The sequence below is a fragment of the Rosa chinensis genome, chromosome 5 (genome assembly GCF_002994745.2).
Source record: "Rosa chinensis cultivar Old Blush chromosome 5, RchiOBHm-V2, whole genome shotgun sequence".
NCBI lineage: Eukaryota > Viridiplantae > Streptophyta > Magnoliopsida > Rosales > Rosaceae > Rosa > Rosa chinensis.
The window spans coordinates 26,491,724-26,560,335 of record NC_037092.1 but is presented as its reverse complement, the minus strand read 5'-3'; the positions used below and the strand labels follow the sequence as shown (position 1 = coordinate 26,560,335).

At 36.6% G+C, this 68,612-nt stretch overlaps 7 protein-coding genes across 7 annotated transcripts; 3 read left to right on the top strand and 4 right to left on the bottom strand.

Moving 5' to 3' along the window:
• Positions 1-24,819: 24,819 nt before the first annotated feature.
• On the bottom strand, positions 24,820-26,503 carry LOC112203536. Its single transcript, XM_024344495.1, has 5 exons — positions 26,440-26,503; positions 25,715-26,262; positions 25,544-25,609; positions 25,055-25,408; positions 24,820-24,909 (listed from the first exon to the last, which is right to left on the bottom strand). The coding sequence occupies exons 1-5, from the start codon at positions 26,501-26,503 to the stop codon at positions 24,820-24,822; spliced, it is 1,122 nt and encodes a 373-aa protein (XP_024200263.1).
• Positions 26,504-39,911: 13,408 nt separating this feature from the next.
• On the top strand, positions 39,912-49,575 carry LOC112165973 (germinal center kinase 1). Its single transcript, XM_024302703.2, has 21 exons — positions 39,912-40,093; positions 40,485-40,737; positions 41,124-41,180; positions 42,108-42,135; positions 42,222-42,344; positions 43,075-43,186; positions 43,378-43,415; positions 43,548-43,601; positions 43,936-44,004; positions 44,126-44,242; positions 44,470-44,538; positions 45,097-45,176; positions 45,393-45,518; positions 45,598-45,817; positions 46,352-46,444; positions 46,529-46,696; positions 47,181-47,302; positions 47,428-47,560; positions 48,120-48,244; positions 48,347-48,538; positions 49,259-49,575. Exons 2-21 carry the CDS (start codon positions 40,643-40,645, stop codon positions 49,296-49,298), a joined length of 2,061 nt encoding a protein of 686 aa, XP_024158471.1. The 5' UTR covers positions 39,912-40,093; positions 40,485-40,642; the 3' UTR covers positions 49,299-49,575.
• Positions 49,576-52,086: 2,511 nt separating this feature from the next.
• Positions 52,087-53,195, top strand: LOC112201580 (60S acidic ribosomal protein P1). Its single transcript, XM_024342488.2, has 3 exons — positions 52,087-52,379; positions 52,528-52,728; positions 53,037-53,195. The coding sequence occupies exons 1-3, from the start codon at positions 52,311-52,313 to the stop codon at positions 53,091-53,093; spliced, it is 327 nt and encodes a 108-aa protein (XP_024198256.1). The 5' UTR covers positions 52,087-52,310; the 3' UTR covers positions 53,094-53,195.
• A 751-nt stretch (positions 53,196-53,946) lies between these two features.
• LOC112165879 (PRA1 family protein H) lies at positions 53,947-56,650 on the bottom strand. The gene is made up of 4 exons (XM_024302574.2): positions 56,165-56,650; positions 55,331-55,467; positions 54,675-54,746; positions 53,947-54,301 (listed from the first exon to the last, which is right to left on the bottom strand). Exons 1-4 carry the CDS (start codon positions 56,596-56,598, stop codon positions 54,231-54,233), a joined length of 714 nt encoding a protein of 237 aa, XP_024158342.1. The 5' UTR covers positions 56,599-56,650; the 3' UTR covers positions 53,947-54,230.
• Positions 56,651-57,753: 1,103 nt separating this feature from the next.
• Positions 57,754-61,030, top strand: LOC112164799 (ribosomal protein L11 methyltransferase). The gene is made up of 7 exons (XM_024301115.2): positions 57,754-58,073; positions 58,416-58,499; positions 58,660-58,800; positions 59,097-59,162; positions 59,376-59,543; positions 59,787-60,110; positions 60,424-61,030. The coding sequence occupies exons 1-7, from the start codon at positions 57,834-57,836 to the stop codon at positions 60,535-60,537; spliced, it is 1,137 nt and encodes a 378-aa protein (XP_024156883.1). The 5' UTR covers positions 57,754-57,833; the 3' UTR covers positions 60,538-61,030.
• Positions 61,031-61,155: 125 nt separating this feature from the next.
• Positions 61,156-64,033, bottom strand: LOC112164798 (uncharacterized protein DDB_G0287625). Its single transcript, XM_024301114.2, has 3 exons — positions 63,738-64,033; positions 61,838-63,427; positions 61,156-61,551 (listed from the first exon to the last, which is right to left on the bottom strand). Exons 1-3 carry the CDS (start codon positions 63,789-63,791, stop codon positions 61,486-61,488), a joined length of 1,710 nt encoding a protein of 569 aa, XP_024156882.1. The 5' UTR covers positions 63,792-64,033; the 3' UTR covers positions 61,156-61,485.
• Positions 64,034-64,756: 723 nt separating this feature from the next.
• LOC112168262 (protein yippee-like At5g53940) lies at positions 64,757-68,114 on the bottom strand. Its single transcript, XM_024305386.2, has 5 exons — positions 67,840-68,114; positions 67,097-67,140; positions 65,321-65,429; positions 65,175-65,230; positions 64,757-65,088 (listed from the first exon to the last, which is right to left on the bottom strand). Exons 1-5 carry the CDS (start codon positions 67,933-67,935, stop codon positions 65,025-65,027), a joined length of 369 nt encoding a protein of 122 aa, XP_024161154.1. The 5' UTR covers positions 67,936-68,114; the 3' UTR covers positions 64,757-65,024.
• Positions 68,115-68,612: the final 498 nt, after the last annotated feature.

Below are 68,612 nucleotides of genomic sequence, written 5' to 3'. Positions count from 1 at the left end.
CATATAATTTTGTCACATCCTAGATGCTAAACAATTTTTAGGCTAGCTTTCAATTAATTTTTAGTAATATAGTGTTTTAAATGCTCATTTTGAGTAGGCTAATCATTATCAAATGTTTTATTTTGTGAGCAATTCCTAGCCAAATATGGATGCAAGGAGAGAATAGGTATCCTAATGATAGCTAGTGTTTTAAATTCTAGATATTTTACTTTTATATGTACTAATTTTAATGTATAAAATCAACTATTACAACTTAGAATATACCATTTTTTAATTAAGTTTTAGTCAAAATAGCTAAAAATTCATTTTGACTAGCCAATTTTAAAATTTGTTTGCATCAGTTCTCTTTATTTTAGCTAACTATAAATTTAAGTTATCTTTTGAATAAATAAAAAATAATTTAACTGTATTTATAAATTACATATAACAACTTAAAAAATATGTTAAATTAATAAAAATAATAGAAAGCCTCATCTCACTCTCCATATTTAAAAGTGAGATAGATAAAAATTAAAAGGAGTCCATGCAGCTGTTAAAGTTGATAAAACAACTAATATACTCTTTAAACTAGCTAAAGAGTCAAGCTAGAGAGTATGCTAAAAATGCTCTAACATTCTCATTTGTTAGTAGGAGGTTCTGACTCTCTGAGTCTTGGATTAAGAGACTAATTGTTATTTATTCTCAATTGTTTGATGTAACTAAAAAAACAAGAAGTACAAACTGTACTATAATTCAAATTTGAAGTTCGAAAATGTCCTAAGTTTAACTCACAAACTAGCTGTCGTATATTGTCAATTGTTCAATGTAATCCAAAAGAAATTGTTATGATCGAGACTAGAATTCAAATCTAAAGTGCATGAGAAATAAGATAAGATAGCAATAGTGTTCTTAATGCTCATATTGTTTAAATCTTGATTAAGCTCAATTCTAATTTTGTGCTTTAGAATTCTAACGATGCTTAAAATTAACCGTTACAAACTAGACACCAAGTCAAATATGAATTGTGAGGGCTGAGAAGATAGCATAGCACTAGTGTTTTAAATACTCATATCAACTGAACTCCGGTTCCACTAATATATTTTTGAGATTTTTTCAAACTAGCTGTTTAAGATTGACTGTTTACAAACCGTATATTAGAAATTACAAATTTATTTTTTTTATACGAAAAAGACTATAAACTAGATTTGGAAACCCTCTTAAACATCCACAACTGTTACAAACTATACACAAACTAAAGTTAAATAAAACAAAGAGACATATAAGATAGTGTCACTCGCTAATTTAATTAACACAAAAGTGCGAGATTTCGATTACATACTCCCTTGCTTTTCACATCAGCGGGAACCTAAAATCTTTTTTTTTTTTGACAACTGAACCTAAAATCTTCGATCGATGATAATACGTCAACAATGTCTATTGCCTCCAGAAGAATATCTATTTGCTGCCAAAGTTACCAATCACCCCTTAATAATTTTCGAATATCAATGAAGAAGATAACTAAAACAATTTGGGATGGCACAGAATCTTTACCAGTCAAAGTTGCTAAGGTGGAACACTGATGGTATAGATTTGGATTAATATTTTAAGACAGTTTTATACTCCTGTTATGTCAGTTTGCAAGGACAGCCATTAGAGTAATCACAGTTATAAGAAAAGGTTTATATCATTTGAGCACTCCCCTCTTGTTACTTGCTTACCTAGCTTCATAACCAAGTTAATTAGAACTTCATATTTGCCCTCCAATAAACTCCAACAATCTGCCCTAATTTTGACCATGAAGCAGCTCTGAAGTTTGTCATTCGAAATGATTTTGGATTTCCGTTGATGGACAAGTAGAGAGACTTGGCGTTGCCATGTTTTGGACCTTTAGGTCCACTCTTAAAATGTTGGTCTTAGGCAAGCTTTACGAGTTCAATTATTCGAAAATTCAAGCTTTAGAATATATAATGTTAGTTATTGACTTTATTATAAAAATTGATATCTTTTGCGACAACGTATTCTTATTTTAAATGTCATTTTTTATTTATTTATTATCTCAATAAATTAACTTCAAATATGTTTCTTGTGAAGTTAACTTTGTAGCAAATTCAGTTACAAGTTTGATTGTATTTAAAATTTGGGCCAATTTGTCATTATCAAAAAAAAAAATTTGGGCCTTTTTTTTTTTTTTTTGGTATCAGAGAAAAATAAAATAAAATGAAAGAGGGTAAAGTTGTCATTTTCTAAAATTGTGCTCGTGTGGTTAGAAATATTAAGAGGGTGCTCTCTAGTTGGGGACTTGGGGTTTACAAATGTAAGAATAAAATAGCAAAACCAAAGGTGCGGGAAAAAAGAATAAAGGGGTCACGTGAGCACGTGCAATAGCAGTGAGTCGGTGCATCGTTTCTCATAAAGAAAACCAAAACGCACGAATAGCGGGGCGCGCACGAAGTCTGATTAAAAACAATTTTTTTTTCTTTTTTTTTTTCCAGTAGAAAATCAGTACTACTTGAAATGTTACTTATATAAAATGACCAGAATATCCATCCTCAACAATAGCACCAAAAAAATTATAAAGACTGATGTCTTTGTTTCAGTGTCATTGTCCCAAGGTTCGAGTCTCCTTTATACTCCCTGTCAGGTTTCATTTATTAGTTTCATACTTGTTCATGGGTTTCTTTTATCAGTTGGCCTTAGGGTTCTTCTTGTTTCAAAATCACTATCTCTGTGTTGATTTGCTTAAGGTCAGATTGTTTGTAAGTATAAGGCCTGGTTAGTTATATTGTTATTAATTTTCGTTTCATTTAGATCGATGAATGTCATGTTCTATGATGAGATTTTAATTTACATGCATTGCAAGCATCATAATTGCGTTATGGGATAAGGATAATATTTATCTATTTGCATGTTCTACTTTAAGAATTTTATAGCCTTTGGCTTAACAAATTTCAAAATCAAGGCATTGTTAGTTCTTCAAATCACTTTGTTAGTAATTATCTTTGGGTGTTGTAATTATTTTTTCTTATTTCCGGGTATGATCTTCATTGCAATTAAACACGCTGTTGGTGTAGTACACTTTTTGGTGAGTGATGTTCTAGGGTTCCATTTTAAGATGTGAGTTTCAGTGTAGTACACATTTTGGTTTGTTCCACTCTATGATTCTATTTATCAATCATATTTAGTTTATAAAATGTTTTGTTCAAAAATGAAGAGGAATAATTTATGAAATATAAGGGCATGTTTGTTTCACAGAACTGTGATGCCCCTTCTTAATTTCTATAATTGTCCTGGACTCCTATAACCTGAGTTATGTTATACTAAAACCTGACTCATGTTTGGTGTTGCCTATGTCTAAAGCTTGCAATCGAAATCCATCATCCTTGCACCACCTTCTTGTGGTGCCACTGGAGCTATAACAATCAAACAGTGCAATTACACCTGAATCCATCTATAAACTTTCTGCAATCACACCTTTTAATTGAGATTTCAATTCCAAACATGCTGCTCATCTTTATCTAACCACCAACAAAGTTGATTCCATTCACATTTCATAGAAATAAGCAACACAAAACGAGGCTAGAATTCAAGACGAGACTAAAATTCAAGCTAAATTGAAGTAACTGGTATTTGAAGAAATTGATTGGAACCAAGTACTTAAGCCCTCGATGAAAGGATTGAAAGCAATTTGGGGATTCATCTTCCCCATCGCAATCTTCACGAAATTCTCAACCTTGAACGAAAATATCGCATATATATATGCATTTCTTATTCCTTCGTATGCCCCTTTCGTGACCTCTCCTTTCCTGATCAGATCAATGGTGTAAGCCAACTCATTGAACCCAATTTTCTTGGGTGCGATTTTGATCTGATAAACAAGACCGATCTTCTTGACGATGACTTTACTTGCGTTCTGCTGTTTCATCTACTCCAGCACCTCCGACTTCAACTCATCGTTGCTTCCCATTCGTCCTTGAGCTCTGTTCTTCCATAGAGGGGGTGGAGTTGAATTGTAGGTTTAGGTGAGAATGTGGAGAGAATGACAAACTGAAGGGAAGAGTTGAGCAAGTGAGAGAGACTTCCACAATCCCATGGTTTTTTGTGTCATTCTGGTAGAAGGTTTTTGGAGATTTTGGGATTGTATAGTCTCATTTAAAAGAATCCATGTTGTTGCCAAACATGGGATGACTTGTGTTACACTAGATATATAAGGATGTCCAATCCCATGTAACAAACACCCCTAGGTCTGTAATTTACTAGTAAATAGTAAAAAAGCATTTAGAGATAAAAGTCATAAAACTCTTCAAGATCGAGGTCCGATGCGCGAGAATTAAATATTAATTCCTAATGTTGGATAGGAGTTTTATCCAAATTGAATTTGAGTCTCCGACCGACTTTAATATCAACATTGCAAATTTACCAATAGATTTATTGATATTTTCGTACAATTTGATATTTTTCATATTCTCAATATTCAGTTCTTGTATGAGGGGAACCCCACTCTCTCTCTTTTTTTTTTTTTTTTTCCTTCGAGAAATGATTGTGTGCTAAGTTGCTGACCCTCACGCTTTTATTATAAGAAGAGAATAGTGGAACAACGAGGGAACGCCAAAACTCGCGACCGACAATATCAAGATGAATAGCCTAGCCTATCTCTATCAGTCAATCAAGTCATCTCTTACCAAACATACCGAAAGGCCACCCGCCCTCTTGAATAATTAATGAAAGTATATACCGAACAACTTTGCGAGCTAATACGCACACACAAAATCTTGCATAAGATATCACTCTTATGAGTCAAAGACTTTCTGCACTCATCGTCATTCGTCAAGCTTCGGTTAACTTGTAAAGAAGATGGTCGGATCTTGGTTTTAAGTTTTAAATTTGCTTTTAAGTTTCCAGCCACGGAAAAATAAAAGATAAAAAACCAAAAAGCTTTTGCTTCGAGGAGAAGCAAGAAAGACGCAGAATCACTTAGCTAAGTAGCCAACTAAGTTGACCTAGTAGTTCAATAACATTTTTCATATTCTATTTCCCCATTCCAGTATAACATAAGCAACCTATATATACTTACAAGTCATCCTTAATATTATTTTTTTTCCCGTCGTACAACTGTACAAGCTAGCCCTAGTCATCTCCAAGACTCCAACCTTGCCGCGAGCGACTGATTCCAGATTCCCCACCTCTAGACTCTTCAGCAAATAAACAAACAAACTAAACGAAGACCCACGAGAAGAAAAAAACAGCTGGAATAAGAGAATCCTAAGCGCCAAGGACAGACCAAGATTGAGTAAAGACACCGAGAAAGATTGGAAATACATGCATGTATACGAATGGTACGTCCAGATTCCAGAAGACAGAGTACACACGTTCAAGTCCAGTCTGATCTGATGGACTGGTTGAGAGTACAGATCGATGCTTTAAAATCTGAGGGGCCTGCCGGACTCGACCTCCGCAAGGACCACCGTCTATAGGGACGTACAACGTCTCTTTAACCACTTGGATCATTTCATTCAGAGTTTCAAACTAACTGGTACTCTTCTGCAGGCACGGAACTAGAGGGGGGCTGAGTTGAGCTGCAGCACACCTCATTTTTGTGGAAAAAGTATTTTAAGTACATGTTTTATATAGGGTGTAGCCTATATAAAGTTAAAAATCTCCTCCCATCCTCTTATTTTAATTAGTCTCTGTCTTCACCTTCCAGTTCTAATTTTCATCTAATTTAATCATCAATTAAGAAAATGGCTGAGTAAATTAAAGAACTTTGGTTTAAATTTTAATAGCAGTTTTCACGTAAAATTAACTTCAATTTGCAGCCCACATGGTTTTTTAATTCTAGTTCCATCTCTGCTCTTCTGAACCATTCTAGTTCCATCTTTGCTCTTCTAAACCAAGTGGCGGTGGCTAGCTAGCTAGAGTAGAATTTTCTATCTTTTATGGCATCTCCACATACATTGTTTCTCTAATCACTGCAGTACAGGGACAAGACACAACCTATAGCTCGGATATAGTGAAATTTCACCACTACTCAAATGATCAACAGATCGTTTTTCTGAAAATTCTTTGATGCACTGGCAGTGCAAGTGACCAAGCACTCTTTAAATGATTTCAGCTCTTGATATTTATAGTCAAATTTTTCTTTTTTAATAACCAAAAAGTTCAATTGATATTATCCAGTCGTTCATTTATGTTGATGTAAGTACAAGTCGGTGCTCCGAATCTCTGTCCTCATTTTTCCTAGAAAGATTCGGTACATACATATGTGTTTCTCACTTTCTCGTATGAGTCGTTCTTCCAAGAAACTTTTTTTATCTCAATGACAACTCACGGGTTGCCGAAATGTAACTGCAATGTTGGCATTGAGGTGAATAATTTCTTGTTCAAGAAAAGTGGGTTCTCGTTAGTGGAGAGGAAAATTTCACATTAGAAAAGTGACGAAAGATAATAAAACTTATAAGTAGCTGACTCACACTCAATTGTACTGAGGTACTTTGTGTTAAAATCCAACACCTAATTAATGAGTGGTTAAGTTGGAACAATATTAGTACAATGGTGGGCCACGTGCTATGCTTATCGCTGTTTAACATAGTATGAGATTGAGTCTCTCTCCAATCACGTCGTCATGGATCCGGATTAGGGTTCCTTAGATTGCCATAGAAAAATTCTGATTGGATTATTACTTGATTGGTCAAATCTCCAAAGTTGGGATTGTGTCCTAGTTCCAATGTGGGAGCTGGATTGATAATTGATTCACCAAGTCTCAAATGTGAGACTTGTGCCCCCATTTTTTATGTAGGAATTGAACTGTTAATTGATTGCACATGCAGACTCAGAGCTCAGTTGCACGTGAGAGACGTGTTGGAGAGGAAATATCCTACATTAGAAAAGTGAAAAAAGATAATATAACTTATAAGTGGGTGATTCACACCTAATTGTACTGAAACATTTTGTGTTAAAACCCAACACCTAATGAGTGGTTAAGTTGAGACAATATAGGTACAATGGTGGACTATGAGCCATGCTTGTAGTCGTTTAACATAAGAGAGGCTAAAGTTAGTGTTATCTAGAGACGCCAAAAAGCTATAATCTTGATAACGCAAGCTAAGAAGATTGAAAAACAAAACAGTGCTATACTGTACCACTATTCTTAATACCTCTTCACACGAAACACGGTCCAACTATTTAGTAATTCTTCCGTAACACAGTTTCACCTGATCCTATAAAACAAACAACCCCTTATAGTTTTATCCTATGTTTAGGCTAGGATTGTAGATTGTACATCTTGCTCCCAAGTCATCCCTCTATTTATGACTTAGTATTTTACCATACTGATTAAACTTTTGAACCAATGTGACACACATGGGCGGAGCTAGTCTAACCCAGGGTATGGAAAGTCATCCCCTCCACATTTCCCACTACAATTACTAACCAACCTTTTCATGGTAAATTCACCCAAAAAACAACTTTTCATGGTAAAGGCCTACTGCATGTACACGTGTTTTTGTTCTTTTGGTGGAGTAAATTTGATCTCTAGATAAACTGTTTATGGGTCTGATACTTTGATCTATACACATAAAGTTCAATGAACTAGTTAATGCATGCATCATTCCAATTTCTTCTTTCTAATTATTTTAAACTTTAGATTTGGGACTTTAGGTTTGTATGCATCATCACAAATGGAACAAATTAAAAGAAAAACTCTCCGAGATTCCAATAAATTAACCATCAAAATTAGACTACAACCCTCCTCCTGATGGAGTTTTGCAACTCTAGTTTTTTTCGAAGAAGCAAAAGAAATTACAAATAGAAGCCCCTGACACAACCCACTTGCAAACTATTAGACTATAAAGCAGCTGAGGCCGACAAAGGAAGAGAATGGTTCCAACTCCGAGCCTAAGAATGGTGACCAGATTTGACAATAGCATCTGCTAGAAAATTGGCTTCACGGTGGATATGCTTGAAGGACGAAACTCAAATGCGTTGAGTTAGGACTTTGATGTCATTAACCAAATGTTGAATTTGCCAAGGGGTTTGATTGAGACCAGAGATGTTGTCTGATGTAGGACGAGATTTTAGCCAATTTCAACAAAAAATCTCGAAAAGAAAGAAGCGTATTCACATTAAAAATAATCATTTGAATATTGGAAATTAGTATTCAAATAGGGTTCTTAATGATAGAATTAAACATAAATTACTCTTTTGGATATATCGGGATTCTCGAGCAAAATCTTGATTGGGATTCCAAACGTAATATTCTTTACTATCTAGGATTCCATTTCCGATTTTTATTTAATTAGGTTTAATTAAGTTTCCTAATTTTAGTCTACAATAAATTGTTCTTTATGTTTTCCAGTTGTATTAGGTTTATGTTATGTGTCTTATATAAGGCACCTCTTAGATTGTAATTTTCATTCAAGTTATCAATAAAAAAATCAAATATTAGAGAAGTTTCTCTATGTTTCTTACGGCTGTGCCCGTAATTGCTAGTGGATTCTACCTCATATCATATGGCTTTCGACGCTTGACGGAGCCTCTTACTATCGTGTACACACTTCCCGCATCATTTGATTTTTTGTTGAAATTAGCTAAAATCTCATCCTACATCAGTCTCTTCCACTTGAAAAGAACTCGACCTCGAGTTCCCCTTGTATGTAGCTCGATCATTAGTAGGAATAAAACATGATAAGCCATCAACTTCAATATTCTCAAAATTAAAAGGTATCACCATGAATCCAATACCGTAGACAAGTTTAGAATAAGCATCTTGAAACTTGAACTCCTCCACTTGAAAAGGAATGGGCATTGACTTCTCCTTGGGTTGATCTTGAACACAATTAGGCATGCATGACAAGGATATCAATGTCATGAATGAATTAGCTTCCTTGTCCTTAATAAGTTTCTCTTCGATCTTCAAAGTGGTTTCTTCATGTTTCTTTTCACACATCTCAGGATGGTCATGATGTTCTTCCTTCCAGACTTGATTTTAATTTTGTGCGACTCCCACCTAAATAAATATGTGTTGTCTTTGAAATAACCACCTTTGACGCTTTCATGCCATGGTCTTCCAAAAAGAACATCAGTCTCATTCATGTCAATCACATGACAAGTAATCTCTTCTTTATATAATTTTCCTATAGAAACAGGAACTTTACAAACCTCTGTTACTTGTGCATATTCATCCTATCCAAATGGAATCCAGTATGGATCCCTTAGCTTCACTGTAGGTAATTGAAAACAATCCACAACTTTGTTTGGTACAAAGTTCTCTCGTAGACCACTATCAATTATTATAGAGCATACCTTGTCTTTGATGACACATGTAGTTCAGAAGTCGTCGTAATCCGGCATTGTGAACCAATGTTCCTTGTTTCTTTTCTCTCTCTCTCTCCCTCTCTCTCTCTGGATTAATGAGGTTGTCCTAGGGCAAATCCATTGGCATGTTCCTCTTCAACGAAACTTTCTTTGATAGATACTCTACGATCAGCGAAGTTGAGGTTGGTGGTAATGAACTTCTCCCTTGGATCGTAGTCTGCTAAGGAGCAGGCGAAACCTGCTCTGATACCAAATGATGCAGGAAGCGTGAACACGATAGTAAGAGGCTCCGTCAAGCGTCGAAAGCCATATGAGATGAGGTAAAATCCACTAGCAATTACGGGCACAGCCGTAAGAAACATAGAGAAAGTTCTCTAATATTTGGTTTTTTTATTGATAACTTGAATGAAAATTACAATCTAAGAGGTGCCTTATATAGGGCACATAGCATAAACCTAATACAAGTAGAAAACATAAAGAACAATTTATTGTAGACTAAAACTAGGAAACCTAATTATACCTGATTAAATAAAAATCGGAAATAGAATCCTAGATACTAAAGAATATTACGCTTGGAATCCTAATCAAGATTTTGCTCGAGAATCCTGATATATCCAAAAAAGTAATTTATGATTAATTCCATCATTAAGAAACTTATTTGAATACCAATTTCCAATATTCAAATTATTCTTCTTAATGTGAAGACGCTTCTTTCTTTTAGAGATTTTTTGTTGAAATTGGCTAAAATCTTGTCCTACATCAGTCCAATAGAATTTTTGAGTCACCTTCAACTTCTAGGTTTGAGAAACCATGAAGCCACGCAACATGTAGTCTTGCTCTCTAGGCTAGTGCTTCAATAATGAGAATATCAGTATTCCTAAATTGATTGCAGACATCTGAATCCCTGAAAACAAATCCTGTAGCGGCACTGACATTAGAAATTACTGAGCCATCAAAGTTTAATTTTAAAGAACCCTCACGAGGAGGATGCTAGATGATTGAGGTCTGATGTTTGGTCTTTATCAGGGGTAAAGGGTTCACTTTAGAATAGTTTTTCAAGAAACAAGCTACAGCATGAACAACTCTAAGGTGATTAAAAGATCTATTTCGGAAAATAAGATCATTACAAGCTTTCCAGATAAAATAAGTTGTATAGTTAAGGTAGTTTGAAAAGCAAAAGTAGTACATGACAAAAGGCAAAGAACCTATCAGATCTAACCAATCAATAAAGGATCTATGCCAGGACTGAACTTGGAAGGAGGGAAAGGTTGACTTCTAGATTTGCATAGAAATATCACAATGAAGAAACAAGTGATCTTGAATTTTAGCATGAGTACCACAAAGAGGACAACTTCTATCAATGAGCTCGTTAGTGAAAATATTATCTCTAGTGAGCAAGCGTCGTCAAATTAACTGCCAAGAAAAAACTTTAATCTTGGGAGGCAAATTCTGCTTCCACATTTTTTTTGCAAGAGCTTAGACTTAGAATGAGCCAAAACATCCTGATATAAAAGAGAGGAAGCTGATTTCATGGAGAACTTACCATTACTGGAAGGACCCCAAACCATTTCATCTTTATTAGGAAAATATGGAAGAGGAATAGATAAAATATGATTAACAACCTGTGGAGGTAGAACATCATTCAATTTAGTTTCATTCCACTGAGAATTATGGATATAATCTGCAACAACTTCAGAGGTGTTGATATTAGAATGTTGGGACTGAGGAATAAAATTCAGGAGGAGGAAAGGTTGCGCCCAGTTAAAAAGTCAGAAATTAGTAGTTTTACCATCACCAATAGACCATCATAAACCGGCAGTCAACACTTATTTCCTTGAATCTAAAATACCTTTCCAAGCATAAGAGGTAGAAGATTTTTTCTTAACAGTCTAGAAGGAAAAATTTCTAAGATACTTTAACTAAACAAATCTACCAATTATTTGGTTTAGTAAGAATTTTCCAACCAGGTTTGGCTAGGGCAGCTTGGTTAAAAATAGAGAAGGCTCTAATGCCTAAACCTCCTTTGTCTTTAGAAGTACAAACAAAGTTCCAAGCAATAGGAGTTTGAGAAGAATTACCCCAGAAAGATTTTCTGCACTCGGAGTCCAAAGCTTCTAGTTCAAATTGACTTTTCTCCAAAGGTTGCTAATATATTATCGTTCCGCCTTGTCCTACGAAGTATAAGAGTTTTTTTTTTTTTTTTTTCCAAATATGTAGAGAAGAAATGTAAGGAAAAGAAGAAAAAAAAATTTAGTGTTGGCAAAAGAAGGTAATACCATGCCAAACAAACTAACGTTTTTGGTTGTTAAGATAGAACTTGTGAGGTGCAACAATCTTATTTTTTTTAATTAAAATTTTAATTTGTTCATTTCAATGAAGTCACGCTAAATACATTCCTAAACTCACGGGTCAGTAACAAACCAAACATGAGGAATTGCGGGAATTGCGTCCTCTGCCTATCCTTCTCCTTAATGCCACGTTCACTTTTCCACGCGCCATATCGGACGGATAATACAATTTGGACAACGGTGGATCCTACCTAGTTTCTGTACAGAGGTCATACGGGCGCGTGGAGTTTAGTTATGTACCGGAAAGAAAACAAAATTGAGACATCAATCTAAATCATTGGGCTCGCCCACCTCCGTATTGACCCGCCCAGCCCTCTCTCGAAACCTATGACCATATCTTTCGGGGACCCGCTGCTAAATTCTTCCTTGAACGTACCCTACCCCTAAGCCCTAGGTGACCCAACATATAGACAGCTAATCATTTCCCTTGTTTTCCTATCTCAAAACGACTCGAGGAGAACCGATACACTGCATAAGGAACCTAAAGTCATGGATTTGATCCATCTTAACAAACTCTTGATTCCAACGAGGGGAAGACTTTTAGATGATTTGGTGGTTTACAACAATTGGGACCCTTACAACTTTCTTTGCGTTGTGTTTCTCAATCTTTAACTGTAAAAGAGAATTTCTTAATTAAATATAACGATTTGACTATCTCTCTCATCAAGTACATGTTATCTCGGTCAGCATCTTTTGAGATTGTTTGGAGATGTATATAGTTCCCGAGCTCTGTGTGTGTAATGTGTATATAATATATATACAGGGATGATGACTGAAACGATCTTTCAATCATCGACTACCACACGAATAAAATTAAAAAAAGTATAAGTAAAAAGTCAATGTTTCCAATCGATGCATATGTATTAGTCTAGCTAAGCTGTATATAGCAAAGCATGAAATTAAGGCAGCAATTTTGAAAATATAATGCCTAAGAATGACAATTTCATGGTTCATCAGCTGATTGTGCAACTTCATTTGAAATGAGAATTTCCATGAGGACACACACACATATGATATATATATATATATATATATATATATATATATATATATATAGTATGATGGACTAAAAAGTCTTTGAGTTGGTCAGCGTTTGATTGAGATGGACACTTACACCCACAGTTTTCTGGTTGGGATTTTTCCAATCGTGTGTGTCCCATGCAGCTCGACCTAGCTAGCTTGACTGGTATGAGCTAATCAAGTTAAGACCCCACTATATTTATAGGGCTTAGTATGTTAGGCTCTTGTCTTTTATTCTCAGCTGATGGATAGAGAATTAATGCAGGAGAGTCGGTTCAATCTTTTTGTTTTCTTGTTTTGCATATGTTGGACCAGATAAAATAGGGTTCGACCCAGTGGCGGATCCAGGATTTGAAACCTGTCTAGGCTAATTATAAGTACCTAAAAATTTCTTAATCATTACCTTGTGAATTGTGAAAGAAAGAGTTATTACCTTGTGAAGATTGATAGCTGAGGTGGGTTTGATTATGAAATTAAGCTGGTAGCTAAGGAAGAACATAGACTTGTGGTCTTGGTTTGCAATGACCATCAAGAACCTGAGACACCCACTCCCACTCATTTGCCTTTCCTTTTTGGCTGTAAATGAAAGAAACCCAAAATTTGATCCTCTAATCCAAAGAAAACGCCCCAAAAAAGAGCAAACTTCTTTCAAAAATAAACAATTGCTTTATTTTGGTTGCAGAAAACACTACAGGAGATGGAATGCTGTTGAGTTAAGAACTTTGCAAGTTGCATTCTTTTTTAGCTATAACAAACTCAACCCCACAAATCCAAATGATTAGTTCTTTTCGTGTTGGTGTGTGTTTTTGGGGTTTATACCATACCAAATTTCAAGACCAAAAACCCTGATCTCATTTGGGTTCCTAACCTTCTCATAAATCAAACACAAATTTCTACAAGAATCACAACTATCACCATCATAAAGACTCCAAATTTAACTCCCTAATTTGGTAATTGAAAAAGTTTCAACATAAAAATCCCATCTTTCTCTGAAGTTTCTCACAAACAAAAACAGAAAGAAAACAACTGATTTAACTGAATCCAAAAACAAAACAAAAAACATACCACCAAGAACAGCACCACAACCACCACACTGATACACAGAGTAATTAGCTAGCTCAGGAAGAAGATTCTCACACTTTGGGCACCAAATAAACCTCACTTTTCCACCTGAGTCCCCCATTGCTCATAACCAAAGCTACCCAACAAAACCCAGAAACCCAAAACAAACAAAACACCACTATTTCCATCAACAAACCCATTAAACCAATCAAGAGACTTAGAAAGAAAGAAAAGAAATACCTCCCATTTGGAGCAAATCAGAAAACAAAGCAAGCTTGGATGGGGAAAGCTAGAGAAGATGACTGCATGACTGCAAGTCTGCAATGAAACAGAAAGTAGATATATACTTGGTGGTTTTTTGCCCAAAAAACTGTCTAGGCTTGAGCCCATATAGCCTTCTATTTAGATCCGCCCCTGGTTCGACCCTATCCCTGTGAATCTTCAGTTTCCCAGGTTTGATATTCAGCTTTAATATGTATTCACCATGAATTCGATCTGATGCGCATGCATGTGTCTCAGTGTATACGATTGATGTTAGAGATCTCTAAATGTTATAATTTAGAGTATCAAAAAAATAATTGTACTTCCATGGAACCAAAAGAATCTCACAGGCAGATGATGGTCTCCCTACTAATTACTTAAAAGAACTAAGAAAACATAGCTATTACTCACTCGAGGTTAAGGGCACACGTACTGGTGTCACATGCACACCCTTCTAGAACCATCAAACTTATAATTTAGCCCTCAGAGAATACTCGTATAGATAAGTACTGAAAAGTGAGAATCCACGATCGTAAATGAATGAGAGTCATATTGTTAAAACTCGGGGAGAATTGCTATGTTTTTATGGACTATGGAGCTTGATTAAGCACCACTGAAGCTCTGTCTTAGAGCGATGCTGAATTTAAGATTGGCTCCAGATGAAGTTTTTATTTTTTATTTTTATTTTTATTTTTTTATAAAAAAAAATCAAATAATTTCACTCCTACCCCCATAGTGACTCGAACCCATGATCTCGATCTTAGGTAGTGGGTTCCAGATGAAGTTAATCAGCAACAAAATTGAAAATTATTCTATGCACCGACGGTGCAAATGACCCAACACTTATAAGATGATCTCAACCCTTGATATTTATAATTAATAACTTAAGAGTGTATTTAATATAATCTAATCATCTATTTATGTCGGTGCAAGTGCACATCGGTGCACAAAAATATATGGATGATAATAAATATAACAATTACATGTCCAGAAAAATCTAGCTGACTTTGGAGAAAAGTCTGGGAGTCTAGGCTAGTGAATATATAGGGGTGGCAACTAGCAGGAGAGGGTGGAAATAATATAATGCCTTGATTTCTATACCTACCGCATTTTTGTGTTGCAAATCAGGCACTAATAAACAAGAAGGTGACTTAGAGATGAGAATCATGAGATAGTAAAATCAAAAGACATCGGAATTATGTGCTTTGACTCTGTGGATATATAAGATTAATTGTTACTTGCACTTGTAAGATTTTAATTTAGGTCGTCTTACATCATGCGCGTTATAAATTGTAATTATACATTATGGTCATGCATTGGGGTTTAAATCTGCGCTCTTGGCTCTGTGCCTAAATTTGGAGTGACGGCGACAAAATTAAATGTTTGAGTACGGGGGTTATAATGTGCTCAGTACTCGAGTAACTTATTTTGATCGTAGATTTCTGAGTTGTAGATGTATGAAGTGTAGTGGACTAGTGGTAGAGTTTTTATCACTAACGGTGTCTAAACTTTTTTGCACGAGACAGAATGATACTCAACTTTTAAAATTGATTAAAATGATATATAAACTTTTAAAAACATATCAACTTGATACCTTGGCTTATTTTCCATCACTTCTCTGTTAAAATTAATCACGTGCGGTGTATATGAGGTGTTTTTTGGGGTTATAATAGTATTTTCACACAAAAACTAATGTTTAATTATTTTTTATTTTATTGATTCTCTTCTTTTTTTAGAAGGTGGGAAACATCCCAACCTTATTTGTTTCAAGATGGTGGAATTGAAATTGAATGAAAAATTGGGAAAAAGATATAAACAGTACCTGATGTAAGACCTATTCTAAATTTTTGTACCTAACTTTTGGAAACTATCATTTTAGTACCTGGAGTACCAAATCCAACCCAATTTTCGTACATGCCGTCCACGACGACGTTAACTCTTCTGACAGCTGGCATGATTTAAAGAGGTCACGAGAGGAGCAAGTTAAAGCCGTTATGGACAGCGGGTACGTATGTTGGGTCGGACTGGCTATTTGGGGTACCAATGTGATAGTTTCGGAAAGTTGGGTATGAAAATTTAAAATGGACCATAGTTGGAGTACTGTTTATATTTTTTTCCTTGAAAGATTTTAATTCTATAGCAGAAGAAGATTGGGTTATACATGGTTGATGACTCATTTGACCACAAATCACTTCAATTTATGGGTTTGATGTTGCATCTATGCATCTCTGTATTTAGATTTGAATTCCAATTCTACAAAACTTTCGAATTCAAATTACAATTTTGTAGTATCATCGGCGGCAGTGAGACCATTGTATTTTCACGTAGTTCTATTGCTTAATAACCATTGATCCAACTACTTTCACATAAGCAAGAAAAAAGAGTGAAAGGTTGTATATACCCTTAGTTTGAACCGAGATGTGACGGAAAATGGACAGAGGTATGAAATTGATTAATTTCTAAAAGTCTAGGTACCTTTTTTATCACTTTTAAAAGTTGGGTATGAAATTGATCAATTTTTATATGTCCAGGTATCTCTTTGATCACTTTTGAAAGTTAAGTATCATTCTATCCGGTGCAAGAAAGTTTTGATCCTAGTGGTGATAAAAACCTGTAGTCATCCCTTTATTTGTAATTATCTCATGCTGATCGATTGAACCATTGAACCAATGTGAGACACATGGGCGGAGCTAGAATATTCATCCCCTCAACATTCCTCACCACGATTACTAATCAACCTTTTATTGTTGGAAATGCTTTGATCAATATGTATTCCAAGTCTGGTAACATTCCAGCAGCATATGAAGCTTTTTGTTAGATACGACTTATCGAGACTCTCTTAACTGGAATGCCATATATCTGGATTTTCCCATCACGGGCTTGGTAAGGAGCCCCTAAATTTGATTCAAGAAATGGTAACAGCAGGAGTGTGCTAACCACATTCTCTTGTTGCAGTTCTGTCTGCTTGTGCACATATGAGATTGGTGCAGGAAGTGTCTACTATTTGAACCATATTGTGAAACAGTTTGAGATTGAACCTAGACTAGAGGACCATACCTGAATTGCAGCACGCTTCAGTAGGTCTGGACAACTTGATCAAGCTGAGATATATGAAGAGATGTACCAGTCAAGTAGCACATTGTTGCCCAGAGAGCTTTGCTTGTCATGTGCTTCAAAATGGTGGTAAAAGGTAAGCGAGTAGTAGAAATTGTTCTGCAAATGGACCTCAATGTCATATTTCGTTGATACTTCCTTTTATTTTTTATTGAAAAATATATTTATTAAATGTTATATTTCTTTGGAATATAGATTGAAGACTAAATTTTTCTTCCATTTACAAACTACAGATCATCATTGGAAGTCACAAGACATAGTATTCCAATTAGATGGATGAAAGGTTCTTCAACTCTACAGCTGTATATATATGGTTTCTGTTGCAGACTCTAGTCCAGCCCTCTTAAGGTAGTATGAAAGTTGCTACATAGAATCTGTGATAAAGAGTTTCAAATCCGTATATTCTTCTTTTTTTCACACAAAGTTTTCATTCCTAACAATGATTATTACCAAGATCTTCAGTTGGTTTTGATAGAGGGGAAATGCTACTTCTTCCTCAATGTGGTTATCTCTTTCCAATGTCTGCAGGTTGGGAAATGGTACCTTTATCTCTTTAATTTGGAATGACAACTGGCCGGATTGGTATAGGTAACTTTTCTTTGCTTGTAACAAAGCCTATTCCCTCCTCTTGGCAAAACTTAATTGTCTGATTGTTTAACTGTGATGGCTGGGATTTGCATCTTTTCATGATATACATCCTGTCAAGGTAAATAAAAATTTTTGGGCACACAGGCCGGTGGAGCTGCTAGTGTGAATGATAAATCTGTCTAGGATTTGTCTCCCAATGGAAAATTTTATGTCAAGTCTACCTACGAAATAAATTTGAACTCAGAAAGTCACCCAAATTGGACCAGGTGCTAGCTATACTACAGAGCTTTCTCTGGCTTGTTGCCCATAATAGGTTTTTACTAGTGTCTGGATTGCTAAGAGGATTAACTGATAATGCCAACTTGCCAAGTGTTCTAGAGACCCCGCAACTACTGAACCTCTAGATCACCTATTCAAATGCTGTAGGAGTTCCATGACTGATTGGGTTGATATGCAATCTCCTAATGACTTCTGTTGTTATTTTCCCTTGGATTTTCAAGATTGGTTATACTGCAATTTAAAATTTATTGGATCACTAAATCCCTTGGTTGTGTATTTTTTTGCTTCTGGTCTCTGGTTCATCTGAAAATGACGTTGCAGTGTTGTCTTTGAATTTTGGTTCCGTATCCTTCTTAGGCGAAGTGAGCGGATAATTCAATTTGATAGGGACTACTTTCAAGAAATAAAAGTGCTAAAGCTCAGTCTGCGAAACACACAGTTCACTTGAGCTGGGTGTTTCTTGCTAATGGATGGTTAGTGGCGGAGCCAAGGTTTCAAATATCGGTATTTTCATATCTATCGGTACGTTGAAAAAGGGAGATATCGGATATATCGGGGATATAGTGTACGAAAATATCGTTTTTGAAAAAAATCAATTTATTAGAAATTTAGAACTACATATAAATACATATGAATGTAAACTTCATCTACATCCAAAAAGAGACTCTAGGCAGTTGAAAAACCGCTCGCTGGTCTACGAAAATGCAATAATCAGATCAAGACATATGACCCATATAGTGCGAATTGTAGTGATGAACATGATAGTTATAGCTCTCTTTAAAGCTGCCGACTGTTTCCCCTATAAGGGGATAATAAGGATGAACCCAACTAGATGATTGATCATATACTTCTTCATATTGATTATATCCATAAGCATCATAACCAAATTGATTGTTGCCTTCATGAGATTCATTTGAGATCCCACTGCGCTCTGTACCTAAACTGATAGAGTCAAAACTTAAGGCAATTGAAGAAACATCAGATGGGGTACTTTGATCATCAGTTGCACCTCTAGTCCTCCTCCCATATCGGGTCTTCTCTTGAGCACCATGATCAGCTGTTCTCACTCCGTGGTCTTCATCTTAGGTGGCATGATCAAAATTACCTTCACAGGTAAATTGGAATCCTCCATCCACAGAAGATTGTCCATATTCATATCTTTTACCTCCACCACCTGTTCCGCTTCCACCCTCTCCACCATCATCAGAACTATCTGGAGTTGCTGTACCACCCCACGCATCATCACTATCTGAATTATCTTCTGGGTTTTTAACAACTTCTTCAGATAAGACTCTCTCTACGTTGATTCCAGCATTAGTTGCAGTTTCTACAACTTGTGGAAGAAGTCTTCCAGCTTCATCATCGAGGTGTGCAGGCATAATCCAATCATGAAGTTGATCAATGCCATTATCAAGCGGCTCGCTTGCAACATGAAGTAGATCTATATAGTTGTTTTCATTGACCACATTATTCTTTGCATGTTTATCTCGCAGCTGTAGCTTCATGTTGTAGTAGCAGTATACAAGCTTTTCCAACTTCTGATATGCCAAACGGTTCCTTTGCTTGGTATGAATAATAGCAAATGTACTCCAATTTCTCTCACACGCAGAAGAAGAAGCCGTTTGTGCCAAAATACGCATTGCAATTTTCTGCTTGTTTGGTGCAGAATACCCACATTGTGTCCACCAATCAGCTGTAAAGCTACTACAATGAGTTAATGCTATAATAGATCAACATTTTCTATTAAAGAAATTATATGTGTGTGTATGTGTGTGTTTTAATGTATACATATATGGATATACCACAAACCTTTATTTCTGGTTTCTCTTGTTTTTCTTGCTATGGTTGACCCAAATGATTCCTTTGCATCTCTAAAGCATACAATCTGCAATTTGGGGCCCTTTGTATAGTTTTATAAACATTGCACTTAATAAAATAAAATCAATAAAAAAGATGAATTACATTTAACTATTTAACCATCTGTAGTTTGCTTCATATCATATATCACTTTCTATTTTTAATTATGTTGATCCACTAAAACAAGAGACAACTTCCAAAAAAAAATTTCAGGTTTAAGACACAGACTACACAGTAGCTTCGTTATTCCTCACTTTTTCAAGATGCATAGCCAAAATTTAATACTCCGTACTCTGCACTCTCTTCTCATCATGTGATCCATATATGGTTCCTTGACTTCCTTCTGCAATGTCATTTGGCCTCATTTGAATAATTGAACCTTTATGGCTTTATCTTCTTTCTATTATTCAACTACAGAGTTACAGAAATAGTCACAGACTACATAGTACCATATCTCTCCTCACATAGATTTGCATTTAGACTTTTAGAGAATTACTTCTCACCAATCGCCTTGAGGGTATTTATCCAATTCTCCTCACCTAGATTCGCCTTGAGGGAATTTTTTTCCTCACCTAGATTCGCCTTGAGGGGATTTTCTACTCACCTAGATTCACGTTGAGGGGATTTCTCCTCACTCAAATTTGCCTTTAGGAAATCTCTCTTCACACAGATTTTCATGTAGAGAATTACTGAGTTTTTTTTTTTTATTTTTACCTCAAATTTTACAGATATTTCTTCACTTTATCGGGATATATCGCAAATATCTAATATATCCGGGATATTTGACGATGTCGGAGAAATTTCGCAGAAACGGTGACAGATAAGATATTTACCCCTAGATATATCGGTCCGTCGAAATAAGGAGATATCAGGGGATATATCGGAAATATCACAGAGATTTAGAACCTTGGGCGGAGCCAAGAATTTAAGTTTACTAGGGCAAAAAAAAAACATATATATATATATATATATATATTTTTTTTTTTAAATATAATTTCTATCTATGACAATGATAATTATCCTCAACGAGATTTCATATTTTGAAATCGTTGCATGATAGTCTTTTCATCTATACTAGTAAAAAAGTCTTTCTCAATATATGAAATCAAGCAATCATTCCTAAACTCGTCACCCATTAGACTACTTAAACGAGTCTTCACAAGGTTCATAGCAGAAAATACTCTTCACAAATCCTTTGAAGCTTGGTGGATTTGTGGTGGGTTCCAATCGGATCTCGTCGCAAATCCTTTGAAGCTTGGTAGCGGGTTGGAATCGGATCTTGCAGCAGGAGGGTGTCACGGTGGTGGTCTGGCTTTTATTGGAATTGGACTGCTGAGGAAAGGGGCGGTGGTGGTTGGTGATGTACTATGCTGGTGCACTGTCGGATAAGTCTTTTCGATGGCGGTCGGGGTCCGAAGGTGGCGGCGGAGTGACGGTCATGTCGGTAGGATGGTGGTGGTTCAGTTATCTGTGCAAAAGCTATCTTAGGCTGGGCTCAAGGTTTGGATTCTATTGGCCTCAGTTCGTTTGTGGGCCCGGTTTGGGCGTGGTAGTCCTTGGGCCTGGGGTTTCTCTCTAGGTCCAAGAGGGTTTGTTTTTTACTTTAAAGTATTTAGTTGTTTTTTTTGTTGTTATCTTACTAGTTGTGTTAATAAGTTACTACCATTCTTTGGTAGATCATAATGGGTTTGGTCCCGGCTTATGCACCTTGTGTGCCTTGTCTGCTCTAGGTTGGTGGCGAGTTCCTTGCCTTGGTAAATTGTCGCAATCTCCTAGTAGCACTAACGTGTTTGCTCTAGGTAGGCGGCGAGTTCCTTGCTTGGTTAAATAGTCGCTGCCTCCTAGTGGCAGGGTGAAATTAAGTGTCATTAGATGTATTTTCCAGTGGCAGCATGATGAGAAAGCTGTGTGTATGGAAATTACGCTATGCTGTAATCGAGTTGCAGATCGAGTTAACTTTCTGTTGTGTTACCGCTGTGTCAAAGCAAATAGAGCCGCTGATATAGCTCGGCTCTCTTTGCTAGTTGGTGCCTTGTTGAATACAATTACTTAGTAGAGACTCGTGATATGGTATTTCAGGATGTTCTCTATATGCTTATTGTAATCAGGGGTTTATGCTCAATGTCCCCCCTTTGTATTTGACAGTTTGATTAATCAAGGCTTGAGGGCACCGCACCAGCCCTTTATTAAAAAAAAAAAAATACTCTTCATAAAAAAATTAATTGAGAATCAATACTTGACAATATATATTTTTTTTAACCAAACCCAAATCCGGGTGCTGATAGATATATTCATCTAAAGTCAGAATAGGCCGTTACGTACCCTTCCGCTGCCATGTACAGACCGACAAGAAGATAGTGGTAGTACCCACAGTGATACATAGAAATAGACCCACTCATTAGACATGTCATGGACGTAGACATAGCGGAGATCCTTATTTGGTACTACTCCAAAGGCGCTAGAGATACATAGAGTGCACATAACGTGCGTTAGCTTCCTAAAAGGAAATTTATTGTAAAAAACTAAGCTAATACATAATTAATGCACTAAGGCCAAAACCCTAGCCCACAACTCAAAGCTCAACTAAGGCAGCCACCACAGAAAGTCCACCCAAGGCCCATTCAGTTGGTCCGGTCCAGTCCACCAAACCATCGGCTCTCCCGTCGTTCACAACAGTCAAGCGAAACTCCCTCCCCTGCATGCTACTATGACCGGCACAGCCGCAATTCGTGCCGTAGCGGTCCCACCGCCAGCGACCCACACCGCCACGGGCCTCAACGTTGCAACCCACGCACAAAGAAAAACCAACGCCACCGCAAAAAAACTGACCCCGATCCAGGTCTCCTGCCACACATAGCCAACGAGCCTACTCCTTGGCGCCGTTGAGCAAGGAAAAAACGGGCATTAGAGCTAGATCTCCGCTTCTGTTTGAACAACCACCACCACGTACCATCCTAGCCAAACCCGCCGACAGGCCCCGAGCAAACCTCATCTAATGGAACCCCATGAGCAATAGCCATCAATACCCGTCCGGCAGCAGTCTCCATGACAGAGGGGAGGCCAAAGGCCAGCCCGGCGTCCGGACGCCACCGGACGAGAATGAATTCTTGGATCGGAAAAGTTCGGCCTTTAGGGTTCTCTATTACCCACGAGTTATAAAAAGCTGCAAGACTAACATATACTTGACGATATATATACACACATGTTATTGATATAATACAATATTTTTTTTAATTGTTTATGTATTGGACTTGAAAATCTGTAAGTAATAAAAAAATAAGAATTATTAACTAATAACTAATTGTATTATTGATGTTAAAAGAATTTGGCAAAGAAAAATATTATATTTATGATTAATTATCAAGGTTGCGAGGCTGGTCCATCTCCTCAAATAATCCCACAAAAAAGAACAAAAAAAAAAAGAGCACGTGAGTGTCCATATATATATATATATATATATATATTTTTTTTTTGAAGTGAATTTCATTAAAACAATCAATGAATACACTCGTTTAGAATGACATCTCTTATAAAGTCGGGAGCAGTACCAAACCATGTTAGGCTAACACTATTACACGCTTTGCTTGCTAACTTATGAGCCACTATGTTGGTTTCACGTAGAGCAAATGTTACTTTGAACTCCGTATGAGTATGCAATCTTTCTTTCATATCATGAAGAAGAAACCTACACATGGACATGTCACCTTCCTCTTGATTTATTGCAGCTGCCAACATAGAACAATCTATTTCAAATACAACCGTGTTATAGTTCATACCTTCAGCTATTTGAATTGCCTCAAACAAAGCTTGTAGTTCTGCATGGAAAGGTGTGGTAATAGACTGCAAGGGCCAGACAACCGCTGCCCGGACTTATCCATGAGCATCCCTAAAAACGACCCCAGCTCCACTTTGTCCAGTTTGTACCACAAACGCACAATCCACATTGCGCTTTAGCCAATGCTCCGGTGGCTTTACCCACCCTTGGTTCCTTGTTCGCTGTAGAGTATCTGAGGCATTGGCTTTGACAAAGTCCTCTAGTCATCCAGAGGTCATCAACACTACATCACGGGGATGTTGCTTGCTGCCTTCCCATACCTGGGAGTTTTGGTTCCGCCATATATGCCAAATTAGCATCATCACTTTAGCAAAATCCTCCTTGCCTAGAGTAGTCACCAACTGGAGTAGCCAGTCCTTTATATCCGCATATCCACCTTGAGGTTGTGGTATGGCTACTGCTGCCCATATCTCTTTTGCATATGTGCAATTGGTAAATACATGCACGTTATCTTCTACCCCATTTGTGCATGTGAGCCATGTCACATCCCCCATAAAACTTTTCATACTCAAACAAGTACGGTTAGGTAATATATTCACACATGAATGCCATACCTGAAGTGCTATTTCGTTCGACACTTTTGCATTCCAGATAGTAGACTAGAGTTTAGCATGCAGGTCTGCGTCTTATGGAGGATCAAGAACCAACTCCAAAGCCATATCCCGTGCAACATAATATGCACTTTTTGTGGTGAAGATACCCTTGTTGTTAAAGTGCCACACCAATCTGTCTCTTGGAGCTCTTCTACTAAGTTGGATTCTTAGAATTAACTCCCTATCCATCGGTGAAAACCATTGCCCAAGTTGACCAATATCCCAGCTTCTTGTGGCCGGATTAATCAAATCACAGGCTCTTTTTGGGGCATCTTGAGGTTGTAGTGAACTAGGACCTCGAGGGTAGGTATCTGGTAGCCACCGGTCTCTCCAAATGTCAATATGCTCCCCGTTACCAATTGGCCACTATAGCCCTTGTGCAAGCACTGCTCGACCTTCCCATATACTTCGCCAAGGGAATGATGGTTGCTCACCCAATTTTGTACTTAGGAAGTCACTGGTAGGGAAATAAAGAGCTTTATATAGCCTTGCAACCAGAGAATTAGGGTTTTTAACTAATCTCTAACCTGTTTTGCTAGCATACCCATATTGAACCAATGCAAAATTTTAAAGCTCATGACACCCTCTTTCTTTGGAACACAAAGCCTATCCCTAGACCCCCAGTGTATCTTTTGTTTCTCCTCGGAGTCCCCCCACCTGAAACCTGCACACAATTGTTGTTGAACCTCACATAAACCAACAGGTAACTTGTAGCAGTTCATTACATAATTTGGTATTGTTTGAGCCACTGCTTTAATAAGAATTTCTTTGCTAGCTCCACTTAACAATTTTGCTCTCCAACTGACTACCTTGTTTGTCAACTTCTCCTTCAAGTAACTAAAAGTTGCTGTTTTTGTTCTCCCCACATATGTAAGGAGTCCCAGGTATCTTTCATGTTTGTCAACTCTTTGGACTCCCAACAGGCCTGCCAACTGATATTGCTTGTCTAAGTCAACATTCTTGTTGAAAACTACTTCACTTTTCTGCAAATTAATTCTTTGGCCTGACGCTACCTCATAGGTATGTAAGATATTTCTAAACTGTTGACATTCTTCCTCAATGGTTGTACCAAAAAGAAAATTGTCATCTGCAAAAAGAAGATGATGAAGTTGTGGTTCCCCTGGTGCAAGAGTGATATCCTGAATCCACTTCTGTTGTGCAATCTGCTCAATTAAAAATGAGAGGCCTTATGCACACAAGATGAACAAATATGGTGACAATGGATCACCCTGCCTGATGCCTTTGGATGGTTTAATATAACCTCAAACTTCTCCATTCACTAAGAAAGAATAGCTAACATTCTGAATACTTGCCATAATCAAGTCCACCCAATTTGTCGCAAAGCCCATCTTCAAAAGCATGGCCTACAAGAAAGGCCACTTCAGTTTATCATACACTTTACTGATATCCGGTTTCAAGGAGAAATTTCCATCTCGACCTCTGCGATTATTATGCAAGTGATGAGGTACTTCAGTTGCAACTAGTATATTATCAGAAATCAAAAGATCCGGAACAAAAGCACTTTGTAATGGAGATATTATATCTCCCAGAATTCTTTTCAATCTGTTTGCCAGCACCTTTGAACAAATTCTATGCAAGCCATTACACAAAGCTATAGGTCTTAAATCCAACATATGTTTCGGACTCTTGACCTTGGGGATAAGTGTGATATGCGTAAAGTTCACCTCTCTGAGCAAAACACCCGAAGACAAGAAATACCTCACAGTTTTGCACACATCTGAACCCAATTTACTCCAGTATTTCTGAAAGAAAAAGGGGGACATCCCATCTGGACCTGGCGCCTTAGATGGATGCATATAAAATAAAGCTGCTTTGATCTTCTCATCAGAATAAGGTGCTATTAGCTTTTCATTCATGGCCTGAGTAACCCTAGGTTGGACAGTATTAAGAATAAGTTCCAGTGCTCTGTTGTTCACCCCCTCAGTTCGAAACATGGTCTTGTCATATTCACTGACCACCCTTTCAATGCCAGCAATATCACTCACCCACTGGTTATCTGCATCAAACAATCCCAAGATTCTATTTCATTGCTTTCGATTGGATGCTCTTCTATGACAATAGGCCGTGTTTCTATCTCCGCCTTTCAGCCAAAGCTCCAGGGACTGTTGAATCCATACTGTTTCTTCTTGGGTAAGTAACTCTTGAAACCTTGCTTGAAGAATTCGCTTCTCACCATGGTCAACTGCATCATACGGTTTACAAAGTAGCTCATCTAGACGAGATCGAATTGCTCTCATCTTCACTTGTTGAAACATGAATGTCTGCCTCTGCCACCCTGTCAATTCTCGTCCAGTATGTTTGATGCGCTAACAAACTTGATGCATTGGATCACCGTCCACACCTATATGCGCTCCACGTTGGATCACCGATTCACACTCAATGTGAGTCGCCCAAAACTATTCAAACCAGAATAAGGACCTCCTCCTGCCTGACTGAGGTATAAGAGTCTCACTAATATCAACAGTTAGCAGACTATGATCCAAAGAACTGGGTGGCAAATGGCTCATTTGAGACGAAGGAAAGAGACCTTGTAAATCCACTGTCCACAGACTACGATCCAACCGCTCTTTCATTTGATAATCGGACTAGGTGTACGAGCTTCCACTGTACCCCATATCTATGAGAGAACAATCAATCATTGCTTTTCTGAAAGCCTGAACTTGAGCATGCCTCCTAGGCACCCCTCCTGTCTTCTTAGAGTTATATGCTATCTCATTAAAATCACCCACAATTGATGTGCTCATATTTTCTTATATTTCTTTGCCTCTTAATCTTAGTATTTATGCTTATTCCTCCTTATTTCAAATCATTTATGTTGTTATAGTGTTTTTGTAGGTTTGTCTCATAAAGAGAAGAGAAGAAGCCAAAATGAGCTAAGTAGGATTGAAAGGCAATGTGCAATCTGAGATTGGGAATCTATCTGTACAGAACATCCAACTTCGCCAAATTACTGGGACTTACCTGGATCGAATCAGACAATGATCCTTATATTCATGGAAAGCTACGGATGTCTACTTTCTGCAGAATTTTACAGATCTCGATTTCAATATTTCAAGAGAAAGTTATGATTATTTGAGTGAAGATAGGTCAGACAGAAAATCTGCTGGGGATTTTACACACATTCGTGGGGAACTCAAGTTTCGTGGCACAAGAGCATCAATCCTAATGTTTCAAGGAAGTTAATTCAGATGAGGATTTAATGAGGCACATGTATTCCTACTTCTACAAGATATATTTCAAGGTTTTCCCATTCCAAATGAAGAAATGACTCTAAACCCAAGTTTTACAAGGAAACATGAAGCTAAAGATGAGCAGAAATCTTCCCTATATAAGGGAGCACAAATTTACATGAGAAGAGGAGTCTCGAGAGCACAATGTAGATGCCTAAGGAGCAGAGATGACTCATCCATCTTCTCTTTCTTTTCCCCTTCCATTCTTTTTATGTTTTATTTAGTTATCTTTTGCTAAACCTTTTTTTAGGGTTAGAATGATGCCCTATCATGATTGTTTATGTACTTTGATGTTTTATTGATGGATTTATAGTTTCTTTATGATGAATGCTTAATCACTATTTGAATTGATGCTTTATGTTTAAGTTCTTTGATTGATCACCTTAGGGCTTTGCATATAGTAATTGGAAAACAAATTTGAAGCAGAGATGCAATATAATTTGATTAGCTTATTGTGATTAAGTGTGGTAAATTACATTATTACTTGAGAAAGACTAATGGTTTGCTTGATTCCCTTGTTTTCTAAAGCGTAATGAGTCTTGCATGTTAAATTTATACCTGAGAAGGATAAACTACATAGTTAGGATATAAGATCTTTACCTGAGAGGGAGAGCATCATACACTTAAGGAAAACTATGGTCTAGAGTACTTGAGAAGGACTTAGATTACGGGAATTATCATATAGAGAAACAAAAGAATCTGTTAATTGCATTGAAACATGAATAGGATTGTTAGTGGTTGATTATGAAACCCTAAGTTTTATCATTATTTGTTTGTTTCTTTCTTTCTTTAATTTTCATATTATTTATTTATTCAAAAATCCAAAACCATATCTTCTTTAGTTTGATTGCTTATGTGTTTTTGTGTTTGGATTAATTAGGTTAGGATTTAAATTGATTATCAATCCTCAGTTGGAACGACCTCGTACTTGCACACTATACTAGCGACGATTCGTGCGCTTGCGAGTTTTAATTAAAATTTCACAACAACAATCAACCATGGCAATGTTGATTAGGCTGCAAGTTGTCTCATCAGGTTCTAAGTCTTATGCCGATCAACTATTTGTGCATACCCATATATACCCACAATCCTCTTTTTCATCAGTTGCTCCTTCCACTCCTATAGCCACATCAACATGTTAAGCCGAATAATTCCAGATTCGTACATGTGCTTCGTTCATCCAAAAAAATGCTATACCTTGGCTCTCATCCTCCTTAGGACAGCCTAGCCAATTGTCAAACCCTACTTTAATTCGTAAGGTTTCCAGTTGCTCCAAACTACATAGAGTTTCTTATAGAAACAAGATTTTTGGTTTCTACTGTCGAATCAAATTAATCAAAGCACGTCTCCTTGTGTTGCTCACTATCCCTCGACAATTCCATGCTAGAATACGCAGAGCCATCATTCTAGTCACCTGCGATCTTGTCCGCTGACGACGCTACGCCAGAGTCTCGCTCTCTAGGGTTTTTCTTTTCACTCCATGTATAATGAAAATGGGAGTGTGATTTGCAAAAAAGGGAGTGCATGAACGTCCATATGGACTAGTCAAAGTTGAAAATTAATTTTAAAATATATAACAAAATCATATTCTAATATAATATTAATGTACTATATATATTATAATTTTTTTCACAAAAATTGAGTGGGACACTACACTCATTGGGCCCCTACCTCACTCCGCCCCTATGGATGATCCGAATTAAACACAAATGGCAGTGTCACAAGTAAAATACAGTCTTTTTGTAAATCTAGAGTAGCAGCTCAATCGCGACTGATGACCAACAAAATACAATCCTTTTTGTAATCCTGAGTTTTTGTTTAACTTCTCTACCTTGTGGTTCAAGTTCAAAAGTCTAAGAATGGATCCACTATATATGATATATGATGCATGCATAACTAGTTTGATACTTTGATTATTTTGCTTGACTGATTCCTAGTTGTCTTTGTTTCTATGCTGCAGAGCTTCAGAAAAATACCAAAAATGCTAGTGGTGAAAGTAAAAATTAAAAACACAGGATTTCAAGTTCAATGACATTCAGTGTGCCAGTTAACATTAGACAAAAGATGATGATACTTGAAAGAAATGAAATTGACATGTAAAACTCCAAGTATAAAGCTTTACTCTGCGTATAATTAGCAGAAGTTGTCCAATTAAACATACAATAACACTAAACAACTCACCATAACAAGGCAAGGAGGCAACAAAATAGGTCCAACTCAGACAGAGCACAAGCCGACTTATACATTATACATCCACAATCCGGAACTTACCCTTTATATACATCGCCAAACAATCCCCGTCCAATTAGCTCCAACTGACTAAATCTTGATCCTTCAGCTTCTATCAAACTAGCTGCATCATCCATTTTAATCCACTAGTTGCTTCTCCTCAACTCAGCAATAAATAAAGGTCACACTACTAAGCTACACTTGTATAAAGGTTTCACCTTTTCAAGCCAAAAATCTCCAAAACTCTTTAACTTCCAATTCACCCGAAACAAATATTGGGGTTCAAATACCAAATCTAAAACAGAATTAGCACCCATAAAACTAATCAAAACCCATGTGAATGAAACAAAGAAGTAATCTTTTACGCCAAATCTACCAATTTAAGGACCAAGAGAAAGTGAAGAACAATTTGATAACACAAATAAATATAAAGAAAAAAGAAAAAGCACAATGCAACAAGCTCTTGGACTGAAAGCAAAGCATTTTGGGGATTTCCCCAACCCATGTTAGGTGAAGTGGGATTCGCCTAAAGTGACAGCCCAAAAAAAAATTGTGAATTTCCAGGATACCCAGAACAGAATTTCAACAGATAAAAGCGAAATGGAAACAACCCAGAAGTGGCTTCAAATCGGGGTCATTGAATTTAAGTTTATTGCGCAGTAACATTGAGATTTGAGACTCACCTGTGAACCCGAAATGCGATTTGATATGTATGGATTAGAGACATGGATCTTTACCGCGCTTGCTTTGTCCCTCCCTTTATACAGAGGCTTTGGGAGCTTCAAATAAATCGAAGACAAAGTGCTGCTTCCCTTTATTCTTTGGTTTTTTCTATCTTTCTTAAATAATGGAGTTCTCGTTTGCCAAATTTTTTACATTTGTCTCTGTAATTTTTCATATGACTAACCGGTTTGAATGTGAATAGTGAAAATGGAACCAAACCAGAATTGTATAGGAGTTTGAGGGTTACAAAAAAATAATCTCTGTACTATTTGTGCGCGGACCATTTTATGATATACATGAACACGTCATTCTGACTATCATGCATCAACATTTTACGCTATCATGTAGATTGAGATTATGTAACTCAATGTATTGACATTTTAATAGTCTCGAATCTTTTAACAATTTTTATATTCGACATATTTAAAAAAAAAAAACTAAAAAAAATTATTCGACATGTGAATCATATGTCTCCGGATTCACAACTCCCAATGAATTTTCTAGGTTTAAATTAACCCATTTCTGCAACCATAAACAAATGCATACATTATATGTTTCACTAGAGGACTATATATCCTCTCAATGCTTCCAAGCTCAAATTCTTAATGCATCCACTGGTTGTGCAGTTGGCCACAGAATGACTCACATAGATTATTAAAAAAGGTAAGTGATGTTGTTAATTTCTGCCGACCAATCCATTCAGACTTTTAAGAACTAATCAATTTCTTTGTCTGTTCTTGCATGTGGGGAATGGGTAGAATGACTATAATCCATAAAGGTTCAAGCCCAACAATCACAAACACAAAGTCAAAATTGTAAAGCAAATGGAATAGCCAATTATGCATTATTTACTAATTGGTGCGTATTAGAATACACAAGATTAGCAGAGAATCCTGATATTATTCCGGGACTTTCTCTTGAAGCTTATTGTCATACAGAGTTTAGGCACCAATCGCACCATGTCTCCTGTATTCTATGATTTCATCAATAGGTATGGCTTAAGGACAGCCGATTTGCCCCTACCTCAAAAAAAAAAAAAAAACACAAACACAAACACAAAACACAAAACACAAAAATAAAAACAAACAAATGGTCCAAGAAAATACATCAATAGTCCCTAAAGAAAATTGTATCAGAGTGACACTTCATGTATTGAACATCTAATTAACCAACAAAAAAACCAACTAAATTGCATCACTAGTACAACCTTGCAGAATAGATCTAATTTTAAAAATGTTGTTTAAATGTGTTCTTTTTATTTTTGTTACAACAACAATTGAGAATTACAATAACTAGTATTTCGTAAATTAAACTTATGATTTCTCACAAATTCATGACAATATTGGGTACGTTGGTGGGGTGTGATGATGGTGGCGGCTACGAAGTTGTCAGTGACAACGATGATGGAGTTGGCATTGCAACATTGGTGCTTCTTCACCAGTGTTCTAGTCTTATTCCTTATGGTTGGGCTTAGGTAATTGGGCCATGTTTTGGGCTAGGTCTTTTGGTCGGTTTGGGTTAAGTCTCTTTGTTTCAAGTTGTTTTTTTTTTGTCATTTTGTTTAGTTTTTTATTTTCAATAAGTACCTACTATTTTTTGGTGGGATCTAGTGGGCTTCGTTCAGAGCTAGCGGCGAACCATTTGTTTTGTCAATTGGTTCTCTTGTTTATTTTTTTCATCTAGTTGTAGGTATTTTACAAGTCTATAGTTTGTCGCTTCTATATGCTTTGTTAAGAAATATCTACTTTCATCGAACCACAATTAAGTACTAATGCAAGCTAGTAAGTAAAAGATGATTTTACCTTGGGAATGCGGTGTTCCTGGTGGTCTATAGACTCGATTACAAATCGAGCTTTAGTGTGTTCGTAATGAGTAGTATTTGTCAAGTTTTGAGTCCTTCAATTTAGGGTTTCAGATTTGATGAATGTACTATTATAGGTTAAGGCTTTGATTAATGAAACGTGTTTGATAAAAATAAAATAAAAACAAACAAATAAACAAATATTACTGAAAGGTATGGTAACACATCACGAAATGACTCAATAAAAGAATTTTACCTATATATACCGTTACAGTTCATACTCTTACAACTCCAAAAACTACGTACGGTTAAAAAAAAAAAGAAAAAAAAAAGAGGGGGAACTAAAGTATAGAGCAGATTATAACCTCGTATTCAAACATTTTATTATGTAATAATATTTCTTTAATATATAGTTTTTTGAAATAGAGTAGATAATTGATCAATTAGACGTATTTTAAAGTTTCATTTATAATATTTATGTTTTTTTTCCAAGTTTCTATAGTTTCTGGCTAATTTTATCGATATCGATATTTTCTCAAAATATCCTTCGAAATTTTCATTTTTCGGATGGTCAATATTTCTTTGATTGTCGATAATTTGGTCATTGCTAATTTCCCTATCTTATGATTACAACCAACATATTTTACAAACCTATAATCATCCATCTAGGAAGATCTCCAATCACACCCTACGTGATGAGGATGACATAATTTTTTTTTCTTCTGGATTTCGATTCAATACCCACTGGGCCTTGGGCCCGTGCCCATTCTCAACTATTTAGTGTTTCTCTCTTTTCCTCTGTGCTATTGTTCTTCGTCTTTTATGGCAATGGCGATGAATGCAAGGAATTTAGTTCTTTTTCGTGCGCCAAGACCTACTCCAATGTATGCCATTCATCACAAGCCAATTCTTCCTTTTGTATGTTTTTCTCCAAAACCTTTGCCAAAGCTATATGCTCATCATCAAGGCAATCCAGCTTTTCCTTGGGGATTTTGTCCTCCAAAACCATTGGCAAAGGTGCTTGTCTTCTATTGGCAAAGGTATTTGTCTTCTATTGTTTCTGGATTGGTTGTTTCTTTTGTGTTTCGTACGAAATTTGGTTCATTGAATGTTAGGGTTTAGGGTTGTTGATTGTAGATAATTTTATTTCAATTTGACCAATTAAAAAAACAATCATTCTAGTTATTCATTTCTCATTTTCTTTGATTCCATTTCCATTCATACTCAGTAGCTTTGTATGAATCTTGTACTTTTGAACTTATAGTTATCCATATTCTCATATTTTCCTAATCAAATTTTATGTTGGTTAACAAACTTGTAATGTGATTCATTTTAGAGCTAGACATGATCTCAGGTATGTTGTTAAAGCAAAATTGGATATGGCTAATGATGAATCAGATGATAAACTAGATGATAATGAACATGGAATGCGGCATATTCTTTATGTTATGAACTCTGCTTATCTATTAGTTTTGGGGCAAATGAATTGTGACAGCTTTGAGTGTGTGCGTCTGATGGAGTCTTTGCAACATTGTAAATGCGTGTATATGAAGGAATGTATGCAGCTTGGGGAGTGCATGCTATTTAAGGAACTTAAGTTGGAAGTGAAAGTTTTGGGATGTCTAAATCCAGGGAAGTGTGTGAGGATGAAAGAGTGCTTTTAGACAATGGATTGCTTCGAGAATGAGATGACTTGGCTATACCCAATTGAGTGCACAATCTAAAACCCCATCAATGTAGTAAAGATAAGTAGGGTATTGTTCTATATGGGGATTGAGGGTGCTCCTGTCAATTAAATGTCAAAGAAAGAATTATTATTTACAAGTATATATTATGTACAAAAATTAAAAGATAAAAAGTTTGTATTCTAATCTAAGTAAACTAACTATAATGATCGATCAAACCATGAATCAATGAGATGAGATGGATGGATAAGATGTAAGATGTAGTCATCAACCATTAACACGAAAACAGAATATCAAATTGCAAATCACGAATGAAAACATGTAATTGGAAGAAATCAATCAAGAACAGAGATGAACGCATGCAAAGTTTTTTTTTTTTTTTTTTTTACTTTCCTTCGTTAAATTAAAGAACACACAAGTTAGAACGCTAATCAAGTATGCAAATTTCTTCGTTGATTTACCTAAGGAACTATAGGTTTTCCACTTAGCAATTAAACTTAGAATGCTAGCATATCTTAATCTGGAATCAATCATGCAATTTGAATCCTAAGCTGGCCATCAAAGCACACGAAAAAATGAAAGGTGGGATTGAAGAACAAAATCAACAGACATCCAAGAACATATAATGAAATCGTAATTTACAATCTAAAAATCCTAAAACGTTTTCACGCTTCAAGGTTATAGAAAGCTAAACATCAAAACACATTCTTTATTTTAACAAAATTTTGAAATATCCATTTAAAACAAAAAGCTAGAACGCTAGTGAAATGTCTTTAACGTTACAAGCATATAAAACCAAAAATACATGATAGAAGGTTATGGTTATACTTTTAAAGAAGCTTTAATAACGCAAGCAGATGTTCAAAGGTGGTGGAGGATGATGAGGCTCACAGCTTGATCGTGACTGAAAAGGAGAATTTATCATTGAGTAAAGTGATAAAGGGAGGTTTCATGTCATTGTTTACTACTCTTGAACCTGTCACATGGGTGATTATATTGGTGATATCTGTTGGTTTATTATTACCTAATTCAAAGATTTTTTGACTTGCCTCTAGTGTGGTTTATAATTTTTCACAGTTTTGGTATTACCTACTTTAAGGCTTTAGGAGATTGGTTTGGGAGGAAATTTGTGGAGTATTGTAGTTAGTTGTTTAGATTGGGAGAAAAGTATCACCACTACCTTCCTTAATCTTTAGTTGCTGTCGTGTATATCTTTGGAATTGATGCTGCTTTTCCGATTGTTATACTTGGCTGGTTTTTGACTATTGGGTCCTCACTCAGAAAACAAAGTTACATATAACAATCGTCAAAGCATCATCAAGTCCAAATATAACAATCGGAAAAGCAGCATCAAGTCCAAAGATATACACGACAGCAACTAAAGATTGAGGAAGGTAGTGGCGATACTTTTCTACCAATCTAAACAACTAACTATAGTACTCCACAAATTTCCTCCCAAACCAATCTCCTAAAGCCTTAAAGTGGGTAATACCAAAACTGTGAACAATTATAAACCATCTTAGAGGCAAGTCAAAAAATCTTTGAATTAGGTAATAATAAATCAACAGATATCACCAATATAATCACCCATGTGACAGGTTCAAGAGTAGTAAACAATGACATAAAACCTCCCTTTATCACTTTACTCAATGATAAATTCTCCTTTTCAGTCACGATCAAGCCGTGAGCCTCATCATCCTCCACCACCTTTGAACATCTTCTTGCGTTCTTAAAGCTTCTTTAAAAGTATAACCATGACCTTCTATCATGTATTTTTGGTTTTATATGCTTGTAACGTTAAAGACATTTCACTAGCGTTCTAGCTTTTTGTTTTAAATGGATATTTCAAAATTTTGTTAAAATAAAGAGTGTGTTTTGATGTTTAGCTTTCTATAACCTTGAAGCATGAAAACGTTTTAGGATTTTTAGATTGTAAATTGTGATTTCATTATATGTTCTTGAATGTTTGTTGATTTTGTTCTTCAATCCCACCTTTCATGTTTTCGTGTGCTTTGATGGCCAGCTGGGGATTCAAATTGCATGATTGATTCCAGATTAAGATATGCTAGCATTCTAGGTTTTAATTGCTAAGTGGAAAACCTATAGTTCTTTAGGTAAATCAACAAAGAGATTTGCATGCTTGATTAACGTTCTAACTTGTGTGTTCTTTAACGAAGGAAAGTAAAAAAAAAAAAAAAAAAACTTTGTATGCGTTCATCTCTGTTCTTGATTGATTTCTTCAAATTACATGTTTTCATTTGTGATTTGTAATTTGATATTCTGTTTTCGTGTTAATGGTTGATGACTACATCTTACATCTTATCCATCCATCTCATCTCATTGATTCATGGTTTGATCGATCATTATAGTTAGTTTACTTAGATTAGAATACAAACTTTTCAAATAAACTTTTTATCTTTTAATTTTTGTACATAATATATACTTGTAAATAATAATTCAACTTTTCAAACAAACTTTTTATCTTTTAATTTTTGTACATAATATATACTTGTAAATAATAATTCTTTATTTGACATTTAATTGACAGGAGTACCCTCAATCCCCAGATAGAACGATACCCTACTTATCTTTACTACATTGATGGGGTTTTAGATTGTGCACTTAATTGGGTATAGCCAAGTCATCTCCTTCTCGAAGCAATCCATTGTCTGAAAGCACTCTTTCATCCTCACACACTTCTCTGGATTTAGACATCCCAAAACTTTCTTCTCCTTCAAAACTTTCACTTCCAAATTAATTTTCTTAAATAGCATGCACTCCCCAAGCTGCATACATTCATTCATATACACGCATTTACAATGCTGCAAAGACTCCATCAGACGCACACACTCAATTAGCTGATCACAATTCATTTGCCCCAAAACTAATAGATCAGCAGAGTTCATAACATAAAGAATATGCCGCATTCCATGTTCATTATCATCTAGTTTATCATCTGATTCATCATTAGCCATATCCAATTTTGCTTTAACAACATACCTGAGATCATGTATAGCTCTAAAATGAATCACATTACAAGTTTGTTAACCAACATAAAATTTGATTAGGAAAATATGAGAATATGGATAACTATAAGTTCAAAAATACAAGATTCATACAAAGCTACTGAGTATGAATGGAAATGGAATCAAAGAAAATGAGAAATGAATAACTAGAATGATTTTTTTTTGGTCAAATTGAAATAAAATTATCTACAATCAACAACCCTAAACCCTAACATTCAATGAACCAAATTTTGTATGAAACACAAAATAAACAACCAATCCAGAAGCAATAGAAGACAAGTACCTTTGCCAATAGAAGACAAGTACCTTTGCCAATGGTTTTGGGGGACAAAATCCCCAAGGAAAAGCTGGATTGCCTTGATGATGAGCATATAGCTTTGGCAAAGGTTTTGGAGAAAAACATACAAAAGGAAGAATTGACTTGTGATGAATGGCATACATTGGAGTAGGTCTTGGCGCACGAAAAAGAACTAAATTCTTTGAGTTCATCGCCATTGCCATAAAAGACGAAGAACAATATCACAAAGGAAAAGAGAGAAACACTAAATAGTTGAGAATGGGCACGGGCCCAAGGCACAGTGGGTATTGAATCGAAATCCAGAAGAAAAAAAATTATGTCATCCTCATCACGTAGGGTGTGATTGGAGATCTTCCTAGATGGATGATTATAGGTTTGTAAAATATGTTGGTTGTAATCATAAGATAGGGAAATTAGCAATGACCAAATTATCGACGATCGAAGAAATATTGACCATCCGAAAAATGAAAATTTCGAAGGAAATTTTGAGAAAATATTGATATCGATAAAATTAGCCAGAAACTATAGAAACTTGGAAAAAAACATAAAAATTACAAATGAAACTTTAAAATACGTCTAATTGATTATCTACTCTATTTCAAAAAACTATATATTAAGAAATATTATTACATAATAAAATGTTTGAATACGGGGTTATAATCTGCTCTATACTTTAGTTCCCCCTCTTTTTTTTTCTTTTTTTTAAACCGTATGTAGTTTTTGGAGTTGTAGGAGTATGAACTGTAACGGTATATATAGGTAAAATTCTTTTATTGAGTCATTTCGTGGTGTGTTACCATACCTTTCAGTAAAATTTGTTTATTTGTTTGTTTTTATTTTATTTTTATCAAACACGTTTCATTAATCAAAGCCTTAACCTATAATAGTACATTCATCAAATCTGAAACCCTAAATTGAAGGACTCAAAACTTGACAAATACTACTCATTAAGAACACACTAAAGCTCGATTTGCAATCGAGTCTATAGACCACCAGGAACGCCGCATTCCCAAGGTAAAATCATCTTTTACTTACTAGCCTGCATTAGTACTCAATTGTGGTTCGATGAAAGTAGATATTTCTTAACAAAGCATATAGAAGCGACAAACTATAGACTCGTAAAATACCTACAACTAGATGAAAAAAATAAACAAGAGAACCAATTGACAAAACAAATGGTTCACCGTTAGCTCTGAACGAAGCCCACTAGATCCCACCAAAAAATAGTAGGTACTTATTGAAAATAAAAAACTAAACAAAACGACAAAAAAAACAACTTGAAACAAAGAGACTTAACCCAAACCGACCAAAAGACCTAGCCCAAAACATGGCCCAATCACCTAAGCCCAACCATAAGGAATAAGACTAGAACACTGGTGAAGAAGCACCAATGTTGCAATGCCAACTCCATCATCGTTGTCATTGACAACTTCGTAGCCACCACCATCATCACACCCCACCAACGTACCCAATATTGTCATGAATTTGTGAGAAATCATAAGTTTAATTTACGAAATACTAGTTATTGTAATTCTCAATTGTTGTTGTAACAAAAACAAAAAGAACACATTTAAACAACATTTTTAAAATTAGATCTATTCTGCAAGGTTGTACTAGTGATGCAATTTAGTTGGTTTTTTTTGTTAATTAATTAGATGTTCAATACATGAAGTGTCACTCTGATACAATTTTCTTTAGGGACTATTGATGTATTTTCTTGGACCATTTGTTTGTTTTTATTTTTGTGTTTTGTGTTTGTGTTTTTTTTTTTTTTTTGAGGTAGGGGCAAATCGGCTGTCCTTAAGCCATACCTATTGATGAAATCATAGAATACAGGAGACATGGTGCCTAAACTCTGTATGACAATAAGCTTCAAGAGAAAGTCTCGGAATAATATCAGGATTCTCTACTAATCCTGTGTATTCTAACACGCACCAATTAGCAAATAATGCATAATTGGCTATTCCATTTGCTTTACAATTTTGACTTTGTGTTTGTGATTGTTGGGCTTGAACCTTTATGGATTATAGTCATTTTACCCATTCCCCACATGCAAGAACAGACAAAGAAATTGATTAGTTCTTAAAAGTCTGAATGGTTTGGTCGGCAGAAATTAACAACATCACTTACCTTTTTTAATAATCTATGTGAGTCATTCTGTGGCAAACTGCACAACCAGTGGATGCATTAAGGATTTGAGCTTGGAAGCATTGAGAGGATATATAGTCCTCTAGTGAAACATATAATGTATGCATTTGTTTATGGTTGCAGAAATGGGTTAATTTGAACCTAGAAAATTCATTGAGAGTTATGAATCCGGAAACATATGATTCATATGTCGAATAATATATATATATATATATATATTTTTTTTTTTTCCTTCAAATATGTCGAATATAAAAATTGTTAAAAGATTTGAGACTATTAAAATGTCAATACATTGAGTTACATAATCTCTATCTACATGATAGCGTAAAATGTTGATGCATAGTCAGTATGACGTGTTCATGTATCTCATAAAATGGTCCGCGCACAAATAATACAGTGATTGTTTTTCTGTAACCCTCAGACTCCTATACAATTCTGGTTTGGTTCCATTTTCACTATTCACATTCAAACCGGTTAGTCATATGAAAATTACAGAGACAAATGTAAAAACTTGGGCAAACGAGAACTCCATTATTTAAGAAAGATAGAAAAAACCAAAGAATAAAGGGAATCAGCACTTTGTCTTCGATTCCCAAAGCCTCTGTATAGAGAGGGAGGGACAAAGCCAGCGCGGTAAAGATCCATGTCTCCAATCCATACATATCAAATCGCATTTCGGGTTTACAGGTGAGTCTCAAATCTCAATGTTACTGCCCACAATAAACTTAAATTCAATGACCCCGATTTGAAGCCACTTCTGGGTTGTTTCCATTTCGCTTTTATCCGTTGAAATTCTGTTCTGGGTATCCTGGAAATTCACAATTTCGTGTTGGGCTGTCACTTTAGGCGAATCCCACTTCACCTAACATGGGTTGGGGCAATCCCCAAAATGCTTTGCTTTCAGTCCAAGAGCTTGTTGCATTGTGCTTTTTCTTTTTTTCTTTATATTTATTTGTGTTATCAAATTGTTCTCCACATTCTCTTGGTCCTTAAATTGGTAGATTTGGCGTAAAAGATTACTTCTTTGTTTCATTCACATGGGTTTTGATTAGTTTTATGTGTGCTAATTCTGTTTCAGATTTGGTATTTGAACCCCAATATTTGTTTCGGGTGAATTGGAAGTTAAAGAGTTTTGGAGATTTTTGGCTGGAAAAGGCGAAACCTTTATACAAGTGTAGCTTAGTAGTGTGGCCTTTATTTACTGCTGAGTTGAGGAGAAGCAACTAGTGGATTAAAATGGATGATGCAGCTGGTTTGATAGAAGCTGCAGGATCAAGATTTAGTCAGTTGGAGCTAATTGGACGGGGATCGTTTGGCGATGTATATAAAGGGTAAGTTCCGGATTGTGGATGTATAATGTATAAGTCGGCTTGTGCTCTGTCTGAGTTGGACCTATTTTGTTGTCTCCTTGCCTTGTTATGGTGAGTTGTTTAGTGTTATTGTATGTTCAATTGGACAACTTCTGCTAATTATACGCAGAGTAAAGCTTTATACTTGGAGTTTTACATGTCAATTTCATTTCTTTCTGCAACTACTCAAATACTGCACGGCTCTGTCAGATACTAGCAAATGGTTGTGCATATACAGGCATAATCATCGCATGTGTACCATTGTTATTTGTGTACAATATGTGTTATTTGTGTACAATATGTGTTTGATTTTGGTGAATTGATCGCACACTGAGGTGGTGACTCCTGATCCCTTCCCTGATTTACAGGTTTGATAGGGATCTTAACAAAGAAGTTGCAATCAAAGTAATTGATTTGGAAGAGTCGTAAGTATACTATACTTCTCTGTGTTATTTGCTTCTTCTTCCTTTGGACTGCATGTGACTAGCCATAATAGTAGCTTTTATCTCTTGCTTTATTACTTATTCTAGTATATTTTCCAAGACAGGCTGAACAACAGTACGCATAATATTTCCCATGATTATATATATATATATATATATATATTATATTTTGGTTAGTTATATGAATGATTTCTAGCTTGTTACATGAAATTTTTCCCAGGCTCATACTGATAATTATCACAAGTTTGTTACACTAAGATCAAGTATTTATGGATCCAAGTACTTGGAATCGATAACTGAGTTGTGACTTGTGAGTCTATGGATATTGATTATAGGTCTTCATAAGTTTCCTAGGATGCCACCTTTGATGACCTCACTGACTCAGTTAAGCTACATAATTTTACCGACTGAAATTCAGCTATATGGTTCTTATATTAGAGGTTGTTGCTTCAGGATGGTTCATAGGTACTTGAATCACTTTGCCTTCTGACACAATTGTGCTAACTGAAGTTAGGCTATCTTTTATTGGATGCTGTTGGTCCAGGATGGCCTACAGAAAAGTCATTGTTGAATTAACAAAACATGATATTTGGTTGGGAAAAAAAGCTTTAGATGACTACCATTCTCCCATCATCAACCTTCTGAATGATGTGTTTTCCTGCATCATCATGGTATTTTGTGGTTCGTTGGACTTGCTGCTTAATTAATAGAAGTGATTCTGTTTTGATTTATTTTGATTGCCCTTTAATGAGAAACTCTTTTACAATGCATCCTTGGCTTGATTCGTCATTATGCAGTATTGTTTATTACTAATCAATCTCAGTCGAGATTTAAGTATGCTTCTCCCATGTACTCGATTTTCATAAACCTTTGCTTCAATTTGAATTGTTCTCTTATTGTTTTATGCAGAGAGGACGAAATTGAGGACATTCAAAAGGTACTACCTCGTATTTTGATAGCTGGTACATTGCCATTAATGAAAAGCAAAGATTAGGTTGCTAATTCTGCTCATATGTGTGCCAGGAAATTTCTGTTTTGTCACAATGTCGATCTCCTTATATTACAGAGTATTATGGTTCCTATCTCAACCAGACGAAACTATGGATAATAATGGAATACATGGCTGGTGGCTCTGTTGCTGATCTAGTAGGTTACTTCTGTTGTTTGTACATACTCAGTGTGTTCAAATGAGATTGCTTTTATTTAACGGCTTGTGGAACCTTTCTTTATAATTTGCCAATCTATCAGCATTATATTTCCACTAAAACCATTCTTTTGGGTGTTATGTCATCATTTGTTAGTAATACCATTTGATTAAGTGTCTTCTTGCAAGGTATTGTTTGCCTGCTATAATCATGCGCAGTTCTTTGATACATTATTTGGTTTAGGTGATGAGTCTTCAGAAAGTAGGACTATCAAACTTTCCTTCGTATATTTTATATAATGACACTACATGGAAATTCTTTAACAATGAGTGAGACAAGATTAGTGCTTTAGCGTCCATTTGATGTTGTAATCTTATATATTAAGCAAACAGTCATTGGGGTTACATTTTTGAAACTCCTATTATGCCCTTGATTTACTAATTTGCAGAAGAGAGAATTTTTATCAAAAGAGGGTAAAATGGGAAAAATTGCCATTGGCCATAAAAAGTGGAAATACTAACCACTTCCCACTTATTTTTCCTTTTTATCTGAAAACTCATTTTTGTTGTTGTTATTATTTATTTTGTTTTCATTTTTTATTTACCTTTTCACATTTTTTTTAAGAAAAAACAAAAAGCAGGAGGGTAGTTTTTGTCATATTGATCTATATGTGGTTTTTATTAACTGATGTGAAAAACTTAATAAATCATTCACTAATTGTGTTTATGCAGCTCCAGTCTGGTCCGCCACTGGATGAAATGTCAATGGCTTGCATTCTTCGTGACTTGCTGCATGCAATTGAATATTTACATAATGAAGGAAAAATTCACAGAGATATTAAAGGTTTTTCACTTCCCCCCCACTAAGTTTCTACCTGATTATACATGTTTGTCAACTATCACAGAATCATATGAAATGTTTGATATCCTCTACTTCAGTCTCTTGTTTGTCATTTACAGTGTCATGTTAGTTTCATTCATTTCACCTTTCTTGTTCTAGCTCATGTTTTGATGTATATTTTATAAATCTTGCAGCGGCAAACATTTTATTGACAGAAAATGGTGATGTTAAGGTATAAATTCTTGCTCAAAACGCCTATAATCCATATAGGGAATTAACTAAGTGGAAGAAGGATCTGTATTGAAGGGTGTTGTTAAATTTATCCGCATTTGGTCTTCCAAGTTACGATTGTGACTTGTAACAGGTGGCAGACTTTGGTGTTTCCGCACAACTCACAAGGACAATATCAAGGAGGAAGGTACCATATCAAACATAAATTTATTTTGTTTGTTGATCAAACCAATTGAATGACTGTTGGGGATATGCTTCAATTTCTATGTATTTTGACTTATCATTTTTTGTGTCCCCACTTTATGTCCGTTCCTCGTTTGTCTTTTGCTGATTTTCTCAGTGGTAAATAATTCTAAATTTCAGTTTCCTGACTAAAATTTGTTGGGGAAGGGGGAGGGTGGCCTATGTATTTCCTACTACTAGCAGTCACACGTAATATGGAATGTTAGATTGCAATGTACAAGCAATATCACAAATGTTGCATGCTAGCTAGAAAGCACTAATTTTTTTAACAACCCCAGACATTTGTAGGAACACCATTCTGGATGGCTCCAGAAGTTATTCAAAATTCTGAAGGATACAATGAGAAGGTATCTATTGAAGCAGTTATTTTCTTTTCGGATCTTTGTCTTTTGGTGTTTAGACATCTCTCTCTCTCTCTCTCTCTCTCTCTCTTCCTCCCTCCCTCCCTCTCATGGACCTTTTATGCAGGCAGATATCTGGTCTCTCGGAATTACTGCTATTGAGATGGCGAAAGGGGAGCCGCCACTTGCCGATCTTCACCCAATGAGAGTTCTTTTCATTATACCTCGAGAAAATCCACCTCAGGTCTCCCAGTATACTTCTTGTCACATTGATCAATGTATCCTTGCTAAAAAATGTATAGAGTTAAAATGCTCATTAAACCTCGAGAAAATCCACCTCAGGTGTCCCAGTATACTTTGTGTCACATTGATCAATGTATCCTTGCTAAAAAAATGTATAGAGTTAAAATGCTCTTAGTCATTTGTAGATATTATTCACCATAAAAAGGTTTCTGTGTGTTTATTGTGCAGTTGGATGAGCATTTTTCTCGACCTATGAAAGAATTTGTTTCACTATGTTTGAAGAAGGTACCTGCTGAGGTAAGTACTTGTACCAGCATAAAATCCTACTAAATATTCATCCTTATATATATATATTAAGAACCATTTACACATTAGATTTTTAAAATCCCACTGTCCGTTCTCCATAAAATTCTAAAAGAAATGAATCTAATCAAATTGGGGCAAAGACTATAAAAATACAATTTAATAGGAAAAAAAAAATTCAGAAATAGAAAATTTAATCACTCTAGTATAGCTCTTTTTCTCCCAATCATATCCTCCTGAAGGTGGTCTTAAGTCTTAACTGCCCCTTTAAAGCCATGACCGATGAATACATATTCCTTGTTGGAAATGCTAAAGTCATATATGGATTGAGGTTATTGGAGTTCAGTTCAGAACAGTGATCACTTATAGAATATGCTCTCCAGATAATCCTTGTCATGTATGTGGTTCTTATAGGATATGCGTATCCAATAAAAACAATGAGACAAAATGCATATCTATCTCTGTTTTTTAATATGGTCCCAATGTCTTGTTTAATGAATTCTACAAGTTTTCTTATTATCACTCTTTTTTGTTTGCTTTCTTTCGTCTCAGCGTGCAAGTGCCAAGGAACTGCTAAAGCACCGCTTTATTAGGACTGCTAGGAAGAGTCCAAGACTTCTTGAGAGAATAAGGTGCCATATATTGCTGTATCATTTTCTTATGTGTTCTTCACTGAAGATTCTTTCTACGGTGAGCATCTGCACAAGGATGCTCACCTGGCCTTTGGCTGCATAGATAATGTAAAAGTGTACACAAGTGCACCTCAGTTTGCAACTTCTTTTACTATATGAGCACATTCATTTGTCAGTGTGGTTTTGATTGGCCATCTGCTTTTTGTTAACTTACAGGGAACGTCCAAAGTACCCGATAAAGGAAGATGATGACACCACTAGAAATGGTCCTACGGCTAGAGGGGAGACGTCTGATACCGTGAAGGTGACAAGAAATATAAGAGATGAAACAGTTCGAGCTAGGTGGGTCAGAAAATCGCTGATTACTAGTGCCTTTTCTGATTGTCTGGATTAACTATTACTGACATGTTCTAATTTGCAGTGAACAGGGTAAGACCATGAAAAATGCTGGATGGGATTTCAGCATTGGATCACAGGGTACAGGGACTATTAGAAGTGTAGCAGCCGTAAAACCACCTCAGGCAAGAGAAAGAAAGCCAGAAGGCCGGTATAATCAGGTTACACCTGAAAGGCTCCCCGAGAATAGTAACCGACATTTGTCACCTGGGAGTGCACAACATGATTTGCATGAGGATGAAGATGTAACTCTCTCTCTCTCTCTCTCTCTCTCTGTGCGTGTGTGTGTGTGCACACGCTTATTTGATACAAGTTGCATCCACTGATTTGATCTCTTCTAAATAATTGGTGAAGGTTTGGTGTAGAAACATGCCTAGTCATTCCTCAGTCTTATCGTGCCGGGGGAAGATGCAGTGTGTGCTATAATAGCTGTATTGCAGCCCTACAATTAGTTCTCTAGGAAGTTTTGTTTTTTGCATATATCTGGGTGTCAAGAGTATTCATTTCTGTAGAACTTAACCAGCATAACTGTTACTGTGTTAAACTGTTTAATGATCTAATAAATGACATAGTAGTAGTATAGATTTTTGTCATGTTTAAGCTATTTGATGCCGTTACTTGTTTTTTTGACTTTCGAGTTCTCTCTGCTTTTACTGGCTTTAAGTTAACTAAGATGCATAGCTAGCAGTTATTCTTGTATCAATTTGTATGAAATTTCATTTACTTGACTCGAGTTGGCGTTCATAATTGTTTACACCAATGTGATGATATATTTCCAGGAAGATTTGATTGTAAGTGGGTCTGGAACTGTTGTTATACGAACACCCAAAGGATCTCAGTCATCTTCTCAGTTTCGTGATCAAAACTCTCTGGTACTAATCTGTACTATTAGGAAAGAATACGAAGTATTGAAGTCTTAATTTTATGAACTGAGATAAGCTCCTTTTGCTTTGTAGACCAGCAGCACATATGCTTCTTATGAAGATGCTTCTTCCAGTGGAACTGTGGTTTTTCGTGGCCAGCTTGATGATTCTGATTCTCCTCGAACGCCAAGATCGAGGCTGGGAATTCAAGAGAGAACTTCAAGTTCTTCAATTGAAGACAGTGCCATGAATCTTGCAGAGGTGGTTTTTGCTCTATGATATTAGTTAGTTCAATCCTAGTATTGAAGTTCTTATATATAATGTAATTCAGTTCAATGTGAGTCAGAATATCAGCAAAATGCTGGTGGTACCTAACAATATGACGTCCTTGACTCCAAGCAAGATCAATCTAGTTTTAATTCTAATAAATAAATAAATAAATAATAAAAGGTACATTCTTAAACATATGAAGTACTCATTGGTTACATTTTGTGCATAAAGTATCAAATTTGAAAAGTTTTTTCTTTCCATATACCTTTTATTGATTATAAAATTGATTGTCTTCCCACATCCAGTCTCCTCCCAGGTTTGAATCTGTAATTTTCTCGGTTGTCATATTTTTGTTAAAAATCTAATTTAGGTTGGGAAAAAAAAAAAAAAAAAAACTGAATCCTGAAGTTCTTTTGGCGTCTTTCAAAATGTTTACCTATTGAAGCTGAATTTTTGGTTGACAATGTTTATGCAGGCAAAGGCAGCAATTCAAGGGAGGAAAGGAAATGCTAGAGAAAAGTCTGGGCTGACGAAGGTCAACTATGATTCGCAAGATAGCAGAACAGGGCGGATGACAAATAGCTCTGATTCTACCAGGTACATTTTCTGGGAAACTTCTTTCCAAGAACTCTAGCTCTACCCACACTGGCACCCACACATGCATACACTTATGAAATAGGGTTGAGAACTTCTAATTTATAGAGGAACTCTCTTCACCTCAGACAATCTGATGACTACTTTGACGCACCAAAAGCATCTTCAAGATCATCTCAAGCAAGCGATGATGAAGAAAGTGAAAAAGTAATGTCATCATCTGCAGCATTATCAATGCTGCTCATCCCTTCCCTGAAAGAGGTGAGCTCCCAAATATGTACATACAAGTAGTTTCTTCCATATGGTGTCCGGGGGTAATATTGTGGTTTTAAATTGTACTTTCACTTTGCTTGTACTCATTTGGCATTGTCTAGAACAATACCTTCAAGAACTGCATGTACTAGTTGTCAAAGACATAAAAGCAGTATTTGTCTTCTTTTCCTTCTTTGTCCGGCTCAGGATAGTATTGTTGTCAGAATGTTTGGGTGTTTCTTAAGTAAGAATAAGTAGCATTGGCACGCACATTTCAAAGTGCTATGCAGTCCCCAAGGCTGGTTGCTTTCAATCACAAACACTTGCTGCAATGAAAGTAAGTGAGACCTATTTTAGGGGGTATGGTAGGTTTTGCAAAAAATCATTTGATGTCTCTAAGATGGGTGCTTTACGGGATAGAGATCATATGTTCTAGGCTTGGGCTTATGACGAGGTGTTCCTAAGTTGCAACTATTTAGTCTGGCTATCAACCTACTTGCTGTTACCTCTTCATGTATGCAAACATGTGAAATGAGGTCATAATGTTTCTTGTACCTATAATATGTAGGCGGTTACTGATGAGTTGGAAGGGTCAGAAGTGCGGTCGGTTGCAAGGTCGCTGGTGAATTTGGAGAGCTTGAAACCTGGAGCGTGTGAAGTTTTTGTCAGCAAATTGCTTCAGCGATTAGCAAGGTGAATCCCTCCCTCTCTCTCTCTCTCTCTCTCTCTCTCTCTCTCTCTCTCTCGTCATCGTGGCGTGTTGTCCATGAGACTCATAGAAGAAAACCTTTGCAGTTCAAATAGTTCCAAGGAATCTTCCTTGAAAGATCTACAGGAGCTGGCGGCTCGCATCTTCTCTAAGGGTAAGACAACTTCTGGAGAAACGCAACACACAAATACAGAAGCTGATAGCAAGAAAAGGCAGCAAAACAAGGAGTTTCAGTCAAATGCAAATATAAGCCCACTTGCAAGATTTTTGCTCTCGAGGTTAGTGAAGTTGTTTCTTTCCCATAATAGCTCATGTTGATTTAGAATGTGTGCAATTCAGTACTTCAGGCAAGCATTTTCCACTACTAAATATAATTTATTTCTATACATCTTTCCTTTTATTTCCAAAATGATTTAACCTCAATCTTCGTCTTTTGCCTTTTTTGGTTCACTAGTAATATTTGAGCTTGGTCATTCCTTTTTCACCCTATCAGATACTCATAGTAATGTAAAGAGAATTGAAAGGGTCCCTAAAGTCTAAATATTATTCTAATATTTAGACTTGCAATATGTCAAGAGGATTAGAATAATCAATTAGATATGAATACTTGTGCAGCGAATGTATATCTAGACTTGCAATATGTCAAGAGGATTAGAATAATCATTTAGATATGAATACTTGTACAGCGTGTGTGTGTGTGTGTATCATCATTTAGAGAGAAGCCTAAGGGCAAGAGAGCTCTGTAAAAAGAGATAAGAATGATAAGCTCAGTTCAGGGAAGCAAGAGAAATACAAGCAGAAAATTATGGGATAAATGTGAAAAAGAGAGCAAGTTCAAAAATGCGTAGACTGAGCAATAAGTTGAGCATTACATAGGTTAAGGACTGATAGGAGTGCTAAAAGTATTCTTGTCAATAAATTTTCACCCTCCTTAGAACCAGAGAATAATTTTTCTTATATACAAATATCTAATGCTTGGTTTTAATTTTGTGATACAGATGGCAAGGGCAAGTTTCACGCGATCTAAATCCAGCGTGAAAGAGGTTTGAGTAGTGATTGAATATTTGATTTGTAGTGTGATTCCTGTTTATGCATTTGTTCTCTGATTCAATGTACATATCATTGTAAGAAACTGTGTTCTCATTATCTTTAATATTTAGATTTTTTGGTTCTACATTTTTGTTTCCGAGTAGCAGTATTGCCCTATAATTAGGAATTTGCTATATTATAAGATTACCATTGTAATGTTTCCGATACTTTTTATTAAGAGTGAACTGCATTTTGATCCCCTCAACTATAAGGGTCATAACATTTAGTACCCAATTATCAAGGTTTACTGTCTACTTCCTTCTGTTCAGCCTCTTACTCAGACTGTTTTAAGTACATTGTTGGATTTCTGAAATTAAAAGTGGAATCTTGAGAACTTTGGGATTATAAGTAGTTTGGGTTATTGCATAGAGTAGTCCAGCGAGCTGAAACACGTTATAGGCTTAAATCGCACCATGACATACTTATGAGGATGTATTGTAACAACGCTGGATGCTAAAATGAAATACTAGTCAGGACTGAGGAGAATTAATTTGTAATTTACTTGGGATCTTCTGCCCAAAGCAAGGAGGCTGCACACACTTTCATCAAGTTGGGAGTTCTTTCACGTTCGTGCCCCAGTGTTTGTTTGTTTGTTTTTTTTTTTTTTTTTTTTTTTATCCTACTTCTGGCAAATAAATGACTATCAAGTGATGACAGAATCATTAACCATATGAGGGTGTAAAAAAATAACAAAAAATCCTGGATGGCGGTGCCACCTAGGCACCCTTGCTGCCGCCACTACCTGCCCAAGCCAGCTTGGGGTTTTATGACAAACCCAAGCTGGCCTAGGAAGTCACCGCATCACTTCAAGAGATTGCTGTGATTTTTGGTATAATTTTCTTTTTGAACAATGATTCAAGGTTACTTTTCATTAGGGTTTCAAAGTTGAATATCCTCAAATTAATTACCTAAATTACTCAAAAGTATGAATTTATCCTCAAATTTTTTCCAACAGTTGAGACTCATTTAGAATTTTAGAAGAAGGCAATAAGTTTCTCATTATTAGACTCCTAAGGAATCATAGTTTGATTATACCCTATTTGATCTCCAGATAAAACTTGGAGTTCCAAGAATACTTGGGTAAAAGAAAAATATCTACAAATCTTTATGGCTGAACTTGCCAAAAATATTATTTTAATTAATGAATTACAAAAAGGGATTTTGTCCACTTACCCCATTTTTAGGGATTTTTTTCCCACTTACCCCATTAAGTTTTTTAATTCTCTCTTACCCAATACACTCTAAGGGAGTCTTCCCTAATACCTTTTTTTTTGTTTTTAATTTTTTTTTAATACCATTTTACCCTCACCCCCTTGTTACTTAGAGAGAGAGAGAAAAAAAAAATAGAAGAGAGAGAAACCATGGGAGACTTCGCCGGAGCCGGTCACCGGCTGCCGGAATCAGGTCACCGGCCGCCGGATTCCGGCCAACCTCGCCGGATTCCGGCCAACCTCGCCGGATTCCGGCCAACTTTCGCCGGAATCCTGTCGCCGGATTTCGGTCACCCAATAGACATCTATTGCCCCCCAATAGACGTCTATTTCCCCCCAATAGACGTCTATTGCCCCCCCAATAGACGTCTATTGCCCCCCAATAGACGTCTATTGCCCCCCAATAGACGTCTATTACCCTCCAATAGACGACTATCAGCCATGTATTGCCCCCCAATAGATGACTATCAGCTATGTATTGCCCCCAATAGACGACTATCAACCATGTATTGCCCCCCAATAGACGTCTATTAACCATGTATTGCCCTCCCAAGAGACGATTATCAGCCATGTATTGCCCCCCAATAGACGTCTATTGCCCCAATAGACGTCTTTGATTCTATCTGGTATCTACCAATCTCGGTTCAAACTTAGCATCCAACATGACATTTCTCGGCTTCAAGTTGTTATGCATAATTTGAGGCACATATGCATGAAGATACTGAAGCCCTTTAATCACCCCAACTGCAATCCGAAGCCGAAAATGCTCTAGGCACCCACGTCCAGAGCTGCTTTTCTCACCGGTGGTCCAACCGGAGCTTTGATCGGAGAGGTAGCTTCAAGCAGAGCTTCTTCGTCGCCTTTAGGTAGCTTCGACCGGAGCTCCACCACGTTCGCTCGACTCACATTCACCACCTGATGGTCCCGGGTCGACCCGGCCGGCAAAAACGCCTTCTGACATCCAGTTGGTTAGGGCCACCAGCAGCAGCGAATTCTTCTCAAGTCGGATCTCAGACTCTGTCCGCTCCTCGCCGCAGAAGAAAGGTTGAAAACCTATCAACCTAGCCAACTTGATGGTCCGGAGTCTCGAAATCCGGTGAAACCTTGAGGCCGATGAGTTTTAGAAGACGGCGGTTGTCGGTGCCATCAGGGCGACGAGTGGCCTTCTGGACCTTCGACACTATCGTTGACGAAGAGTGGAGCGACGAGGAGAGAGAGAGAGAGAGGGAGAAAGCCGGCTCCGGTGTCCGGCATCTAGAGAGAGAGAGAGAGAGAGAGAGAGAGAGAGAGATCCGCGCAGTGGTAATGGTGGCAGTGGTTGTAATTATTTAATTGAGTTGAGGGTAAAATGGTTATTTGATGTGAAATTGGGTTAGTGGGAATAAAAATCTGTTGATGGGGTAAGTGGGTTAACTTTGGCTCATTTTGGGGCTTTTGGTCAAGAACCCTTACAAAAATACAGAGTTCTCAATTACACAATTTTGAGGATTTAAATGTACACAAAAGTCTTAGAGAAAATATCAATCATTAAATTAAGGACATATTTGTTTTTCATCGGAAAGGAGGACGTTCACTTTCCAAAGATCACTTGGAAATATCTGACTAGCTAGGATTCCAAATATATTTAGGGCTCTTTACTTCATACACTTCCTATATTATCCCCTATAAGTATACCTCCTCCAGGGAAAGAACAAACTCATCGTCCCAAATCCCAAAACCATCGAAGCTAATCTCCAATCTTTGCAGTACAATGTCGACCGGTGAACTCGCTTGCACCTATGCCGCCGCGATTCTTCAAGACGATGGCATCCCAATCACAGTAAGACCATCATTATCTTTTTTTTTCGCTTTCTTTAGTATGCTTTATATGTTCTTTTTGTAGTACGTTTATGTTTCTTTTCCTATTGCATGATGTTGTTTTGTAATAATTAGACCCTTACTTTGTTTTTTGACTTTGGTTGGAATAGGCAGAGAAGATTGCTACCTTGGTGAAATCTGCAAACGTGGAAGTAGAATCCTTCTGGCCAAGCCTCTTTGCCAAATTTGCTGAGAAGAGGAACCTTGGGGACCTTATTATGAATGCCGTTGGTTCGGCTCCATCTCCGGTAGCTATGGCTGCTCCCGCTGCTGCTGCAAGTGCTGCTGCTCCTGCAGTTGAGGAGAAGAAGGTAAGAATGTCGTTATAGTTCTCTGCTTAGATTTCACTTTTCTTTTTTATGATATTTTATAATCCTATTCCTTGTTTAGTAGTACTACTATCTTTGCAGAAGTTTGTTGCTCTATTATTCTATTAATCTATTTATCATCAATCTGGGGGAATGAGTATTCTGATTATCAACACTTGGAATAAGTGTGTGCCATACATATATATATATATATATATATATATATATATATATATATATATATATGCATAATCACCGTTCTTGTTTGGTTGAACTTGTTTTTGACTTCTCTTTTGCCTCTCAATGTGCAGGAAGAACCAGAGGAAGAAAGTGATGACGACATGCCGATATTCGATTTGTTTGATTAAATTTAAACTCGTATCAGCACAAACTTAGAAGCCCATACTTTAATTTTTGGGAGTTTATTTTTCTGATTGGATTGGCTTTGGGCAATTTAAGTTCAAGCTTTTGTAACTTTTCTTAATATTTAATTGATATCTCTTTCATTTTATTTATCAACTAGTTAATGTTTTAATTCTCTGCAATTTTATGTGCATTCTAATGTACAAAACATCTTTGGTGAAACACGATTATTGCGTTTTAATCGGCTTTCTTCAATTCTTCTCATTCACTACCATGCTCATGCAAATCTTTCGATTCTTCATTCATGTTCAGATGTTCTGACTTGGGCTTAAGAGGACTAGACCTCGCCTAAATCCCCAAGAAATATAGGGACAAAGAAAGTCCCCCATAAGGTCATGTATAGAATAACTAACAGGGCTAGGACTCTCGATCTCAGGTTATGTATTAGTCATATTTGGAGTGGAGAAACATTTCAGATTGAAGGTTTGTTTCGAAGTGTTTGAAGAATTTAAAACCAACAAAATTTGTTTTCCTATAGAAACTTTTTTGTGTGGAAAGTGGCAATGTTGGAATTTTGTCAAGAGGGTTTTGGAACAATGAACTAATGAAGGGGGAAACCCCAACATGACAACTCGAGTCGCACGCTTGTTTGATCCCAGAAGCGATGATCAATTCTAAATTGTTATCTTGTGCTCGGAATGATCCAACCATAATGCCTTCAACAAGTTTTTGAAACGTTTGGATTGAAATCTACAAAAGCATTACAATTCCACCCCCTTTTTCTATTTCTAAATTTTAGTGTTGAAAATTAGAGATTTTCAGATTCTGTTCCAGAATATTTACAAGAAGATATGAAGATTTCAAAATTCACGAAATTTAGACACAAAATAACTAATTAATTAATTTACACCTGCATGCTATCAGACAAACTATCACTGCATGATTCGTTCCATTTTTTCTGCTTAGGAAAATTTTGTTCCTAACGGTTGAAAATAAGAATCAAAATGAGCATTGGTGACACCAACAATATCAGGACATTACATCCTATTTTTCTCTATTTCTCAAATGATGGGACCATCACTATAGCTCAAGCGTTCGACTCTAGCCCTTTTGATTGTATTGCTAAAGAAGCTTAGATCTTATCACCTCGATCTACCACGAGAAGCTTGCTTTGCACGAGTCAGCGTCCGAAATCCGGCGTGCAGTATCATTCCTGCAATGGTTCAGATACTCCCATATAAATAAATAGACTATATTTAGGCCAAGTTTTGTCTTTTGATTTCAAGATTGACTATGATCAGTTAGGTTTATTGGTAATTTAAAAAAAAAAAGGAAATCAAGTTTTTCCTAGAAGAGAATACAACACCTTTGCCATAACAGAGATATTTTTACACAATTATTACACACAAAAAAAAAATCAATTTTTTTTTTAACGAGTTTATGTGAGAATGAAATCTTATACAAAATTCATTGTGTAGTATTTCACTTCAAAATATATTTTTTCATTAAGAAAATCCCAAGAACTAGCTCAAGAAATTATACAGTCTTGTCCATACAAGAATATGCTAGGAATACTAAAACATCACCTGCATAAGTGACACTAAGTGCCGAGAATAGAGCCATTTGAACACCCGAATATATCAGGATAACAGCAGCTACTGCAAAGATGAAGTCGAATTTATGTTACAAAACACTTATTTTCATCAGATATCATGAGTCAGAAGTAACAGTTTGGGAGAAGGCAAATAAGGAAGCTAACTGAAAGACCACTTCTGTAAACCCAAAATTAATGATAATGGACTAAAAAGGATTATGAAATTTCTCACAAGATAAGACAATCCTTGGGCAACTATTTGGCTAACATGACCAAAGAGGTCTGGGACTTCCAACCATAATGTACCTTACTAACCTAGAAAAAGAAGGTTGACAAGGGATGCAAGCAAGAAAAACAAAATTTCCTTACAGAAATGGCACTGTATGTACTCCTAGCAGATTCCTCATTGGGTCAGCCATAAAAGTGGAAAACCTCTATTAGTTTCCATACTAGATTAACTATCAAGTATATGCAATTGATTTCTCCCAAAAGAGTTCCCCACATTAATGGATGCCAAGATAACTTTGTTAGTTGCTAAAGCATATAATGGGGGATCAAGTAATTGGATCTCCAGTGCACAACAGACAACTCGGTCTCAAAAACATGCACAAGAGAATACTTCCTAAACAGAAAGAGTCGATATCTCACCACATTGAGCAACACGTATTATGGTTTGCTGAATTGTTGAGTACTGATCCAGTCCCCACATTTCACCACAGCGCTTAAAGGTTTCCCATAGTGCCAAACAAAATATCAATCCAGCAGCAGCCAATGGCATTTGATATCTATAAGCAAATCAACAAACACAAATAAAACTATCAGAGGAGAGAGTAGTTGAACCATTTCTACTATTTAAGAGGGCACTCACTCAATATGACCAGACACACATTAAGCCTTCCTGAAGCTCTCACAGAAAAGTAAATAAATGGAGCAAAGTAGAGGCAGCTATGGCTTTCTATTTGATCTCCCCTTCACTAGGGAAATAATGAACTTTACCAACGTCTATCGAAAAAGATAGCATTCGGACTACCACCAGACAAGGAGGAGTATATATTCAGATTGGAGTAAATGAACTGCTCAGCAAAATTCCTCACAATCTAAACCACTCGAACCCCATTCCATATGGCCTAGTACTAATGCTATTTAGGCAAAGGAAAACAATATCTACATTCAGAAGAAATTCAACAGAAAAATAAGCTTGCAAGTCAAGTTCTCAGCCATTTTGAATCAGAACTCCACATTTGGAATTGCAAAGCAACCTATAGCACAAAAGGTATCCAAAGTTTTCAACTTTCTGAAGTTTTTGCAGAGTCAAACAGAACCCAATTCAGAAAACTCACCCAAGAATCCGAAAACCCCCTCATTTACCCCAAAGCTTCTCTCTTTAACCCAGAAAATCCACACCAAATTCTATACAAGCGGAACCCAATTCTCAAAACCCACCACAAACCAGAGAGAGAGAGAGAGAGAGAGAGAGCTTACAGAGAACAAGCGAAGAAGATGACCAACAACCACGCATAGTTCCTAGCATATCTCTTCACATTCTCCTGGACCCTCAACTGGGCCTGAGAGCTAGACACCGGGAACGAGTAGGACTCGTAGTCGCCAATAAACCCGGCTTGCCACGGCGGCGTAGGGGCGGCGAGGTCCTCGTTGGTGAGCTTGGCGAAGGGGTTGGTGGCGAAGAGAGAGAGGAGGATGCAGACGGTGGAGTAGAGTGAGGTGAAGAAGCCATTTGCGGTGGAGGTGGAGGTTGAGGTGGCGGCGGAGGTGGAGGTTGTGGCGGCGGAGACGGTGGTGGGTGTGGCGGAGGTGGGTCGGTGCTCGAGGATTTCAGGGTAGCCGTTTTGACGGAGCCATGAGTCGAAGAAAGGGTCGGAGACGCTGAGGGATAATGGGTTGGCTGAGAATACCATGATGAGCTAAGTCTTCTCTTTCTGTTGGGTTTGTTCTTTCCTTGGAACCATAAAACCAAGTACATTTTTTCTCACCCTTTAATTTGTTTTTATTTGGGTAATTTACACTTTTTTTTATTTTTTTTATTTTTTATTTTATCAAACCTCTAAGAATGTAATCTTATCTCAATTCTCCAACTACTCTCATCACTTGGAATAACTTTACATTTTTTGTTGTATAAAAAGTTTCATCTTTAATGAGAAAGTTGAGATATTATCTTATTGGGTGGTTTTAAAATGAGTTTAGTCTCATCTTCTCAAGATTACAACCATATGGTCACTGTAATATCGATTTGTCATTCTCGAAGCCAACAGTTCTTGGCTGTGTGTGGTTATAATGGTGTCTTGGGCTTGGGGTGAATCAAGGTTGCTATTGAAGTAATATCACTAATATGGTTAGTTTTTTCCATTTCTGAAAAATTTTATAACGAGTTTGGGATCAAAATTTAATCTTTTGAATCTTATTAGTTTAGGCCCTATGACGAAATTTGTTGAGCCTACTTTCAAATTTGGCTTGAAAATGGGTGCGTGATCAATGACGGTGGCTATGAACAGCAGCCTAAAGAACTGCAAAGGTTTGAAGCGTCCTTATCGAGATGCGCATTTGTTGCCTTCAACATCTGTGGCTCCACTCACTTGTGAATTGTTTGAAAAACTCATCTTTGTTCAAGTAAACCTTAATTTGTGTTTGGCCCAAACTCTAGGTTACTTGACCTAGTGGTAATAGGGTTAAATTAGAAGGATCTAGATTCCTATTCAATGTACGATTACTTTCCTTGTATGATTGAGATTCTATACATTGTAATCCTCTATATAAAGAGGTCCCTATTATCAATGAGAATACACAGCGATTTTTTCTCAATTTCAGTTTCTCTACAACAATCTTAACTAAATTCCACTAAAACAAAGAACAAACATGGACTAAAATTCTTTAACTTGCTTCACAAGCTTTTTTTTTCCCTTTTTTCTTTTGTAATTAATCAATTGCCTTTGAAAAAAAAATGAATTTCACTGTCACATGTTACAAAAGCCTCAAAATTATTACAATCTTGAATCTTGCGTCAAACAACAAAGATGCATGCATGTCTATAAAACGTTAAACGCTAAAACGGACTTTAACACAAGTCACACAACTAGTCTTCTGTTTTCCTAGCCTCAAAAGCAGCCACAGAGAACCCCTTCCCGCTACTTCACCAATGTCAGGCGGTCCTTTGCTCAAGCACCTTGCCTCCGCTCTGCTCCCCCCTCGAGCTTTCACTGTCTCTCGCCCATTTCCCTCTCGCTTCTTCACTACCCGGAAGCCCAGATACCTCTCGCGGCCCAATTCACTTGCTGCTGCAAACATCTCCACTTCTTCTTCAGAGACTCCCTCTGCCGCCCAGCCCTTTGCTTTGCCTTTCCAATCTGTCAACATTCGCTGCCAAAGACATGTCTCTGTGAGCTTCTTTTCCTTCTCTTTTTTTGTTGAACTTTTGCTTTTCAGTTGAATATTTGGACTGGGTTTATGCGCATGTAAGTTAATAACTTGGATTTAGGATAAAAATTTGATCTTTGATATTACCTAGTTTGAACTTGCAAGGAAATGGGTGTTTATTATATGTCACAAATTCAGCTATTTATATGCCAATGAACCGAAAAGTTGAGACCTCTGAAGAGAAAAGCTCCATATAGGGCAGAATAGTTGATAACATACCAATTACTAAACAATAGAGTTGGAATTTGGAAGTTATTAAGTCACAGATGATGGAACGTCTAACTTGGTTCTTTCTGTTGACCAGGATATGCTTCAAGAAGCTCTGTTATGCTTTGGTGCAAGTTCTACTTGTGTTGATGAAGACGATGACTATGAGGATTCCGACGAGGTGGGCCAGGCTTCCTGTTGATTTATACATTTCAATTGGAAAGCTATTTTTCTTGTTTTTGTGTTTTGAAAGCTTTTCTATCTTGCCATTTTTCTTGTGCAAGAAGATTTAGTGAATTAACAAAGAAATGATAAGCTGTATTTTTCCCCTTAATACACAGATTTGCATTACTTCCATATTTCCTGAAGGTGAAGACGTAAATACTTGCATTTCCTGTGCTGCTGATTCCATAAGCTTGAAAGAGATACCTAGTTATGAAGTTACGATAGGTGAGCAGTACGACTGGATAAAGAAAACTCAGGTTAGTTTGCTTCTTGTGTAATATTTTATTATAGGATCTTGTAGATACTTCTGGTAGATGATCATGTGGCTTCTTTGAATTCAGCCTCTTTGGGTGCAATTCTCTTGCTAATGTTTGTTGAATGCTAGATAAGTTTCTAGTAAGAATGTATACTGATGTTTTTTGGCAGAAAATAACACGGTATAAAGATAATTCTGTACTACTGAACAAATTCAATATGCTCAGTTTTACTGATTTACTCAGTTATGTTTTTCTAGGCATCATGTTTTGAAATTTGCTTTTCCAATATTCTACAGGAATCATTTCATCCTGTTGAAATTACTGAAGGACTCTGGATTGTGCCCGCCTGGAAAACTCCCCCTGTAAGATAGTATGAGACTACTTTTTCTACTTTTATACCAAATTTCATGCTACATTCTACTTCTGAATCCTTTGAAATTCATTGAAACTTCTTAAGAACGGACACCTGAGCTCATGCAGATCCTAATGTTCTGCAGTTCTAAATCTTCGTTATAAAAGAAGAATGTGATCCTTACCGTTAATCTAATATAGTTATTGTTCCTTAACTCCTATAGGATGCCCAAGCAACAAATATAATTCTGAATCCTGGATTAGCATTTGGAACCGGAGAGCATCCTACTACAAGGTTATGTCTGTTTCTGCTTCATGGCTTGATAAAGGGGGGAGAACAATTCTTGGACTATGGCACAGGTTCTGGAATTCTTGCAATTGCTGCAGTTAAGGTACTTAATTCATTGTAAATGAACCTTGAGACAAAGTCAACCTTGCAATAGTACTAATTAATCTTGTGTAATGGCACATAGTAACACATGTTGATTTGCACAATTCCAATGTCTGTCATTAAGCTGTGTCCCCTCTTATTCTTGATAATGTAATTTCTTTGAGATGAAGCTAGTTATGCACTTACGCCTACTTATGCTCAGTTTTACTTTGACATTAATCTGGCCTTTTGACTGGAACCACAGTTTGGTGCTGCCTTATCAGTCGGAATTGATATAGATCCACAAGCAATTACATCTGCACACCAGAATGCTACTCTGAACAACATAGGACCCGAACAGATGCAATTATATCTAGTTCCGAGTGAAAATTGCTCAACTTGGACAGATCCATGTGGAAATGTGGAAGAACGGAGCACATTTGTAGCGGGAGCCATCTCAGAAACAGACAAGTATGATGTACTAATTGCAAATATACTTTTAAATCCCCTAATGGATTTGGCAGATCAGATCGTCTCTTATGCAAAGCCTGGGGCAGTTATCGGTCTCTCCGGGATTCTCTCTGATCAGGTATTAATTGTTCCAGCTTAGACCAGCATACATAGATTATATAGATGACCTTTTGCTCAAGTTTTGAGAAATAATTGTAACTTCATTCTCATGAGCTTCTATCCTGGAAGACAAAATGAGATAGATAAGCCAAAGTTGAAGCATTTCTTCTAATGCTACATATCTATCTTATACATCTTTAGCTTGGTAAATTCAAAATGGGGTTATGAGGTGATAGAAGCCATCATTCGTGCATTTCAAACTTGCATCAAATTAACTGTACCGGATCAGACTTATGTTCATGGGACTGATTTGTGTTTCTGTGTTTCTGTAGCTTCCCTATATTATAGAGCGATATTCACAGTTCTTGGAAGGTGTATCAACTACAGAGATGGATGGTTGGGCCTGTGTCCATGGCAGAAAGAAGCAAAATGTTGCTGGCAACTGAGGAATCTCTCCCGTCTAAACCATCAGTGGAAGTACAATGTGACAAAAATGTTCCGACAGTTTTGACAATCAGAGATGCTATTCTATATGAGGCTGTATGGTCTGGTCACTTTTACATCATACGTGCTGGCTGGCTTAACAATCCAAACAGGAGCGTGGACATTTAGCTGACGTTGTGAGGGTGGTTCAACATGAGACGCAATCCCTGCTTATCACCAACTACTGATTATTTCTTTCTAATGTAGGAATGTCCAGAGGAATATGTAGAGAAACTCATTTACAAATTAAGCTAGATTTGAAGAAGTCACACATGACAGCTTAGGTGCAGTATCTTCCGGTTAATTGGTATAAATTTTATCACTTTTTGTTGTCATCTTTACATCAGTGCAATACCACTTCGGTGCGAGAGGTAGTATGTCAGATGATATTGTAATTCAGTTCTCTTGGCAGAGAAGTAGCAATTGATCTTGATGTTCTTGAGGAAATTGAAATCATTTTGTTCTTGCAAAGGAAAAATAAAACCGATAGAAATACACATAATACTGTAATACCACTGCCCTTTGAGAATCCTCTATACTGGAACAGTGACAAAAATAGCACAGATGACAACTAACAAAAAGAAAGAAAAACCCAAATATATTGTTAACAAATTTTTTATTGTTCTTATTCATTACATGTCCTGAGCAGGTTACATAAACTGCGAGTATCAGAAAGAAAGAAATCAAAACAATAATACAGATATGAACAGTTGAAAAAATAGTGACATGATATAACTACCAAAACCAACTACTTCCCTTTCTTGGCCATACCAAAGACTAATTAACCACAATTTTTTTTATTTATGAGGTTGAGATCGCATGCATATAACTAAGATATCAAGCATCACCCTCCAAAAATTTCCCACCCACTGTTAGTTGAAGCAAATGTGGTTTGAAGCATCACCCTAATATCAACGCTTGAGGTGCCTCCTCGCCAAAGCAGGGGCTTTCTTCGGGATGTAAACCTTGTAGCTTACCTGGTCAACAATATTAAACAAAATGTTAGAGCAGAAACAGAAAAATACACTATCTAAACTTAAAAATGAAGGTCACTTAATAAGTGGTAATCTGCAAAATGTGTGCCCTATGGGGACGGGTGTGGTAAATCCCCTACATTCAAAGGCTTATCCTGGGACTGACCCAGGTTATGTCCCTAAAGTTGCTTCCTTCTCATTTTATAAACCCCTTCTAAATGCTTATCATAAGTTGCTTAGTACAAAAGAAAAAAAGAACTTCAAATATGCAATAGATCAAAACACCCACCTGTACCATTTCACTACCTCGCATCACAGACATGGTCTTCTGCTCAAACTGTGAACCATCCTTAGCATCATCTTGCTGTAAACCAGACATATTCTCTCCAGAAGGTTCAGGAGCAGTAGAACCAGAACCGTTGCTGATGTCTAGAGCATCATTATTGCTACTTTGGGTCACAGTTTGAGCAGTAGCAGAAGCTGTGTTATCTACACTACTCTCAGTTACCAACAATCTTTCCTGAGCGGGTTCCAGAGAAGCAAGTGCTGGCTTCAAAGTTGAGTGAGTTTTTAGTGAACCAGACATTGATTTTGGTGCAGCCAAGTTTGGTTTATCTACGACAGCAGTAGTGCTAACCATTTTGGAAATACCAGCAACACGCTCTTGATGTGTTGGACAAGCAACATCTTGCTTGGCAGAGACAGGTTCATTTCCACAAATGGAATCTTTCACTGGAGGCTCATTGGTCTCTTCTGCTAATCGGATTTGACCATTTATTTCAGAAATATCCTCCTTGGGGGAGTCTGTTTGAACCAATTCAGCCCTTGCACCGGGTTGCTTCTTATCTTCCTGATTACCAGTTACTGCAATCCTTTGAGGCTTTCCTCTGAACCTTTTTAGATTTTCTAAAGCCTTCTGTCTTAAGATCGTCTCCAGATCATCATCTTTCAAACTACTACTTTCCCCAGAGATCTTATTTTCATTAACATGATCAGTCATCATGGTTCCATCACGGCTAGAATTAATTCCTTCTGCATCAGAAACAAGAGCTTCTTCCTCTTTCTCACTCTCTACCCTCATTCTCACCTCGGATGCAACATGTAAATGATTATCCAACTCCTTCTTGCTCCCTCCGTCATTACTGTCATTACTTCTACAAGAAGGGTAATCATCACGATCATATGTAATCTCTTCTTTGTGCCCATCCTCATCTAACCATCTGCCTTCATTGTCTTCTTCGGCTACCGCAATAACTGATCTCAATCTCCTCCCATTGCTCTCACCGGTCACTCTTTCCTGAGTCTGACAATCACTCTCGCTATAATGACTGCGCAAAGAACGACTCCTAGATCTATATCTACTCCTCTCAGTCCCACTCTCAACCTTGTTTCTATCGGTTTCCTCTCTCTTTCGTTTTTCAGACCTTCCCCTATGTCTTTTAGATTCAATCTCGTCACCACTAACACCCCCACCCTGACAAGTCGAGCAGCTCCAAGACTCACTACTCACAGAACTAGTCCTAGCATTTCTCTTAGGCTTCTCCCTCGAACGGCTTCTCTTCTTCGCCTCATACTCCTTAACCTTCTTTGTTGCTTTCCTCTTCTTCGGACGGGGAGACTCCTCACTACTATTGCTGCTATAAGATCGCTTCCGAGCCCTCTTCTTGCTACCCTTCACATCCCTCCGAGTGCGTGAACGAGCCCTTCTACTTCTACGGTCATCCCCAGAGCTAAACAACGAATCTGAACTCAAGCTTCTGGAATCATCCTCATCCGAAAAAGAAAGAGAATCATCGTGACGACGAACCTTCTTGGATCTATATTTCTCACTCTTACTCTTACTCCTGCTCTTGCTCTTACTCCTCTTCTTCGTTCGAGCCTAAACAACAATGTACACAAAAACAAAATCAGCAAACTTGCATTGAGCTCAAGATACTAAACAAACCAAATTATCTACTTACAATCACACACAATAACATGGAGATATAGCAAAACCAGGATCAATTTTTTTCATAAAAATTACCTATCTGCAACTTAACATGATGCCTAAAATTCTCGATTTTGTTCTTACATCGTAAACAAAAAAAAAAAAAAAACAAAAAAAACTAATCTTACAAAAAAAGAAAGCAAAACCCATGTGAAGAAGGGTATGAAAAACCCTAAAAACTTAATGGAGAAGAAGAAGGAACCTTAGAGGAAATCTTGTCGCGTTTCTTACGATGGGAAGAAGAGGACTTGGCCATCGGATTTTCACCTGCAACAATCAAAATTGGAAGAAGCAAATTAAGAATACAAAGGAGAAACACAAACAAACGGGTCTCGCCGGAAGTGATCGGGGATTCACAAGCAGTTTTCTAGATATGAACAATTCTGCACTCAAAGTTTCTCTTGTTTTAGGCTTTTGCCCCAAGATTTCTATCTTTCTTCCGCCCGCTCCTTATAAATAGTGTTGCGTTTTCTTTTTCTCCCATCTTATAAAATCCTTTTCCTAGTATACTAAAATTAAATAAATAAAAGTAAATCTTTTTCCTGTATGATTTTTAAGATTGTGTTTTAAAAAAGAAAAAAAATTGTTCTTCATATTGAGTTTGCAAGAGATATTTGTCAAAAAAATTATTTTTTTTACATTGACTCCATTCGTGCTTAATTATAAAAAAAAAGACGAGTTGAGTTGAGTTGAAGTTTTTATAAAGTTCAATTAAAAGTTCGAATTATAATATATTCGACTCATAAAACTCGTGAAGCAGTTTGTATATTTTTCCGGAAGAGTTTGAACTCTAGGTTCATTCTTTAAGGCTCAATATGACATGTACTATCACTATTATGGTTTAATTTAATTTGTACCCAGCTCATTTTTTCAAATTTGATTCATGAAAATTTGGCTAATTACCAATGTAGTTGAAGATGTGATAGGTTTAAATTTCTATTGGACATTGATTCTTTGAGGACCAGGGTAATTTTTATTGATCTGGTCATCTGGTGGGTTATATTTTCTCATTTTAAAGAAGTTCCTAGTGGTGGCCACCGTGGCCTCATATGTTTCAAGATCATGATAATGGTTGGTTGTGCTTGTGTTGATCACCGTGTTGCTTGTGACATTTATCTCGGAGACGTTGTGGGCTTGCCTTTAGCTTCTGCTAGATAATTGTTTTGTTTCTTCAATTCAGTAATCTACTTGTAAAATAAAATACTGAAAGGAAAAACAAAATCAACTGCAAAATATTTCCATATAACTTTAAAAGCCATGCTGATGCTACAGTACAAGTGCAATGTTGTAGCATGAAATCATCTATGCCCTGGTAACATACACCAAGAAGTAGGATCATTTTTTGCCTTCTTACTTGCCTTATCGATTCAACAAGTTACATGCAAATCAACAAACTTGTAAGTTTCACATCTGCATTATTCAAATCCTAAGAACAGTGCCACTGTTCTGCATTGTCTAGTACAACTATTCAAGAGATAAAATTAAGATCCTAAGCATCTTCAGAATCAATATCGAACTCTGTGGAAAAATCTACGTCCTCGATGATCCTCCCTCTGTATATGATGGTAAAAGAGGAATATATTTGAGAATATCTAACAACCCAAAACCAGAAAAATTTTCGAGAGGGCATTATATATACCTTTCAAGGACAAACTTTCCCTCTTTATATTTCTGGGCCACATCATGTGCAGTCTCCTGGTTGTGGAAACAACATTATTTGAGAATGAAGCCACAAAAAACTGTGTGTGTGTGTGTGTGTGTGAGAGAGAGAGAGAGAGAGAGTACATATTTCCAGCCCACAATTTGTCCACAAAAGCAGCAAAATATATCCGCAACAGTGTGCACACCTGAGAGCATCACCCTCTCCTCTAATGCTCCCATAGTTATATTTACCCTGGATCCAAAACTCCAAGGCGAAATATCAGTTTCTATTAATATTTGGAATCTGCTATCTACCAGATATAAGTTTCTTCTTACATCATGGATGTCAATCGAAAGCAAGAGCAAGACTGATAATTTTCATCTCAATTTGAAGCCTTCCCTTCTAAAAAACCCAGGAAATCCTAAATTATCTATGAAACATTAGTTTTCTAGTGCAATACATAACTGTTTACATCATATCAAAAGTCAGACTAGGTCCTGTGAGCAATATAATATATACGAAGTGATTAAACTACAGATTTGGAAGTCACTTCATGGGTTTCATTTCTCCAATATCCAATCAGGCAATTTCTTAAGAGTCTTACTATTGCAGTTGCCAACCTTCTAAGATGTCTAACTCCATCTTTTGTCAGTTAAACATTGTAACAAAGTTTTGATTGTCTTGAACCCTACACACTGAATATAATGTGAAGACACTTCCCTATGGTATGTGGTTTGGGGTTCATTCTCCTTTCCCAACAAGCCAATCTCTCTGTGTCCACTGTTGATTCATTACCATTCTGCTTTTGTTTGATCTTGGCTTGCCTCTTTATTGGGAAAGTCATTGTGCTGGGAAGAGTTTGAGAGATGTCTAAGATCAAAAGGGGGCCTGAAATTTCATTTTCACATTATAGGCAAATCAACGAACTCATATAATAACATGTTAAATCCGAGAACAACAATAATGCCTATCTCAGTCTACAAACAGATAATGGTCAAGCAGAAACCAAATGGCACTGTATTCATTCCTAGATGAGTTTAAACTACTGTAGAAATTGTGCTATAAATGGTTGACTCAATCATTTTGCAATACTTCACATACATACATGTGTGTGTGTGTGTGTATCATCTGCATACATGTCATCTAACAGCATTCTACACTCATATCCTTGTCAAGTTTCTAAACAAGATCCACGATAATCAGAAAAAGAATTAAACAACAAGAATAAAGTTCTCGGACTTCCTGCATTATCATAACGACGTAAGGATGGCTATAAATTCTTATAAACCTAAAAAAGCAGGGGGAGAAAAATGAGTCGAACAGTATGAGGCATTTTCTACTTTTTATCAAACCAACTCCACAAACTGAATGTTGTTAAAGAGGTTAGTGGTCAAGCTTCATGAGTCTGAATTCAACCCGTAACCAGTTCCCATGTTTGATTTGTTTCAACAAGAAATACTAATGCTAGGGGGTGGCTGTGTGGTGACGAGTGATGACTGTGACATATGGGCAGTGCTGCGGAGGGCTTTACTTGTAGAATGTTGTCATCTTTTGTTGTCTATGGCAAGTCTAGTATCCTTGATTAAGGAGAAATATTCCAACTTAGACTTGGGATGGCTCCGTGTCCAAGTAAAACTCAAGCTTATCTTTTCCAGCAAAAATGCTTAATACAGTAAAAGAGATGCAGAAGACTAAGAAATATTACTCCTCCCAATTTGGAATTACAAAGTAATTTATTCAGTATAATATTTATGACCAAAGTAAAACCTCCTAAGTAGCTTCATTTCCATCTGGCCAGGGTAAAATCCAGAGTCTCACAGTTATAGGTCCGTATATGTTTTAAAGCGCTATGCTTCCAATTACTAAGAATAACAATAAAAGTATAAAACCAGATATTCCAGGAAAGATGGAGAACTCACGCATTGTTGAAGAGGTACGCTTTTCCCCGGCGACAATGAAAAGCCTGACCAAATCACAAGGGAAAAATGAGACCCGAACCAATTTAAAATCCAACAGAGCAGTTCAAGACTTCAAGTCCATATACTGGTGCATGACAAAAACAAATAAGAGCTAGTGACCCAAAAATGGACAGTGGGAAGAAAACGGCACTTCAGCTGTGACCATCTAGGCCAATTAAGACAACAAAGTTTTTAGTTCAGCTGTGATCTACGAACCAAATTCTAGAGTCCTGAAAGATTTCCCAGTCCCAAAATATAGCAACCTGGAAAGTGCTTCTAATTCCTTAAGCGCTATGCTTAAGCATAAAGATGAAAAAATGAATCATATAATAGCTCAAAAAGTTACAAATGGACATAGTTTCATCGTTCTTACCGCGCAAATCAACCAAGAAGCAAAGGTAAAAATGCTAACATATGCACCTGGAAACTAGAACCTTCAACCTCATTTACTAATTCCATTAACGGAACCGGTAGCATGAATCAACGTAGTAACTTAAGACCCATCTCAAATACACTGGAAAAAACTTGAAGAACATAAATTATATGCATGTAGCAGCAAATTACTAATACATAGGAACAAAGAAAAGAAGAGAACTTTTACAGTGGTTGGTGACTGGTAATGGTTCTTCAAAAAAGAAAGAAAGAGATTATTTTGAGCAGAAAGTGAAAGAGGAGAAGAGAAGAGAAGAGTGAGATTAAAGTACCCTGGAGACACAATCGGAGAAGAGGGCCAAGTGGGTCTTGCAGAACTTGCATCTGTAAGACCTTCCCTCTAGCTCTAACACGAATATTCTTCCCATCTGACACTCTTCTTCTTCTTCTTCAAGTTGCTGACCTTCTAACGAAACAGGTGAAGAAGCCACAGTCAAAAGTGGCAAGCTAAACTTAGATAGATGAGAGAGAACAGAGGATTTGCACAGCGCCACATTGCTAGGCCAATAGTATCCAATGGCAGTTGCGCAAAACCCAAACAAATGGTTGGCAAGTTGACTCTGTGTCCCTTTCAATTGAGAAGGAAATGTGCTAAGAAGTCTAGTTTCAAAATTGGAAGAATAATTCGCCCTGCTTAGCAACTAATGCTTTGTATTTTTTTTTTTTTTTTTTTGGGGTTTAGGTTGTTTTGGAGGAGGCTTTTTGTAGCCTTCTTCTTTTTTTCTTGGACCGAACAAAAATTCACCGTACTTGGTCCAAAAGTCGAAATGGTGAGGAAAGAAGAAGAATTTTAACCAAAAATATATTTTAAGATAAGGAAATTTGTTTATTGATATATAACTCATCATTTATGGTGACTTATATAGATGGATCGACGGTTATGAAAGGGCATTAAAAACAATGAATTATTGAATATAGCAACAACAACAAAATTAGTTTAGTGCTAATAACTAATATTTTATGGATTTTTGTCCATTTACCCAATTTCTAGGGATTTTTTTCCCACTTACCCCATTAAGTTTTTTAATTCCCTCTTACCCAATAC

Coding starts and splice junctions, on each gene's coding strand:
- LOC112164798 (XM_024301114.2), bottom strand. CDS start 63,791: ATGGCCAAGTCCTCTTCTTCCCATCGTAAGAAACGCGACAAGATTTCC. Junction 63,428..63,737: donor GCGACAAGATTTCCTCTAAG/GTTCCTTCTTCT, acceptor ATTGTTGTTTAG/GCTCGAACGAAGAAGAGGAG. Junction 61,552..61,837: donor GAGGTAGTGAAATGGTACAG/GTGGGTGTTTTG, acceptor ATTGTTGACCAG/GTAAGCTACAAGGTTTACAT.
- LOC112201580 (XM_024342488.2), top strand. CDS start 52,311: ATGTCGACCGGTGAACTCGCTTGCACCTATGCCGCCGCGATTCTTCAA. Junction 52,380..52,527: donor ACGATGGCATCCCAATCACA/GTAAGACCATCA, acceptor TGGTTGGAATAG/GCAGAGAAGATTGCTACCTT. Junction 52,729..53,036: donor CTGCAGTTGAGGAGAAGAAG/GTAAGAATGTCG, acceptor CTCAATGTGCAG/GAAGAACCAGAGGAAGAAAG.
- LOC112203536 (XM_024344495.1), bottom strand. CDS start 26,503: ATGAGAGCAATTCGATCTCGTCTAGATGAGCTACTTTGTAAACCGTAT. Junction 26,263..26,439: donor GTATGATGCAGTTGACCATG/GTGAGAAGCGAA, acceptor TGTTTGATGCAG/ATAACCAGTGGGTGAGTGAT. Junction 25,610..25,714: donor ATATACTAGTTGCAACTGAA/GTACCTCATCAC, acceptor CCTTTCTTGTAG/GCCATGCTTTTGAAGATGGG.
- LOC112165973 (XM_024302703.2), top strand. CDS start 40,643: ATGGATGATGCAGCTGGTTTGATAGAAGCTGCAGGATCAAGATTTAGT. Junction 42,136..42,221: donor AAATTGAGGACATTCAAAAG/GTACTACCTCGT, acceptor TATGTGTGCCAG/GAAATTTCTGTTTTGTCACA. Junction 43,416..43,547: donor CAGAAAATGGTGATGTTAAG/GTATAAATTCTT, acceptor GACTTGTAACAG/GTGGCAGACTTTGGTGTTTC.
- LOC112164799 (XM_024301115.2), top strand. CDS start 57,834: ATGTCAGGCGGTCCTTTGCTCAAGCACCTTGCCTCCGCTCTGCTCCCC. Junction 58,500..58,659: donor ACTATGAGGATTCCGACGAG/GTGGGCCAGGCT, acceptor CTTAATACACAG/ATTTGCATTACTTCCATATT. Junction 60,111..60,423: donor CCGGGATTCTCTCTGATCAG/GTATTAATTGTT, acceptor GTGTTTCTGTAG/CTTCCCTATATTATAGAGCG.
- LOC112165879 (XM_024302574.2), bottom strand. CDS start 56,598: ATGGTATTCTCAGCCAACCCATTATCCCTCAGCGTCTCCGACCCTTTC. Junction 55,468..56,164: donor ATCTTCTTCGCTTGTTCTCT/GTAAGCTCTCTC, acceptor ATTTGCTTATAG/ATATCAAATGCCATTGGCTG. Junction 54,747..55,330: donor AATACGTGTTGCTCAATGTG/GTGAGATATCGA, acceptor TCATCTTTGCAG/TAGCTGCTGTTATCCTGATA.
- LOC112168262 (XM_024305386.2), bottom strand. CDS start 67,935: ATGGGAAGAATATTCGTGTTAGAGCTAGAGGGAAGGTCTTACAGATGC. Junction 65,231..65,320: donor AAATTGTGGGCTGGAAATAT/GTACTCTCTCTC, acceptor TTCCACAACCAG/GAGACTGCACATGATGTGGC. Junction 65,089..65,174: donor GGAAAGTTTGTCCTTGAAAG/GTATATATAATG, acceptor CATCATATACAG/AGGGAGGATCATCGAGGACG.